At 43.6% G+C, this 57,217-nt stretch overlaps 1 protein-coding gene and 1 pseudogene across 1 annotated transcript; both read right to left on the reverse strand.

Annotated features, from left to right (window-relative positions):
- Positions 1 to 17,524: 17,524 nt before the first annotated feature.
- Positions 17,525 to 19,395, reverse strand: LOC123387516 (protein farnesyltransferase/geranylgeranyltransferase type-1 subunit alpha-like). The gene is made up of 2 exons (XM_045064998.1): positions 18,400 to 19,395; positions 17,525 to 18,184 (listed from the first exon to the last, which is right to left on the reverse strand). The coding sequence occupies exons 1-2, from the start codon at positions 19,393 to 19,395 to the stop codon at positions 18,041 to 18,043; spliced, it is 1,140 nt and encodes a 379-aa protein (XP_044920933.1). The 3' UTR covers positions 17,525 to 18,040.
- Positions 19,396 to 25,774: 6,379 nt separating this feature from the next.
- Positions 25,775 to 26,316, reverse strand: LOC101683719 (annotated as a pseudogene).
- Positions 26,317 to 57,217: the final 30,901 nt, after the last annotated feature.

Genomic DNA, 57,217 nt, shown 5'->3' on the forward strand with positions numbered 1-57,217 from the left:
GTGGCTCAGTTGGTTAAGCAGCTGCCTTCGGCTCAGGTCATGATCCCAGCGTCCTGGGAGTCCCACATCGGGCTCCTTGCTCCGCAGGGAGCCTGCTTCTCCCTCTGATTCTGCCTTCCACTCTGCCTATGCTTGCTCTCGCTTGCTCTCTCTCTGACAAATAAATAATAAATAAAATCTTAAAAAAAAAAAAATAAGGTCCGTAATCCTCATTCTCCCCATTTACAAATTGGGGGTAATTAATACCCACCCTCTTGGGACTGTTGTGATGATGACAGAGAGCACAGTATATGATTATATATATGTAGAGATCATTGAGGTAATTAGTTGCAGTTGTTATGTAAAGCTCTCAGTTATTTTCTCTTTCTGGATATTGTCTTTCCTCATTCAGTGACTCTGGGAACAGTTGAGTAACATGAAAATATTACACACACAGACTTTGCAGAAGCCTTTGACTCTGTTGCCTCTTTAACGTGCTATTTACACTTCCTCTCTTGTTGAAATCGTATCGGCTTGTCCCAAGTGTACTCCTTAATCCCCAGGACCTGTTCAACCCTTTCCTCCACCCACCTCCATTCTGGTAACTATTAGTGTGTTCTCTAGGGGTAAGAGTCTGTTTCTTGGATGCCTGGGGTAGCTTAGTTGGTTGTGTTTGCCTTTGGCTCAGATCATGATCCTGGAGTCCAACGATCAATTCCCGCATTGGACTCCCTGCTCAGCGGGGAGTTGGCTTCTCCCTCGGACCCTCCCTCTTCTCATGCTCTTTCTCTCTCATTCTCTCTCTCTCAAATAAATAAAGCCTTAAAAAAAAAAAAAGAGTCTGTTTCTTGGGGATTAAGGAGGGAAATTGTGATGAGTACCAGATATTGATTGCACTATATAGTACTCCTGAAACTAATACAAAACTGTATGTTAACTAGCTGGAATTTAAATAAAAACAACCCCTCAAACAAACCCCAAAATTAAAATACATCTTAAAGAAATAGAAGAAATAGTTTCAGATTTGCTATTTGCTCACATGCTTAAATCTAAGCAAAAACAAGAGGGACTTTTTTTTTTTAAGTAGACTTTCTCTAATGGTACATATACCAGTCCCAAGTTTCTGTAAAATTGTCAGATTCTTCAAACCAACTGTCCTTAACTGGTGTAATTTTGCTTCCCAGGGGGCATTTGATAATTTCTAGAAATGTTCTTTATTGTCCGGATCACCAGAGGGAAGAGGTTGCTAAGAGGCCAGACATGCTAACAAACATCCCACAATGCGTAGAATACTCCCTAACAGCAAAGAATTATGTAGGCCAAAATGTCCATGCTAAGTTTGAGAAACCCCGTTTTACACAAAGGAATTTGTACAGTGTAATGCAGTCAGTGTATTATTTTGGAGAGAAAATATATACATTATCTCCTAAATCACAGTGGCTTACACAGTAGAATAGCACTCAACAATGAAAATGAATGAATTATAACTATTCTCAACAGCATCACTGAATCACAGGTTGATGTTGAACAAAAGAAGTCAAACAGAAAGGAATACAGACAATATGATTCCTTTTACATGATTCAAAAATGCAAAAAAATGGGGCGTCTGGGTGGCTCAGTGGTTAAAGCCTCTGCCTTTTGCTCAGGTCATGATCCCAGGGTCCTGGGATCCAGCCTCACATCTGGCTCTCTGCTCAGCCGGGAGCCTGCCTCCTCCTCCTCTCTCTCTGCCTGCCTCTCTGCCTACTTGTGATCTGTCAAATAAATAAAAATCTTAAAAAAAAATGCAAAAAAATAATTTGTGCTGTTCAAAGTCAGGATAATCAGTATTGTAGAGGTTTCTACAGGGCTGATCATGTTCTCTTTCTGGATCTGGATTCTGGGTACACAGATCTGTACATTTGGTGAAAATTCATCAGTTATATACTTATGATTTGCCTATTTTTCTGAATATTTAATTTCAACAAAGTTTTCTAAACAAGAAGGAAAATGTATGCACAATGTCATGCTATTTGATTATAATGATTGTATCACTTAGTAGCTTGAGTATCATTTCCTGACTCCTGGGACCAAAAACCAGAAAAATTTGTAAGCCATTTTCTTAAGATACTCTCACAGTAGAGAGTTGTTCTAGAGGGAGCAGTGGAGAATTTTGAAGTTTATTTTTTTTCTTTTCCATAGCATCCACTGAAATTTGTTGTAACATTGGCAGGGTATATAGATCAAGGTATGATTCTACTAAGGCTTATTTTAAAATCAGTACAAGATAAGGATGTCATTGTAATGCTGGTAGGTGTGCTGATAATCCTTATCTTTGGCCGCAAATCTTGCTTCTGTTTGTGCAATGACCTCCCTCAGGGCTGTATTTCAAGCCCTTTGGAGGTTAATGTATGCCATGACCAGAATTCAGGAAGGCTTGTTTTGAGGTTCCCTAAAGTTCTTTAGATAACTAGAAGAGATAATATAGTTTTTCCCCTCCCTCCCTTCTGCTACACAGATGGCACCACTTTAACTCACTCTGTAAAACCTGTAGATTGAGATCTGGGCTTGTCAGAGAATAGCTGCAAAGCACCTGGACGGTCATCTGTCTGACACCCCCTGCGCACCCCCCACTGCCATTAAGTTACCCTGAGTAAAACTGTTTAAATCACACGGCGTGGCTTTCTTCATTTTCTGGTCTTAAAGTGCCTTCTCCATCTGGATGATGCTTGAATATCCCTCTTCCACCTTCTAACAATTGTTGATCAGTATTACCATGTCAGAGCAAAATGAGGTATACCCTCTTTATATAAAATAAATAATCTTAAAAAAATTTTTTTAATAAATAAAAGGGATGGGGCACCTGGGTTGTTCAATCATTAAGCATCTGCCTTTGGCTCAGGTCCTGATCCCAGGGTCCTGGAATCGGGTCCCACATCAGGCTCCCTGATCAGTGGGGAGACTGCTTCTCCCTCTGCCACTCCCCCTGATTGTGCTCTCTGGCTTGTTCTCTCCTTCTCTTAAATAAATAAAATCTAAGTAAATAAATAAGTGGGCTATAGTAAGTTCTCAATTATCAATAATTACTTTAGATATACTTGAATTAACCACACCAGTCAAAAGGCATAGAGTGACTCATTAAAAAAATATGATGGGAGTGGTATGCTGTCTACAAGGGACCTCCCTTCAGATTTAAAGACACACGGGGTAAGCCTGAAAGAATGGGAAGTGCGCCTGGCTGGCTCAGTTGGAAGAGCATGTGACTCGATGTTGGGATTATGAGTCCAAGTCCCATGTTGAATGTGGAGATTACTTAATGATAAATCTTTAAAGAAAACTTTTTTTAAAAAGAAAGAAAAAAAGACGGGGCACCTGGGTAGCTCAGTGACCTCTGCCTTCGGCTCAGGTCATGATCTCAGGGTCCTGGAATTGAGCCCCGCGTCAGACTCCCTGCACAGTGGGGAGCCTGCTTCCCTCTCTCTCTCTGCCTGCCTCTCTGCCTATTTGTGATCTCTGTCAAATAAATAAATTTTTTAAAAATCTTTAAATAAAAGAAAGAAAGAATGGATGGGAAAAATATTATATGCAAATGTTAATCAAAGGAAAGTAGGGGTGGTATAATTATATTATACAAAATAGACTTTAAGTCAAAGCCTGTCTTTAGGGGCACCTGGGTGGGTCAGTGGATTAAAGCCTCTGCCTTTGGCTCGGGTCGTGATCTCAGAGTCCTGGGATCGAGCCCCACATCGGGCTCTCTGCACGGCGGGGAGCCTGCTTCCTCCTCTCTCTCTGCCTGCCTCTCTGCCCACTTGTGATCTCTCTCTGTCAAATAAAGAAATAAAATCTTTAAAAAAAAAAAAGCCTGTCTTTAAAGACAAGGTCATAATATAATGATGAAATGGTCAATTCAGTAATAGTAAGATATAACAATTACAAAAATATACACACCCAGCATCTGAGTTCCTAAAGTACAAGCCAATATTCCTAATGAGCACAGATGCAAAAATCCTCAATAAAATATTAGCACACTAAATTCAGGAGCACATTGAAAGGACCATACACCATGACCAGTGGAATTTATCCCTAGAACACAAGGATAGTTCAATGTTCACAATAAATATGACAAAACACCCCCACCACATAATTATCTAAACAGATACAGAGAAGACATTTGTCAATATCTTTCATCATTAAAACTCAACAAAATAGGCACAGAAGGAGCCTAACTCAAAAATAAAGGCCATATATGAAAAGCCCTCATCTAACTTCATAACAAATGGGGAAAAATGAGAACTTCCTGTCTAAGATCTGGTACAAGGCAAGGATGTGCACTTTAACCACCTCTCTTTAATGTAATAGTGAAAGTTCTAGCCAGAGAAACTTGACAAGAAAAAGAAATAGAAGGCATCTAAATGACAGATGAAGTAAAATTACCTTTGCAGATGATATGATATTACATATAGAAAACCCTGAAGACACAAAAACAAAAAATAACTATTAGAAATATTAAACACGTGACACCTGGGTGGCTCAGTCAGTTAAGCATCTGCCTTCTGCTCAGGTCATGATCCCAGGGTCCTGGGGTCCCTGCTCAGTGGGGAGTCTACTTCACCCTCTGCATCTCCTTCTGCCCCTCCCCCAACTTGAGCTCACTCTCTCAAATAAATAAGATCTTTTAAAAAAATTATTTAAATAGTTTTTAAATAATTTCTTTTTAAAGGATCTTATTTATTTGACAGAGACAGAGAGAGAGCCCAAGCAGTGAGGAGCAGCAGAAGGAGAGGGAGAAGCAGGCTTCCTGAGGATCACGGAGCCTAATGCAGGGCCTGATCCCAGGACCCTGGAATCATGACCTAAGCCGAAGGCAGAGGCCCAACCAACTGAGCCACCCAGAGGCGCCTAAATAAAATCTTAAAGAAATAATAAACACATTCATTGAAGTTTGCAGGACACAAAAATCAACATGCAGAAGTCAGTCAGTATTCTCCAGGGAAATAACAAAATAAGTAAAACCAATCACTCCATGCTTTCTAGGGAATGAATTTGAGAAGGGTGAGAACAAAAGTAAGAGAACCAGGTATGAGGCTACTTCAGTGGTCCATGTACGTTGTGGTGGTGACTTGAATAGGATGATGGCAATGGGGATTGAAAGATACAGATTGGAGGCAGGACCAAAAGGGGTTACTTAAAAAGGGGATGTAGGAGCAGTGTGCTTAGAATCCTCTGTGCACAAGAGAAATACCTAGAATGGTGGAATTTTCACCGAGACTGATGTCTGGGAATTGCTTACTAAAGACAGTAGAGTCATGGGCCTTGAAAGAGAAATAGAGCAATTGCTGAGGTTCTATGAGTGTAACACCGTGACAGACATTAAGAAAACAAACACAAAGTAAAAGGAACTATACTCAGGAGTGCAGGAATGGAACACACTAGGATCCCGTCACCTGTCCAAGACTTAATTCCTTTGATACCCCAGCGTACCTTCTCTCTGCACATCACCTTCCCCTTAACAGACACACATATGCGTACATCTTCTTGAAAGTACTTCTTAGACTGCACACACATGCCTGCAGTATTCCCTCTAGACATGTCCTAGAAGAGGTCTTTGAAGGCAAGGTGCCTAGTAAAATACCAGTTCTGAAGAAATCCATTTTATATACCCTATATTTTCTAAGAAGAATAACAGAATCAGCCATTCAGGTTATCCAATGAAATCCTGCTGTGGTTTCCATTTGAGTTAGTAATATATAAGTTAGTAATATATAATGTTAAAGTTAGTAATAAAGTTAGTAATATATAAAGTTAATAATATATAATGATGATAATATATGATATATAATAATAATAATAATGTATAAGATGTCAAAGATGAAAATTGCTCTGGATGGGATTAATGACATTTTAGACTTGGCAGAATAGATTAGTGAACTTGAAAATAACAATAGAAGTTATGCAAAATGACACAGATTGAAAACAAAAACTGGACAAGAAGTGGAATGCCTCAGTGTATGACAGATTCACATTAGCTTAATATATAATTTGAGTCCCCAGAGGAGAATGGAGAAGGGCACAGAAAGTGTTTCAAGAAATAATGGCCAAAATTTTGCAAATTTGATGAAGTCTATAAACCCACAGATCCAAGAAGCTCCAGAATCTCTAAGGACAAGAACATGAAGGAAACCACACTAAAGCACATCATAATTAAATTACTAGAAACTAGTTATAAACAGAAAATCTTAAAAGCAGCCCTCCCAAAAGACACATCGTATACAAAAGAGCAAAGATAAGAAGGAGCGCATATTTTTTTTAGTAACAATGCAAGCTAGAAGACAGTGGGGCAACATTTTTAGAGCATTGAAAGAAGAGAAAAGGCCAACCTCAACATTGCCTCAACTTAGAGTTCTATCACTCATTTTGTTCAAATTGTTCCATCTTTGGCCACTGGGGGATCTTTCAGGTTTTCTCTGAGTCCTCCAGAGAAATCGCTTTTTTAAAAAAGAACTTTGTTATTTTCTGACACTACAAGATGCTCCAGGTTCAAACTGTATTTTCTCAGCCCGTCCCTAGAATCAGCCTTTTCTGATTCCTTTTATTAGAGTGGCACTTAGAAACCAAGATATGGGTAGTGGGTGTGCTGCCGCTACTGAGGTGTCAAGGTCTCTAGGCTTTCTCATGCATACACATATCTCTATCTCTATCTCTATGTCTGGAAGGATTCACTTTAGCTGCCCCCCCCCTTTTTCACGGAGAACTATGCTTACTTAATCTTCCCAATTCCTTGCCTTACAGAGCAATTCCATTTAGGAAATTTGGTTAAAAGGTAACCAACATGTGTTTTACAGATTTGTAATCTGTCAACATGTGATTTACCTTTTGTTTTTGTTTTTTTAACCTTTTTAAAAAAATATTTTATTTATTTGCCAGAGAGAGAGAGAGAGCACAAGCAGGAAGAGTGGCAGGCAGAGGGAGAAGCAGGCTTCTCACTGAGCATGGAGCCTGCTACAAGACTCGATCTCAGGACCCTGGGACCATGACCTGAGCTGGAGGCAGATGCTTAGACAATAGAGTCAGCAGGTATCCCATGATTTACCATTTGAAAAAAAAAAAAAGTATATGTTAGGCTACAGTGGATACTAGGATAATTTAGAATCGGAAGGGACAGGCAAACATTTTATAAGGAGGGATGGCATTTTGAGTGGGTCAGGTAGACAAAGAGTTTATTCTACAATGTGTGTGAACTATATAAAGGGTGAGGAACTTAAGGACTTTCTTCCTTGCCCTACTTCTCTCTGTTTCACAGGCTGAATGTGTGTTGCTGCCACCTGATACAATCTCTATGCCTAAAGCAGGAATTTTTGCTGATGTAGGTCAGCTCCTCCTTTTCCTTGTCACCCCCTCATAATCAATGATCAGATGTTCCTTATAGCCTTTCCCACCTCCTCGCTCTCTTTCCCTACACATCCCAGCAACCATCATGCCCTATTTATTCTATATCTCAAGTCATTCTGCACCTGCTCACTCCCACTGCCATTGCCTTAGTTCATGCCCTTCTCTTCTCTCAGTAATTCAGTGTCTTTATCTTTGGGTTTACTTCCAACTATATATATAGTCTTCAAATAAAATTGAAGACTATACAATTGAAGACAATACAAATCCATCTTGGGTCACTTCCTTGCTAAAAATTCCTCAAGGTATCCTATTTTTATGCAAGGTAAATCTCCAATTCATTACCACAACATGGATGGCCCTGGATCTCTAAGTTTGCCCGCCTCTCCGCCTCATCACCTGGTATCATCCTATACCAATGTCATTGTGCTCATATACCTAAGGTTCCCTCTGTCTAGAATGACCTGTGCCCCTCCCCCTCAACTCAGGCATTATGTCTCCTCTTCTATATCATATACCCTTTCCTTGGACCTTTTGTGCACCTCATGCATATTTTTCTGTCAACATGTAATTGTCTAAATGTTAAAAACATAATTCTCACCCAAAGAGTTAGTGCGCACGTGCTAATATTTCATTTATTTTATTTTAATTCCAGTTAGCTAACAGTGTTATATTAGTTTCAGGTGCATGAGATAGTGATTTGACACTTCCATACATCACCCAGTCCTCCTCAAAAGTGCACTCCTTGGGCGCCTGGGTGGCTCAGTGGGTTAAGCCGCTGCCTTCAGCTCAGGTCATGATCTCAGGGTCCTGGGATCGAGTCCCGCATCGGGCTCTCTGCTCAGCAGGGGGCCTGCTTCCCTTCCTCTCTCTCTGCCTGCCTCTCTGCCTACTGTGATCTCTCTTTGTCAAATAAATAAATAAAATCTTAAAAAAAAAAAAAAAAAGCCTGTCTGCAGTATCCTGGCAGATAAATTCTTTGTATTTGTTAACTAATGATAAGGCGATTTAAATAACCTATGTGTGGTGTTGAATAGGTTCTGTTTGTTTGCTTGTTATTTAACATTGTTTTAAGGAGCAACCATCAAAACCCTGAAGCCAATTGCCTGGGGAGAAAATTCAAGAACTCCAAACTCCATTTGAAGACACAGCCAAGATCCTCATCTTTCTGTCATTGACTCACTGAGCACTGGGGTGCTTTCCTTGTTTACTGCTGCTTCTCCCCTCAGCCTGGCCAGCTAATCTTAGCTCCACCGATGTGGCTTTAGCGCTCTGAATGTTGGCTCGAACCTCACCTTTCCGTCCCCATTTGTCTCTAGTAGAACAGTAGAATGCACCTAGGACTTGATCCTATTCTGGTTCTGTGGAGTGTGGTTGGGAAGTGCAGGTCAACCAGTGTAGCCTGGTCCACATTACTGCGGAAATTAATAAAGGGAAACCTCACTAAAGTAGAACTGAGACACTGGAAGGGGAAGCTCCAAGGGGGAAGCTCCAAGGGGGGAACAGTACTGTTCAACACTAATACAGGAAGAAATGTCAATTACAGCCTTCAGCAGAAGAATCTTCAATAGGGAAGAATTGTCAGTTTCAGGCTCCCAAAGGAAAAGATGTTGACTACATCTCTCCAAGGAAATCAACTCTCCCTGCAACTCAGCCCCTGAGAAACTCACCTGAACTCTTGCTTTTCTTCTAGGGTGTTCATTGAAAACAACTCCTACCAACGTCCTCCATCTTCTTTATGAAATCATAGTTCTCTCCTCCATTTGTTGGCTTACCTTTGGTTTTGCTGGTACACTAACTGACCGTTTTATTTTTAAGTTAACATTACAATAAAATTTAAAGTTCCTGGTGTCTTTCTCTGTGGCTACTACCTTTTACTGCACACTTCTTTTTTATTTTACTTATTACAATTATTTGTTTACCAAACAGCCGTATTTCTTTGTAGAGTTTCATCTTTTTGAGAAAAAATACTTTTATTATTATCTGTTGACAAATTATTAATATCTGTTGAAATAAACTCAACTGACTGACATAAACTGAACCGAACTAGAAACATCTTAGGAACAAGTCTGTGTCGGGGCGCCTGGGTGGCTCAGTGGGTCAAGCCTCTGCCTTCAGCTCGGGTCATGGTCTCAGGGTCCTGGGATCGAGGCCCGCATCGGGCTCTCTGCTCAGTGGGGAGCCTGCTCCCCCACCCCTGCCTGCCTCTCTGCCTGCTTGTGATTTCTTTCTCTCTCTGTCAAATAAATAAATAAAATCTAAAAAAAAAAAAGAACAAGTCTGTGTCTTATTCACAATTTGTACCACTACCAACATACAGAAAGAATAATAACACATTTATGAGCGTTAACTGAATGTCAAGCCTGTACTAACCCATTAATACACAGCTGATACATAAGAAAAAACCTGTGGGCATTGTCTGCCCTTAAAATGCAGGAAAATAGAAATAAATTTGTTACGGCAAGTAAGGCCACAGCACCAATGAGTGCTGGTTCCAGGGCTCAAACCAAGGTAGAATTGCCCCAGAGTTCCTCACCACAATTTGATATTATGTCACAAATTGGATTTGTCAAATTGGATAAGTAATGAACAAAACAGCTCCAAGTTACTGATACGGTTTCAATAGGCTTTGGGAAGACTGTGACTCAGATGACCCACTGTGACCTGAATTAAGAGAGGAACATTCATCTCATCTTAGAGCTGTGGGGCCACAAGGAAGCTGAGCCTCTACCACTGGCCTTGCATCCAGGGCTTAAAGGGCAAGAGAACATCACAATGAAAAGTACCACCACCAGAGAGGCCCAGGGTACAGCGGGCTTACAACGAATCCAGGTGGGTGTGGTGTATGTGGTGGTAGGGTGCTCAGAGCTGTGGGATTGACACTCATGTTCATGTGGTACCATTGTGTTACTAACAGCTGGGAAATCTTGGGATACTGTTATCACTACAATTCTTTTTTTTTTTTCTTAAGATTTTATTTATTTGACAGAGAAATCACAAGTGGGCAGAGAAGCAGGCAGAGAGAGAGGGAGAAGCAGGCGCCCCGCTGAGGACAGAGCCCGATGGGGGGCTTGATCCCAGGACCCTGAGAACATGACCTGAGCCGAAGGCAGAGGCTTAACCCACTGAGACACCCAGATGCCCCATCACTACAATTCTTTAAGAAATTATGAAAGTTCTCCATAGTTCTCCGAATGCCTCAACCTCATGTATGCTTTTTTAAAATCTATTGCAAAAGAAAATGCTGAATAAAGTTCTCTCTCATTTCCTAACAGAACCTTTTTGCTGTTGTATTTATGAAGTCCTCACACTCATACATTGACCTAACAGCTTGATAACCAGATCACGACACCATTATAAATCTCCAATAACGCTCTGATTATTTCTCCAGTTCTCTAAAGCTCAGCCATTAAAACCAGTGTCACTTTGACCAAGTTACTTCATCTCCATGAAACACAGTGTTCTTATCTATTAAACAAAGATGATTTGTATTCTGCTATTCTTTCATAATCTCAAAGACAATGACAGGGATCATGACCACATAAATGCTCAAAGTGGATTACTATAGTATTTTTGTCTTTAAGACATTATTTAACAGGTTATGATTTACTTGCTGTTAGTGAGCCTTTGGTTAGATTGCGGTCCCAAGTTTAGCTTTGTTTCCATAAAAATGCAACTATATACTCCTGAAACCAACATAACACTGTATGTTAATTATAATGGAAGTAAATAAATAAGTAACTACCGTGACCTGAATTAAGACCAATGGCCAGTTGTACCCTGTGTAGAAAGCTAGGGTTTCTTATAATCCAACTTGAAAGCCGTTGGCCCTATTGAGACCCATAAAACAGAGAAAATAAACTCAGAGGAAAATACAATCTAAATTGCCAAAACAGACATACAGGCCATCCACTGATTACTGAATACACTTCATCCAAAGAGATGTGTGGGAAGATTAAAGATAATAACATATTGAATGACCAGGGCAATTATCAGGGATTTTATCAAATTTTCAAAGAGTAATAATGGTTTCAGGGAGCCTCAGCGGCTCAGTTGGTTAAGCAGCTGCCTTTGGCCCAGGTCATGATCCCAGGATCCTGGGATCAAGCTCCACATTGGGGGCCCTGGTCAGTGTAGATTTTCATAATGTAGATTTTCTTCTTCTTTTTTTTTTTTTTATTTTATTTTGTTTTTCAGTGTTCCAAGATTCATTGAATAACATAGATTTTCTTCTACGTTATGAAACTATCTTTCTTCCTAGATATATTCTCCTGCTGTTTATAGATGGTAGTATAGGTCTTCCTTTGTCCCCACTCCATGGTGACAATTCCAGTCCTAAAAGACTATTCACTCTGAGACCATCTCCCTCTCCCTCTGCTGCTCCCCCTGCTTGTGTGCATGCACTCTCTCTCTTTTGCAAAAATGTATGTATCTTTTTAAAAATGCATGGAAGATTCATTATCTTTATCCTGGAACTTTTCTGCTTGCATGTAAGGTTCTCCCAGGCAGTCACAGAGCTTCGAGGTGGAGAGGGCTAAGGAATCAGTCACACCTGGGGGGCACCTGCCTCCTCATTGGAACCATAACGCCAGGTGGTCTTGCTTCATGAGAGCCGGTAGAGGCTGCTGGGCACCTGGGTGACTTTTGTCTTTGATATTCTTGCCTTCCCTATTGATAGCCTTGGCGCCTACCCCCAGCAGGGCACCCACATGTATTTCCTGTGACTCATGCCCACAGACAGTCCCCTGCAGGGACAATCTGCTCTCAGCATGCTCTTAGCTGTTGACAATCATGCTGACTACTGAAGCTCAAGGCATGGCCCCTTCAGGGGTGTTGGAGTTCCATCGGATCACCCTGGCCTGCTTTCAGCAGGTATCCTGTTAGAATTCAGCAGGATCTGACTGGCCAGAATCCCCTCTGCTCTTGATGTTTCCTCTTAATTTTCTATCTACGGACTTGCTGGACTCTAAGTTTCCAGTTTTCTTTGTTGTATTCTGAGTCAGCCCTCTCTCTCTCCCCCAGCTACACAACACTGTCTTAGTAGCCCCCTTCAATAAAGTCTTCCTTACTATCTTTAACAAAAGTCATAAATAATTTTTCATTGATAACATAAACACACATTCATACATGCTCAATTTTATGTATGTGCAAAATAGTTATCACTATACATTCATTCTTATCATGGACATTTAAAAAAAATTCACAGTCTTGGGCACCTGGGTGGCTCAGTGGGTTAAAGCCTCTGCCTTCAGCTCAGGTCACGATCTCAGGGTCCTGGGATCGAGTCCTGCATCGGGTTCTCTGCTGAGCAGGGAGCCTGCTTCTCCGTCTCTTTCTGCCTGTCTCTCTGCCTACTTGTGATCTCTGTCAAACAAATAAATAAAATCTTTTTAAAGAATTCACTGTCTTATTTTTTTCTCATCTCTCTTGCCTTCTCCATGCTCTGGGAAACCAGTGTGAGCAATTTGGTGTGTTATGCTTGTTTCTCTTGTTTGGCGTTTTGATTCCCTATTGTCAGCCGAGCATTGTTCTAATCACAAGTCAGAGTCCTGCCCACAGGAGCTTATATTCTTCTGAAAAGATAGGAAATAAACATTTCAACAAAAATATAAGATTGTGTAAGGCACTGTTAATTACTTCGGAAAAGATAATAATTTTTAAGGTGCTTTTATCTGATGTTAGAGATGGCCTTTCCGAAAAGCAGATACTTCATTTAAGATCTGAATGATGATGAGGGAGCAGCTCTGGAGAGATCTAAAACATGAGGGTTGGAAACACAAGGAACAGCCTGTGTAAGGCCCAGAAAGGCAATGAGTTTGGGGTGACTGAGAGGGAACTGAGAGTAACAAAGAGGAAGATAAATCCAGAAGGTGTGGCCTCCATGAGGCAATGTCAATTTCTTGCCAACTGTGGTGGAGTCCATCAGAGGTTTCAAGAATGACACAATAATTTGCATTGTGCAATGATCTCTTCAATGCTTGTGTGACAAATAAGATATAGGGTCAGAGTGGACAGAAGGAGACTTGTTAGGAGGCTATTACCAGGGTCCGGGTGAGAAATAACCGTGGGGATGGTGAGCTGCTGAATTCTAAAGTGTTTCAGGGAAAAAGTCTGATGATTGGGCTGTGAGGCCAAGTCAGATCAAGCCAGAGTATGTGGATCTTCACTATATGAGGATGTTGGGATCCTCTGATGTGACAAAGGGGAGCAGGACAGAAAGACAGGATGGAGGTCAGAGCTCACTGGTCTCAACAAGGAAGCAGCAACTCCCAAGTTGTACAATGCCCTGGTGGTGGTGTTATGCTCTAGAGAAGGAACCTGGGGCAGCCAGCATGGCCCTGACCTTTTTTTTTTTTTTTTTTTTTGGTCCTTAATTTTAGGCTTCTTTCACTACTTTGTAAAGGAACTTAGCAAGCTCCTTGATGGTCCCATGAATGTGCAAATTTGGGCCAATAATGTGAGCTCCTTGCTTTTGGACCTCTGAAGTGCATTCTATTTCAGTATTTCAGCCTTTATGGGGTTCGGCCAGTAAGGCACTGAGAAGTCCTATCCCACAGCTGGTACTTATCCAATATTGAAAGTGAAACTGTTTTGGAGTATACAAGAAACCACCAGAAGGAGACACAAAAAAACTCCTTCAGCCATATTTTTCTGAGTCCTTTTAAAATTTTTTATCTGAATCTGAAATAGAATCTGAAATCTGAAAATAGAAGGACTGAAAATCTGAAATCTGAGTCTGAATCTGAAAAAATAGAAGGATTGAAACCAAAACAAAACAAGGGCACTTGGATGGCTCAGTGGAGTAAGCTTCCGACTCTTGATCTCTGCTCAGGTCTTGATTTCAAGGTCACGAGTTCAAGCTCTGCATTGGGCTCTGTGCTGGGTGTGGAGCCTACCAAACAAAATCCAAACAACAACAACAACTTGAATGGATTGTAAGGAATCACAGCTGTTCTCCCCTACTCTGGGTTTAGGTAGGGCCGGGCTCTGACCCAGCAGCATTCTTTTCCATGCTCCCTAGTGACCTGCATGTGGAGATTCAATAAGGTCTCTTCCTTCGCAGCTGGGATCAAGCCCTCTCCTCTCTCACTCGTTTAGATCCATATCAGTATTTTTATCACCTCCTCTGTGCCAGATGGTGTTCTCAGCATTAGCCAACATCCTATCCATGTGGAGCCTGTGTCCCATGGGTCTCCCCAGCTGGGCTTTGGTGTCATTGCCAACAATCCTGGATACCCCAGAGAGTCCACGTGCTTGGGGCTAGGGCAGACTGCCACCAGCCAGAGCTAATGAGTTTCTACCGAGCCCCAGCCTTCCCAGGAAACTCCTATTGTGGCACTTTTCATACGAACTCTCCTGCAACTTTTGGGATTTCAAAGGCAAAGATTGTGAGCCAGATTTTGAGAATCTGATCTGACCTTTGTGTGAATTCATCTCCTTGAATGTTATGGGAGAGTGGTTATCTAGAGAACCATCAGTCTTCTTGGGACCAGCAGGTGCTGTGCCTGGAGGCATGCACTATGTTCTGGGCCATGAGCCTTTCCAGAATTCCACTCCACAGGCCGATTTCTGCCATATGTTTGTGCTTCTCAGTATAAACCAGATGTCCCCAGGTTCTCTAGATATCCACATACTAAGAGTTCATCTAGGCCCCCTGAGTGAATGCTGAAAATCCAGCCTTTTCTCAGGCCTCTGAATGTGTGCTTGTCCCACAAGTTTTTCTGGAAGGTTGTCTGCATCCCTGCTCTCAACTCTTGCTCTGTTTTCCGCTTATCCCCTCTTCTCCAGGCCAAAGCTGTTTGCAATACCCAGTTCCTTTTCTTGGTTTTCCAAGTATCTTGGTTCTCAAGAAAAGATACTGGATGCAATAATGAAGAAAGCATGAATACAGACTTGGGGATAACACTAGATACTTACGATTAGAACAAATAAAACCTGAGTCTCAGATAAGGATGGCCATGGTCAATGTCTGCTCAGTAAGGGGGGCCGGCTGGCTGAGGGACCTCTTCTCAGCTCCGAGCCTGCATACCTACATTGTGCCAAAGATCTCTTTTTTCTTTTCTTTTCTTTTTTCTTTCTTTTTTCTTTTTCATGATCTACACACTGGTCTCCAGGCCTTTCCTCACCATGAAGGAGCCTCTCTTGACTTTTTTTTTTTTTTAAAGTTGAGGTGAAATTTAAGGAACAGGAAATTAGCCATTTTAAAGTATACAGTCCATGGGTGCCTGGGTGGCTCAGTTGATGGAGCGTCTGACTCTTGATTTTGGCTCAGGTCATGATCTCAGGTCTGTGGGATCGAGTCCTATGTCTGGCTCCATACTTGGTGGAGAGTCTGCTTGGGATTCTCTCTTGCTCTCCTTCTGCCCCTCCCCCTGCTTGCACTCTCACTGTCGCTCGCTCTCTCTTTCTCTGTCTCTATCTCTATAAAATGAAGAAATAAATCTTTAAAAAGATAAAGGATAGGGATCAGAGGCATATGGTACATTCACAAGGTTGTGCTACCCTCCCCTCTGCCCAGCTCCCCATCATTTGTATTACACCAAAGGAGACTGGGCCCCCATCAAGCAATCACCCCAGCAGTAACGGCTCACTTCTCTGTCCCCCAGCCTGTGACAACCAGCATTCTAGGTCTGTCTCTATGAATCTGACTACTCAAGGAATCTCATAGATTGGAATTATGTAGTAGTGTGTGTACGTGTATGTGTGTGAATGGCTTATTTCACTTAGCACCATGTTTTCAAGTTTCATTCATGCTATAGCATATTGCAGAATGTTCTTTCTTTTTAAAAACTAAATAACATTCTATTGTAGTTATTTATTTTTTTTAAAGATTTTATTTATTTATTTGACAGACAGAGATCACAAGGAGGCAGAGAGGCAGGCAGAGAGAGAGGAGGAAGCAGGCTCCCTGCTGAGCAGAGAGCCCAATGCGGGGCTCGGTCCCAGGACCCTGAGACCATGACCCGAGCGGAAGGCAGAGGCTTTAACCCACTGAGCCACCCAGACACCCCTATTCTTTTGTATTTATATGCAGCCTTTTATTTATTTGTGCATCATGTGATGGGTGTTTGGGCTCTACCTTCCCAATGTCACTGATAGCGACACGATGAACATTTGTGTACCACGTTTTTTCAGTTCTTTCAGGTATATACCTAGGAATACAATTGCTTGTTTCATAATTCTATGTTTAACTTTTTGAGAAACCTCCAGACTGTTTTCCATACTGGCTACACCATTTTACATTTCTACCAGCAGTGTGAGAGGGTTCCAATTTCTCCCCATTCCCTCCTATACTTATTTTCTGTTTTCCTTATTTTTGTTATAGTTGTATGAAAACAGATAAGGAAAACCTCAGTTAAGAAGGAGTCAGGGAGGGCGCCTGGGTGGCTCAGTGGGTTAAGCCGCTGCCTTCGGCTCAGGTCATGATCTCAGGGTCCTGGGATCGAGTCCCACATCGGGCTCTCTGCTCAGCAGGGGGCCTGCTTCCCTTCCTCTCTCTCTCTCTGCCTGCCTCTCCGACTACTTGTGATCTCTGTCTGTCGAATAAATAAATAAAATCTTTAAAAAAAAAAAAAAAGGAGCCAGGGAGCCCCGGGTGGGGACTGTCCAGTGTGCGCCGCTCACCGCTGCCTGCATATCCAGCAGCAAGAAGGGTGAGAATTCGTATCTCAACAAGGGAGGACACAGGAATTTCATTTAAAAAAAAAAAAAGGAGCTTTCTTTCCCCCAACAACAGCACACTAACCACTGCTTGCTGAGGAGAAACTACCACAACCTCAGAGTCTTTTTTTTTTTTTTCTTTCTCAAATAAACTGGTGTTCAAAACACAAGTTTCCTCATAAAACCTCATAAAAGTTGACCTTCCTGGGACACCTGGGTGGTAGATTGACTTAAGTGTCTGACTCTTGGTTTCAGCTCAGGTCGTGATTCCAGGGTCATGAGATGGAACCTTGTGCTGGACTCCCCACTCAGTGTGGAGTGTGCTTAAGCTTCTCTCTTCCCCTCTCTCTCCCTCTCTCCCTCTTTCAAATAAATAAGTCTTAAAAAAAAAAAAAAGTTGACCTTCTCTTTGTTCTCCAGACTTGTCCATGGTTTACATAGTTTGCTTGTCCCAAATTACAATTCCTCTGCTATTACTGAATAAACTGATTTTGCTAGTATAGTAACTGGCTCTTTTATCTTTTTTTTTTTTTTAGGATACATCTATAATTTTATTACAAAATCATTCTTTTAGTATTAGTTGGTTACAGTGATAGCAAGATACTGTGAGTGTGACATAGCAGCTCTAATGTAACATTGCATTCCCTGCTTCCTGAACCCAAATTTAAGTTATCTTATATCCATTACATACAAGTTACCTGCGTTCATTAATGCTGCAAATCCTGATGCATAGTTCCTTTAGGGAGGAGCTGATGCTAAGGGATTAGAGTAAATGTTGGTAAGTCTACAAAAGTTCCTTCATGAGACTTTGTTTCTTCTCCCTCCCCCCAAATTACTTTGCTTTAGAATCAAATTACTAGTCTGAATAGCAGCAGCACCCAAGGAGCATCACACTTAGTTCTTGTTAAAAAGCAATTACCTGTGCAATTGCACGTTTTACACCACAGGCAAAGGGAATGACTGCTTTAGTTTTAAACTCCTGCATTAGAGTCTCTTAAAAAAATAAAAGCATTCCACTGAGTTCTTCCAGATGGTGTTATTGCTGTACATTTGTTGGTGGGTCACTCTCTGTGCTGTGTTTACTTTGAAGGGATCTTCCAATATATCTCCAATATTCCTTTCTTATAGTGTCCTTTTCTTTAGCTAGAATTTCACACAACTCTAACGCTTTATTAAGAATGTCCTCCTTGGGGCGCCTGGGTGGCTCAGAGGGTTAAGCCGCTGCCTTCGGCTCAGGTCATGATCTCAGAGTCCTGGGATCGAGTCCCGCATCGGGCTCTCTGCTCAGCGGAGAGCCTGCTTCCCTCTCTCTCTCTCTGCCTGCCTCTCCATCTACTTGTGATTTCTCTCTGTCAAATAAATAAATAAAATCTTTAAAAAAAAAAAAAAAAGAATGTCCTCCTTGTTGTCACATTGGTTTTCTAGCATGTCTTCATAGATATCCACGAGAAAGGCAATTAGGTAAGGGGAACTGTGACTTGGTTGTAAATCAAGTAACTGATTTAACAGATTCGGATATTTGGAAAGACCACGATCCTGTAAAATCCCTTTCAAATAGTTCCATGCACTTTCATTATGTGGTACTAGTTTGATCATTTCCAGAGTGTACTGGACTTCTCTCTCCAATATAGCACGATCATTATAGCCAGTGGTGTTAGAAATTACGAAGTATCTTTGGTTCCAGACAGAATTATTTCTCACATCCTCTTTAAGAAGTTGGTCTACATACTGCAGCTCATTATCCCAAAGTTTAAATTCCTGAATAACCCACTGTCGATGTTGCCAGGCATGATAATTCTTTGCATCCTGATTAGGAATATCAGCAATAAACTCAAGCTCCTGAGATGGATCTTTTAGCCATTCCACTAAAACTCGCCTATGGTGCCAAACTTGATAGTTTTTGGGCTGTTCCTCAATTATTGCAGTGATGTAGTTCATTTCCTCATGTAGATCCTTTTGAAGTGACTTTAAGAGAACTCTCCGAAAATGCCAAACTGTATAATTGGCTGCATTTAACTCAATAGCATCTCTGGTGAGTTTAAAAGCTCGTTCACTTCTTTCATCACGCTGCAGAACAGCCCGGAAATAATCATAAACATCTCTAAATTTTTCACTGTAAATGATCTGGACCCCTGGATTGGGGCCATCATTCTGCGGTACTGGATCTATATCAGCCCATTCTGCTCTGTCCCTGTACAGGACATAGGTGGGCGAGTCCAGGCTCAGGAACCCGTCGTCCATAGGGGACGCCACTGCTTCTCCGGGCTCAGCCGCCATAGCTTCTTCCTGCTGCTGCTGGGGCGGCGGAGGGGGCGGCTGGGGCGGTGGTGGCTCGGGCTGACCCGACTCGCTGCCCTGCGCAGCCTCCCCAACCCCCTCCAGGGCGGCCATCTCGCCTCGGTCCGCAGCGGAGGTGGCGGCGGTAGCCCCCGGCTCTTTTATCTTTAATGTTGACACTTAATCACGTGTGTGAAGTGGTACCTCATTGTGACTTTGATTTGCATTTTTCTAACAATTGATGCTGTACATATTTTCATGTGATTGTTGAGTGTAGGTCTTCAGAAAGATGTCTGTTTGAGTCTATGTTCAAATCTTTTTTTTTTTTAATTTTATTTATTTACTTGACAGAGAGAGATCACAAGTAGGCAGAGAGGCAGGCAGAGAGAGAGAGAGAGAGAGAGAGAAGCAGGCTCCCCACCGAGCAGAGAGCCTGACGCGGGACTCGATCCCAGGACCCTGAGATCATGACCCGAGCTGAAGGCAGCGGCTCAACTCACTGAGCCACCCAGGTGCCCCGTATGTTCACATCTTAATTGGGTTCTTTGTCTTTTTATTGTTGAGTTGTAGGGTTCTTTTATTTTAATTCTTGAAAGATGATTTTTTTCTGACTTTATTAAGGTATAGTTGATATATACTTCACATCAGGTGTACAACAGGGTGATTCTGAGACAGGGAAACTAAAGGGACCCCACGAAGGACTGCTTTTTTGCTCCCTTTCCTGCTTCTTTCTTTCCTAGGACCTGCACCGCCACCTTACACATGCCTTCTAGTACAGATAATGTGTGTCCTCCTTGTAAAGGTCAAAGAGTTAATGATTTCTTTAAAGTTTTCCAGCACAATAGAGAACACCTAAGGGGTGACCAGGCGGGGTCATCATGCCAAGACCACTGACTCACCAAGACCCCCGGCTCCAGGAATACAGTATTGCTAACTGTGGTCACTGTCTCCATAGGACATCTCCAGAACTTAGTCATCTCATAACTTGCAGTTTGTACCTTTTCCTTTTGACCAACTCTCCCTACTTCCTATAGCACCCCAACAATCTGGCTGCCCCTGGCAACAGCCATTCTATTCTGTGAGAGTTCTTGACATATTCTGCATATTAGACCCAGTATTCCTTCTAAAGGAGATCTTGAACCATGGAGTCCTCCCTGGGAGGACCAAAACCAAAACTTTCAAGGATTTCAACAAGGCTTGGATAGAGAAGAAAAACTTTCCCTTCATTCACAATATTCCAGGACAAAGGAGAGTCTTGCTAGCCTAGTCTTTCTTTCTCTCCTTTTCCACTGACGGCCTGGTTGCCTTGACTTCTTGTGAGAATGGCTGGAAATGGAGTCGAACCATCCATAAGTGTTCGTTGATGGTAAGCTTCTAATCCTGGATAATAAGCATGGTTACTGGGGAAACACAACTCTGAATATAGTTTAGACTCTGTCAAATCATCCTGTTACAGTCGTTGTTACCTGAGGTAGTAGTTAGCTTTCAGAGCGGAGACCCAAGCAAACCTGCTGAGTCAGAACCCTAGGACGTCGGCATCTGCCCTCATTTTGCATTGCCCAACATTCACAGAGGTGGGAAAACTGCTCTTTCTGATGCTGCAATCAGTCTCAATTTATATATATGCAAATTACTTAAAGCTATTCTCAAATAAGCTGCTTATTGATTTCATGGCTTCTGAGGAGGCAAAGCTTTCTAGTTACAGACCATAAATGGGTTCTAAACAGAACAGTTCTCCCACATAACATTGCAGTTATGACTTACAGTTATGGAAACATCTTCTCAATCAAGGTGAGTTACTTCTTTTTTTTTTTTTTTTTTTTTAAAGATTTTTTTTTTTTTTTTAAAGATTTTATTTATTTATTTGGCAGAGAGATCACAAGTCGGCAGGTGAGTTACTTCTTAAAAGGAATTCTATTACTTACTCAAAGAAATGGCAGCGTTCAATTTTGATGGCAAATAATTAACATTCTTTTTTTTTTTTAACATTTTATTTATTTATTTGACAGACAGAGATCACAAGTAGGCAGAAAGGCAGGCAGAGAGAAGGGAGGAAGCAGGATCCCCGCTGAGCGGAGAGTCCAATGCGAGGCTCGATCCCAGGACCCTGGGATCATGACCTGAGCCGAAGGCAGAGGCTTTAACCCACTGAGCCACCCAGGCGCCCCGACAAATAATTAACATTCTTAATCCATAAAATGAAAATAACATTTTCGGCATGTTCCTGGGCAATCCATTGGTGGGAAATCATAGATCAAAGTAATCCTCTAACTGCAATAAACATCAAAGCTTGACTTTAAAGATTATGACTGTGTATCATAATCACACAATAAATATGTTAAATGACATTGTAAAGAATAAGAAATATTTTTCTAAAAATTAATCATACAAAGAAAGGCAATTCCTCTGGTGCAAAGTTATAACATAGGCCAGTGGTTTTCAAAGTATGGTCTAGGGAACCCAAAGGGTTCCCAGCAGTTTTCTGGGGAGACACAAGGTCAGACTATTCTCAGAATAACACTAAGAATATTTGTCTAATTTACTCTCATGAGTGTATAATTGAATTTTTCTGAGCCTACACGATGTGCAAAACCAAAAGGGATTGGATGCAGAAACAGATGTGAGACTCCAATGTCATCTGTCAAGGCAACATTAAAGAGATTTGCAAAATTGTAAGACAATACCAACTTTCTTGCTACATTTTTTTTTTTCTTTTGGGAATATTGTGACCAAGTCCAAGCCTTTTTTACTTGCCACACAACACACCTATCAGTCAAGAGGCAAGATGTTGGGGCAGGGAAAGAGACTGTATTTGGAAAACTAACAAACCAAGGAGATGGCAGACTAATGCCTCAAAAAACCATCTACCTGAGCGTGAGGTTTGAGCAGAGAAATGGGAGGGGGTGGGAGTGGAAGGGTGACTGACGTCTACTGACATCCGAGGGAAGGTTTGTAGCTTCATTGTCTTGGTCAGTTGATTTTTGTTACAGGATTCTGGTCATGTCATTCCTGTAAATCTTAAACATAACATAGTCATTTCTGTATGTGATTTCTTACCTCCTTGGATGAGGTAGGTTTTGGGTAAGAAACCAGATTTGTAATTCTTGGCTGTAAGCAAAATTCCTTTGATGACACCATGCTCATGTGCAGGGCTAAGCAGAAGTTTCCAAGCTATAGGTCACAGCAGCAAGGGAAATAGAAACAAATGGAGTCAGACATGCTAATTTCTCCTTGTTTCAATGTAACTATTTTCCACAAGCTGTGTTATTTAACATGTAATAGATTTATTATTATTATTTGGTGTCCTATAATTTCATTTAACTTTTTAAAGTTAACTTACAGTAAAACTGAACTTTTTTGAGATGTACAGTTCCATAAGTTTTTACAAATACAGATTTGTGTAGTCACCACCACAATCAGGATGCAGAACTCCTCTATCACCCTAAGAAATTCCCTGGTACTGCTCCTTTGTAGTCACACCCTTCCTACAAACTCTCTCCCCTAAGTCCTGACAACCAAGGATCAGTTCTCAATCACTATATCTTTTTGAGATTGTAATGTAAATGAAATCAGGTAACATGTAACCTTTGAGACTGGTTCCAATCAACATCATGTCTTTGAGATCCAGTCAAGTTGTTGTTTCCTTTTATTGCTGAGTCATATTCCAATGGTTGGATGGCTATAGACCTCGGGTGGGGGTTGGGGAGGGTGTGGGTGTTAGGGTTAGCCTGACTAGGCTCTGAAACTATCCCTGGTGGCAAAAGTGCTAAGATAAGATATAAGGGAAGTATTTTTCTTTGGTGGCTACATTGTAATCACAGAAAATGACCAGACCTCAAAGAAGTAAGTCATGAAGGGTGTTATCAACAATACTTGCTCAGACCAAGATGGCACCAGAGTCTTGAGGCCACTTGACTTCCTGGTCAGTTCTCAGTGAAGACCTCCAGTGACAGCCCTCAGTGGCCAACCATTCGGGATCCCTCTCACTCTACAGAGCTTTTCCTTTCCTGTCTGGTCTCACCGTCACTTAAAAACTTCCACTTCACCTTTTCCTTTTGTGTCTGTGAGGTTCATTCCTGGACTCGGTGAGCCAAGAACCCTGCAACCCTGTAACACATACGCCCCAACTCGTTTATCCATTCCCCCGGCGAAGGTCTTTCAGTTGTTTCCTATTTTTGAATACTATAAATGAAGCTGCTATGAAACATTCCTGTGCAAGTTTTTTTTGGGTAAACATTAAGTTTTCATTGCTCCAGGGTAAATACCTAGGAGTGGGATTCTGGAGCATATCGTATGTGTACATTTAACTTTATTTAAAAAGTAGTGAAGCAGTTTCCAGAGTGATGCACCATTTTGCAACCACGCTGACAATGCTTGCAAAGTCCACTTGCTCTGAATTCTTTTTTTTTTTTTAAACGTTTATTTATTTATTTATTTATTTGACAGAGAGAAATCATAAGTAGATGGAGAGGCAGGTAGAGAGAGAGAGAGAGAGGGAAGCAGGCTCCCTGCTGAGCAGAGAGCCTGATGCGGGACTCGATCCCAGGACCCTGAGATCATGACCTGAGCCGAAGGCAGCGGCTTAACCCACTGAGCCACCCAGGCGCCCCACTTGCTCTGAATTCTTGACCGCGCTTGGTACTGTCAGTGTTTTCTACTTTGGTCCTTCGAGGGTTGTGCGATCTTAGTATGGCTTGTAATTGCACTTCCCTTATGGTTAGTGATGTCGATAATCTATTCATGTGCTCATTTGCCACCTGTATATCCTCTTTAAAGATGTGTCTGCTCAAGTCTTTCGCATAGTTTTTCACTTGAAGTCTTTGTTACCCAGTGTTGAGTTTTGATAGGTTTTTACATACTCTGCATACTAGTTTCTGTCAGATGAGAGATTTGCAAATATTTCCCCTGGTCTCTGTCTTGTCTTTTTATTCTCTTAACAGTGTATTTTGTCGAGCAAAGGTTTTTAATTTTATGATTGGATCACATATTGAATGGATCAGGCTCTCCACACCATATTTAAGGACTTCTTGCCCAAACTCTGTGTTTTCCTTAAAAAAAAAAAAGTTGTAATTTTACTTCTTACATTGACATGTATGATAAATTCTTAGTTACTTTTGTATGAAGTGAGGCTTAGGTCAAGGTTCATTTGTGCTCCAGGATGACCAATGTAGCAACACTATTTTTACAAAGGGAAGTTCTTTTTGTTTTGTTTTGCTTTAGGGGGCAAGGGGGCATTTGTCTTTTTTAAAAAAATTAATTTATTTTTACTTTGGTGGGCGAGCAGAAGGGGGAGAGAGAGAATCTCAAGTAGACTCCATGCTGATCCTGGAGCCCAATGCAGGCTGGATCCCACCATGCTGAGATCATGACCTGAGTGGAAACCAAGAGTTGGACATTTAATTGACTGTGCCACCCAAGAGCTCTTATCTTTTTTAATTGAAAAGCTAACAGACTATCTAGTTATATTTCCTTCAAAACCACAAACTGAGTAGTAACTGAGTATCTAGCCAACATATTCAAAGCTGAGCATTAAAAATGCAAAAAGTCAGGGTGCCTGGGCGGCTCAGTGGGTTAAAAAGCCTCTGCCTTCAACTCAGTTCATGATCCCAGGGTCCTGGGATCGAGCCCCGCATCAGGCTCTCTGCTCAGCAGGGAGCCTGCTTCCTCCTCTCTCTCTGCTGCCTCTCTACCTACTAGTGATCTGTCAAGTAAATAAATAAAACTTTTAAAAAAGTGCAAAAAGTCCTTAGATCCAGCTAAGGGAACCCTGCTACATACAGATAATCTCTACTGGCAGAACTCCTGAACCATAGGGAGCTGGAAGACAGCCTGATAACCCCACTCAAAACATTGACCTCAGATAGCTTTCTTCCAGTTTCCAATTCATGAGTAAAGATAGTATGTTGTTAATTCTATTTCAGAATATATTTTGCAACATGTTTTATCCACAATGCCAACTTTTTTTTTAAGATTTTATTTATTTATTTGACAGAGAGAAATCACAAGTAGACGGAGAGGCAGGCAGAGAGAGAGAGAGAGAGAGAGAAGCAGGCTCCCCACTGAGCAGAGAGCCTGATGCGGGACTCGATCCCAGGACCCTGAGATCATGACCTGAGCCGAAGGCAGCGGCTTAACCCACTGAGCCACCCAGGTGCCCCCACAATGCCAACTTTTAAAAGGTCATTAAACTAAAGCTAACTAGACAATAAACTTGGCTGATATCACTTGACAAAGAGAGGGAAAGCCCAAGTGCCACCTTCTATAGAGAATCCACAGTTCAATTTTATTCTAGAGCAGAGAAAAAAAAAAAGAAACTTTTGATCACACCGGAAGAAACTCCTCCATAAATTTGGAATCTACTCACACTACACATGCAGGGAGGACATATTCTGTTCAAACAACAGAGTAGTTGCTGCACTTGTCTGCTGCTTGTCTAATATTAACAATGATAAGCAGAACGGTGCAGCTAGTAATTGGAACAATCCTTATGGCGTTACAGTGTCAGGCACAACACTTCACTTCTCTTCGCACACTGGTTCTTTGTTACCTCAGCTTCCTCTTCTTCAGTAAAGTCATTCATGATATTGAAGATCTCGTGAATCTCCTCAGAAGTTTTCCCCTTGATCATATTGGCAACAGCCTTGCACGGAATGTCATGCAAACCATTGATGTCTGGTGAATTTGCAGCCAGAATAAGTTTTAAAAAAGTGTTTCTGGGTCAACTTTCAGGAGTTCTCGGTCCCAAACAAGGGTATCATCTGTTTGCTTTCTTTGTTCTCAGCATCTTCAGGAAGAGGAGAGTCATCCCTGGGGTGGGGGCACCACTGAGAGATCTTTCTAAATATTGCTGTGTTGACATGTGGTGGAGGAACTGGGTCATCATGTCCTCCACTCCCATATCTTCCAAAATGGTCTTGATAATCACAGATTGTTTGGCAGTTTCAACATCAGCTTTCAAGATCTCTCCATCAGAACTCTGCAACTTAATCAAAGGCATGGTGCTCCCTCTCAAGGAGGCTACGGGCCAGACACTAACAAGAGCGGAGCAGCCTCAACAACAAGAAGAGAAAGGTGGAGAACAAGACCACCCTGCAAATTCTCTTGGAATTGCCTTTTGCACCGCTGCCAACCATCAATTTGCCACCAACTCCCATCCATCAGAATGGCTACTATCACAAAACCCACAAAATAACAAAAAAAGTTAAGCACCAATCCCCAGAAGATAAAAAGTGTTGGGGAGGATGTGGGGACACTAGAATCCATGTACTTTTGGGGGAAATGTAAACTGGTTCAGCCACTGCGGACCATAGTAGGAGGGTTTATAGAAAACTAAAAACAGTATCACCACACAATTCAGCAATTCCACTTCTGGGTATATGCCCATGATAATAAAAATCAGGGTATATAAGAGATATTTGTATACCCGTTTTGGAAATTTTTTACTTATATTCAATTCAGTTAACATGTACTGTGTTATTAATTTCAGGGGTAGAGTTTAGTGATTCATCAGTTGCATTTAACACCCAGTGCTTGTCACAAGTGTCCTCCTTAAAGCTCGTCACCCAGTTACCCCATCCCCCCACTCACCTCCCCTTCAGCAACCCTTGGTTCTTTCCTAGAGTTAAGGGTCCCTTGTGGTTTCTCTCTCTCTCTCTCTCTGATTTCATCTTATTTTATTTTTCCTCCCTTTCTCTGCGACCCTCTGTTTTGTTTCTTAAATTCCAGATGGCATTTGTCTTTCAAATATGAACATTGAAATGTCTCTCTTCCCCTCTGCCCTCTCTCTCATAAATGGATAAAATCTTCCAAAAAAAAAAAAAAAAAAGAGAGAGAGAGAAAAGAAAAAGAAAGAGCTAATAAAACACTCACATTTTAGTGATTAGGAAACCCAGGCTCAGGAAGGTTAAATGACTTGCCTATGGGTCACATAACTAATTTGAGAAAAAGGTAGAACTGCATAATCCAGGTTTCCTGACTCACAGTCCATTGCTTTGTATTTTATTTTATTTTTAAAAGACTTTTATTTATTTATTTGAGAAAGAGAGCAAGAAAGCACAAGCAGGGGGCACGGCAGAGGGAGAGGCAGAAGCAGTCTCCCCACTGAGCAGGGAGCCCAACTCAGGGCTCTATCCCAGGACCCTGGGATCATGACCCAAGCCAAAGGCAGATGCACAACCAACTGACCCACCCAGGTGGCTCTATTACTTTTTATAATATTCTCATAGGTACAGAATTTTAAAAATTGCTATTTAATGTTTTCATATAGAGTCAGCAAGAATTATACTCACTATTTTACATAATAATTTATTGACAATGGTTCAAACAGATTCATTAACTCTATTAAGAAAAAAGTTTTAAGTACATTGAAGTAAAAAAAAAAAACCTATTGAAAAGATGTGAGCCATCCAGGGAGAATGAAAGGGACATTAACTGGATCGGTATTTATAAGCAGGACGCCCTTCTGTCATGTCACCCCAATCTTTGAGCCTGATTGATTTCACAAGAAACATCAGCCCTCTGATGCAGGGGTTGACAAACTTCCTATAAAGGGGAAAATGTTAAATATTTTTGGCTTTGCGGGCCATAAATTCTCTGTTACAACTACTCAGCTTTGCTACTCATGAAAGCAGTAAGAAACAACACATAAACAGACAATGCTGTATGGAATAAAATTTAGCATTTTATTTTTGACCTCCTTCACTTTGGTGAGTGCTTCCTTTATGAGGCACATTTAAAAATCTGTCAGCAAGTGATTTCAGGCAAGTGTCTTTGTATCTGTGTGTGTGTGCGTGACACTGAACTGTGGTTTGTTTTTATTTGCTCCTACGAGCAGGTGTGAGTCAGGGGATATACCCTGTTGTTGCACATTTAGATGGTCTCAGATACTTTAATATTTAATCCTATTAAGAAATTTTCTGAGGGCGCCTGGGTGGCTCAGTGGGTTAGGCCGCTGCCTTTGGCTCAGGTCGTGATCTCAGGGTCCTGGGATCGAGTCCCGCATCGGGCTCTCTGCTCGGCAGGGAGCCTGCTTCCTCCTCTCTCTCTCTCTCTGCCTACTTGTAATCTCTCTCTGTCAAATAAATAAATAAAATCTTAAAAAAAAAAAAAAAGAAATTTTCTGAGCATAGGGTCGCCTGGGGTGGCTCAGTGGGTTTAGCCTCTGTCTTCATCTCAGGTCATGATCCCAGGGTCCTGGGATCAAGCCCCGCATCGGGCTCTCTGCTCGGTGGGGAGCCTGCTTCCCTTTCTTTCTCTGCCTGCTGCTCTGCCTACTTGTGCTCTCTCTCTGTCAAATAAATAAATAAAAATCCTTAAAAAAATAAAAATTAAAAAGAAAAGAAATTTTCTGAGCATAGATTTTTGTTGTGGATACAAGTGAACATATCCTTATAGAAAATCAAAAGAGGCATAAAATAGTTTGAAATACTACATCTCCTATTCACATTTTATGAACATTTGTTTTGTGCAAATTTTGTACCAACTTCTTTTATACATTAATAGGTCTACACACAAGCCCAATTCAGATTTTGAAACTCTTAGAATACATTAAAATGTGCTGTGTGCCTAAACATTTGAATATGAAGGAACAGAAAAGTTCATTCTCTGATGTCTCTTTGGTTGGTTTATAACTATGCTTCTGTGCTCTCTTCAGCAGCACATATACTAATATAACTATGCTGCTTCAGTACAAAGAGCTGGATGAAAATGGTCAACACACTTACCTTAGAGCTGACAATATGTTGAGTCTAGTGTCCCTAACTCTTTAAGATAGCTTTCAGAAACACGATAATTAACCTAATGTTGATGGATGTCTGAGATTTATACAATATCAAAATATCCTCTTTATGCCTCTCCTTATATTACTTTAAGGTTTCTATTATAGTGATTTGACCTGTCATTGCTTTGAGAATATATCTGTCTTTATCTCCAAGTTCTTATCCATTTTAATCATTGTATCATATGGAGTGATGTCAACATTGTACTTTGTACATAGTTTACTCAATTGGGTAACTTTTTAAAGTGTTTGTTCTGATTACAATGTTAATAGTGAATAATCCAGACTCTATCAGGAATTTTATGCTCTCTCCTTGGTAACAAGTGAAACAGAAGGAAGAGGAAAGTGTTAGCCACTGCATCTGAAAGTTCTGATTCCAGCTAAGCATGCAGGGCCAATGAATTTTCAGAGTTTGAGATAAATTGGTACAGCAATTTTAAGCATCTTTTGGGCCAAAGCTAAGCACTGTAACCAATAGTGGTGTTTTCAGGTTCTCTCTGATCAAGTATTTAATTGTTTTACTGCCATACAAAAACACAAAAACCAAACACGTAGCTTTCAAAAATACATTAGTTAGAGCAGTAATTCTTTTTTTTTTTTTTTTAAGATTTTATTTATTTGTCAGAGAGAGAGAGGGAGAGAGAGCGAGCACAGGCAGGCAGAGGCAGAGGGAGAAGCAGGCTCCCTGCCAAGCAAGGAGCCCGATGTGGGACTCGATCCCAGGCGGCTGGGATCATGACCTGAGCCGAAGGCAGCTGCTTAACCAACTGAGCCACCCAGGCGTCCCTAGAGCAGTAATTCTGACACAATGTTTATATAAAAAACAATGGTGATATTTTACCTGTAATTGAATCTTTGCATAAGTACATTCTAGATTATAAATTCCTATCTCTGAATGTATTTTCTTCGAGATTACGTTGTATTCTGTTCTATTGTTGGTGAGGTATGTGCAAATCTAGTTGCGTAGAATCATGCAATATGTGTTTACAACACTGTCCCTCCCTCTGTCTGCATCTCTTTCTGATTCTTCCTGAATGCTCTGTCTCTTTTTCCATCGTACGCAAATGTATGTATGTTTTTAAAATGTATGTATGTTTTTACAGTACTTTAAGTCCTATTAAGCTCAGACTGAGAGGCCTTTTGTAACTATGACTGATGCCAACACACAGTCCATTATTTGACCTTTGTATATTAAATCATGATTTCCTTTTTATGATAATGTGGAACTGAATTAGTATAAGCTATGTAATTTCAATGAGTACATCATTTATTCAATACTTACTGAGAAGTCCCATGACCATGTCTTATGATAAATCCACCCCCGCTAATTTTTTTTTTTTTCTTAAGATTTCTTTTAAAAATTGCTAAATGCTTGGGACTCCTGCTTGGCTCAGTCTGTAAAGCGTTCAATTTTTTATCTTGGCTCAGGTTGTGATCTCTGGGTGGTGAGATCAACCCCCATGTTGGGCTCTGTGCTCAGCAGGGAGTTAGAGCTTGCTTGAGATTCTCTCCCTCTACTTCTGCCCCATCCCCTGTGTATGTGCTCCCTCTCTCTCTCTACAATAAATCAATAAATCTTTAGAAAAAAATTGCTAAATGCTTGGCCTTTTTCTTTTTAAGATTTTATTTACTTATCTATTTGAGAGAGATGAAGAGAGAACATGAGCCAGGGGAGAGACAGAGGGACAGGTACAAGAAGACACCTGCTGAGTGATAAGCCTAGTCCCAGGACCCCAAGATCATGACCTGGGTGGAAGGCAGACACCTACCTGACCGAGCCACCCAGGCGCCCCCAGACCACAAAATCCTTCACAAAGTGGGTGGGTGACTCCTCGGTGCCAGGTCCTGCTGTGGCTGTATCGTGAGGAAGCCCCGGGTCCCTGCCCCATGGAGCCTTCACTGAAGGCTCAAGGGTCGCATGGTGGGGACAGAGCTGGTGACCCTCCTACTGCCCTCCCACACCCCCTGGTTTCGGGTCATTTGCAGTGAATAAAACAGGTGAAGCCAAATAAGAATGGGAAATGTGACTTCAATCGGAGAGACCGTGGTTTTCCCGGAGCTTGGTGGCTTTCCCGGCATCACAGAGCAGGTGGAAGGGCCTCGGGCCCACTTCTGCATCATGCGACCCAGCTCACCCTGCTGGGTGTGGAGAGCCCAGCCCCATACCTCCCAAATCACCTCGAGGCAGTCAGTCAGTCCTAGCAGACTGGCACCCTAGCAGATCCTGGCTTCTCCAAAACCCAGGCTCCTCATGTCTGTTCTGGGGGCGTCACCAGCCAGCAGCCCTGCCCCGCCCTGGCTATGCATTCCAGTGTCAGCCAGCTCTGCCTTGGGGGCGGGGGGAACAGGTGCAAATCTGCAAGCTAGCGCTTGTCATTAGGCACCCTCCTTATCCTCTGAGAGCCATGACCGGCTTCTGAAGACCCTGGCTGTGCTCAAGGTCTCTGGGGTGGGCTTGGATAAAACTTCTATGTCGCTCTCGCCAGCAAGAACGACACGGAGACACGCGTGGAGGCAAACTTCTTTAATGGCTTCTTTTTATCTTCTTCCCCCTCTAGCGCAGCACAGCACGCAGCTCCCGCTGCCCCGCTCGGGTGCCGCCGCCGCCTCCAGGGCCGCGCGCCGCCCCTCGGCGCCCGCCGCCATGGTCTGGGTTGCGGCCCCCTCCGGCTGGCCCGGCGCCGGGAGGCCCGGCTCCCAGCGGGCCCGCCTCTCTACAAGTACATTCAAGCATATATACACCCGCAGCTTAGCCCGCCTAGCCAATCACCGCAGTGCTCATGCACCTCCCGCGTGAGTGGACCTAAATGAGCAGCCAATCATATTCAGTCCCTTACAGCTCTTATAGTAGGCCTCCTGTACTGGCTCCCGACATCTCCCCCTTTTTTATTTATTTATAATGGCTGAGATAGTGCCTGTCTTAGGTTGCCAATCCTCAGCACACATGCTTACCCGTCATCGGGTACTCTCTCTGGTCGAAGAGCCCCTGTCTTAGGTTGCTATGGTGTGGGATCAGTCTTACCCGTCTTTGACTACTGATCTAGCATACTTAGCCATATCTGGGGGGAGGTACCAGCTTCAAGAGCCATCATGGCTTGAACCATGAGATGTTATTGTCGTTGATTGCGACAGACACAGCCACACACCCAACGTAACATTAGTATGTTAGCTGTGATTAAGAGAACAGCCATGGCACCAAGTCCGGCCCACTATTTGAGGAACGAAACAGATTGCTGTAACATTTTTTTCCACTCACTAACAGGTACAATAGTTACTTTGGTAGAATTTATGGATATAATTTGAGCTCGTAATTGCCTAGTTAAATTTTGAAATTGACGGTTCCAGGTACCATTAAGCATATTTCTTAACTGTCTAGAGAGGTTAGCTGCTAAGGATAAGTTGTTATGAGCTATAGGGGTGATACAAAGTCCGGCCATATTATGTATGCATCCTATCAACACAATTGACTCTAAGATATCAAGTTGTTCCTGTACAAGATCAACCCTTTGATTTACAATAAGGATCCCAGCGTGCAAATGTCCGTTAATTTGTTCTTGCGTAGTCAATGCTTCAGCGACCATTCCTGTGACGTTGTTGAACGTGGCGGCTGTCTGTACCGAGGTTGTCAACGCTACCGCGGCAGCAGTAGCAGCGGCGGCGGATGCTGCGATAGCTGCAATAATGGCTGCTGTTATTCCAAAGTCTCGTGTATGTCGAAGCAGCACCAGCAGGTTGTCGGGGTTCACCTGTACTGGCATCGGGATATACGTCGGTATCTTGGCTATTACTGCCGAGTCTCCCACCGTGGCGTTCCAACATTCTGATAGCAGACAATTCTGGGACTCACAAGAGAGACTAGATGACTTGTTAATAGTAGAAGCATTAAAAACTATGAAGAGAAAGGGAGCTCTAACACAGATGGGCGTTGGTGAGTAACTTATGTGCTTAGCTGAGGTGCAATTGCAAGTAACATTTGTTCCAAATCGAGAGCCTATGTGATAGTTGTACGTACAGTTACGCCATGTAGACCCATTAATAAAGTGAAGGCTTTCCAAGCCTGTACATGCCTGTGCAGCGTTGCAGAGCAGCCACCTATCTAGAAGGTGAGCTGACGCGCCTTGCGCCGGGTCTTGGTAGGTATAGCCAAAAAAGGTGGAGTTAGAGTAAGTGGGGATTTTAGGACTGAATGAGAATCCTGTTCCCACCCAAACTCCTGAGAGCTCGCACAATAGCAGGCCTTGGTGCAGCAAGGTTTATACGGAGGAGGCCCCTCGTAAGGTGGCGCTGTTGGGGCTAGGCGCGTGGGCATAGGATCTAAGTTATCTACCACTTCGGTCTCTGTTTGTAACTGCGCCATAGCTCCTTCTTTGGCTTTTAATTTCAGCTGCGCCATAACTTCCCCCTGCATTTTGAGCTGCGCCATGGCCTTTTTTAGTTCCTCCTCCTTTTTTGCAAGCTCTCTTTTCATTTCTTCCACTCTCTGATCATCGGAGGGACCCCCTCCCGTCACTTTTATCACCCAGACGGGCGTTTTCCTCCTCCGAGCTTTCTTCTAAGCTTTCACTTTCAGAACTAGTGTCCTTCAAGGAACCTTTACAAAATTCCTCTTTCACTTGTTCTAAGATCTCCCCTCCCAGTTGCACCGCCTGGCGTATGGGCTCTCGCGGGGATTGCAAACAAACTTTCACTAAAGACCAAACGGCCAGGGTTCCCGGTGTAGTGCGCAGATCGCGTCTAAGGTCTTCTCCTAAATATTCCCATTGGGGAATATTAAGCAATCCCTCCTCTAAGAACCACGGAGCGGTTTGACCCACTTCTCTCAGAAACAAACGAGCTGTTTTATTTTTTAAAGGAGTACCAATTGCTTTAAGGATATCAGAAAGCGGCCCCAGCATTTTATATGTGGCCATCTCGTTTCCCATACCGGAAAGCTTTACTCTCGTCCTTATCCTAGGAACTTTACAGCCATCTCGTTTCCCATCCCGGAAAGCTTTCTACGCTCCTCCTCGACTTGAGGAACTTTCCCTGTCACTAGACAGAAATAGGTGCACTCTTTACCTGATCGTTGCCTAACTCCGCGCGTCTCTTCTGCACAAGTTCCCGGGTTTCGGCACCACTTGTCGCTCTCGCCAGCAAGAACTACACGGAGACACCCGTGGAGGCAAACTTCTTTAATGGCTTCTTTTTATCTTCTTCCCCCTCTGGCGCAGCACAGCACGCAGCTCCCGCTGCCCCGCTGGGGTGCCTCGGCGCCCGCCGCTGTGGTCCGGGCTGCGGCCCCCTCCGGCTGGCGCGGCGCCGGGAGGCCTGGCTCCCAGCGGGCCCGCCCCTCTACAAGTACATTCAAGCATATATACACCCGCAGCTTAGCCCGCCTAGCCAATCACCGCAGTGCTCATGCACCTCCCGCGTGAGTGGACCTAAATGAACAGCCAATCATATTCAGTCCCTTACAGCTCTTATAGTAGGCCTCCTGTACTGGCTCCCGACACTTCTAACCATGAAAAATCTCCATTTTGAGAAAATCTCTATTTCCCTTTTTGAAACACATAGCTGAGTAGCTCGAACTGGGCAGAAAGACCTTTAAACTGGGCCGGGAGGGGCCGCTGTTTTCCAAGGAGCTGCTCTTTAAAATTCAGCAGGATGACTGACAACTGGACCATAAATGTGCCAGTTTGAACAGGAACGTAGCCTCAGAAAACTACTCGAAGTGTGGCCACCCAGCGCCCTGAGCCTGTCGGGGGCCAGTGGTCAAGCTGGAGCTCCACAGAGGAGCGAACCTCACAGCCCAAGGCCAGTGGACAGGGTGTTTGCTGTACAGCTGTTGGACACCCCAAGTTGGAGTAACTCAGGACAAGTGGCAGAAGAGGAACATTCTCAGCTGTAGGTTATTAAGGAGCATCTGAGAGCCTCGAGCAGTGGAAGGGCCGAGTGGGATGTTCGGGAGTCCCCTCCAAGAAGAGACACCTGGGAAGCCGTGATTGCTGGAGAAGCCCCAGCGCCAAGAGGCCACAGGTCCCGCGAAGAGGACTGACAGTCCTCAGTGTAAAATGAAGCCTCAGAAAGCTACTCAGAGTGTGGGTTTGGGTTAGGCCGTATGTCCCCAGGCCTGGGGTGTTCCCAGCAGCCCTGGGCCAGCTCAGAGCAGGCCAGAATATCCGGGACCTAGAGCAAGGCCACGCCCAGTGAGACTGGAGGAAATTGATGGGGGTACTGGGCATCAGCCTTTTCTAAGCCTTAACCTGCATAATTGGGCCTCTTCCCCTTTGGGAAGAGCTGAAGATCTTGCATTGTCCTCCCGAATTGGGACCTGACCACTGGTTGGGTGGCCTGTGAAAAGCTACACCCAGGGGCCTTGAGCCCTGGAGAAGCTTGGCATCCCCCAACCCCACCACCAGGCATTCTGCCTAAATAGCGAGCGACCGTCCCCAGTTTAAAGCTCTCATCTCAGCAAGATTTTCGATGGGTGGGCTTCCTGTACCCTGGAGGTTATGCAGGTGGTCGAGGATGGGCCCGAGCTCCACAGACTGGGCTCAGGGGGTGGGTTTCACATGAGCGTGTGGCCAGATAAGCCAGGGGAGCCAGGCATCATGATCCGGAAAGCTGTAGGCATAGACCAAGTCACAGGAGCAGGCTATTTGAGGGTACCCAGCATCTGCCTCACTGGCAGAGCCTGGTGGGAGCTGGCTGGCAGGGGTAACCTTCTTGCAGAGGACCTCTGGGGGCCCTGATTGCTGGAGCAGCTGGAGATCCCATCAAGCAAACAGTCCAAATGGGGACCATACTCAAGCTGTCACCTCTGATAGACTCTCGGGGTTGGGCTCCCATTGGCAAGGAGGCTGTCCTGGTGGTGTGGGACCAGCCTGAGCTCCCCAGGCCAGGAGGGCCCCAGATTCCCCCAAATGGGCTGAGCAGGAGCCTACTGAGCGTGCACGAGCCTTGCAGGTCTGGGAGCCAGTGAACAGGGCAAGTGTGCATAGAGGCTGTGTGTCTGGAACAGGCCTGTGATGGTCCAAAGCTTCCGCCCCATTCCAAGCCCCGTCCTACATTACCTACCCTCTATCCCTAACGTAAAGCTGGAGGAGTCTGGTCCGCTTTGCCTGGGGGGGCCAGTGTGGCTGCCAGGATATCCTTCCCTAAGAGAAGCCTGGGGGAGTCTTGACTTCTAAGCTTGGGACCCGATTATGCAGGTAGCCAGTCCCACTAGGGCCCATCTGTCACCGTTTCAAGCCGCCACCTCCAAAAGTGTTTGGAGGGAGGACATCTTCCACCCTGGAGGCTGTTGGAGGTGATTTGGGACTGATCTGAATCGCCACCGGCTTGGAGGTCCTCAGCTGGCTGACAGAGTGCAAATGCACATTCTCGAGCTGCCCAAGTCGGGGGAGGCAGGGACCTGGACCTGGGCAAATGTTGGGTGTGGCAGCGTCTCAGGGACTGGCTGTTGGGGATGAGAGACATATACCTGCTTCCAAGCCTGAACCTACACCAACAGGCCTACCTTCCTTGAAACCTGAGCTGGAAGAAACTGAACTACCTTTCCTGGATGCGTCTGGGCTGGGTCATCCTCCTATAAGAGACACCTGCTGGCTTCATCAGGCAGCCAGTCCAAACGGTGGGGCCGATTGCCACCAGTTTATCGCTTCTCAGGAATATTTAAGAGTTTTAATAATTAAATTGTAGGCCTCCTGGGATATAGCCCCATCCTAAAGTTAGTGGAGGAAAACCTTAAAAAAAGCCAAACTGCACTGATAAATATTTGTGGGGTTTTGATCCCAGGGGCCTGATGGTTAGGCAGGTGGTTCAGGACCAGCTCTCCCCTCACCCGCGGGCGCCGCCGGCCCCAGCTGCCCCCGGGCGGGGTGGAGGGCGCTGATGGGGCACGTACTGCGCATGGGCGAGCGGGGAGGGTCGCGCCGCCGGCCATTTGGAACAGGGCTAGCGGCTCGAGAAGCTGGGTCTCCACAGCAGGCTCTCCGGGTTACGGTGCACCTGCCTGTCCAAGCCCTGTCCTGCACAGTTGTGCATCTCCTGTCTGAGGGCACAGATGGAGGAGTCCGGACTGCCGGGACGCGGCTTGTTGGGCTGCGGGAATCTCCGTCCCTGAGAGACACCTGGGAGCCTTGGCTGTTGGTAAGTCCGGGCGCCATCAGGCAGCCATTCCAACTGGGGCCTGAGCCCGGCCAGTCGAAGGGTGTGTGTCAGAAGGGTTTGTGGGTGGTGGGCTCCTTCCAGCCTGGAAGCTATGCACGTGGTTCAGGACCAACCCACGCTCTACAGGCTTGGACGTCGCCAGGCCCCCGTCTGCAGGCTGACGGGTGCTTTGTGCGCATGCTCCACCGCAGGCACGCGTAGCCAGGCTTCTGGTCCAGGGCAGCTATCTGGGGAGGCCAGGCTGCAGGAGTGGGCTAGCAGGGTATACAGCATTTCTTTCCTGCTAATCCACACAAATGTGCATTTCCCCGTAAAGGAAGAGCTGAGGAATCTGGAAGCCTTGCAAGGGCTGATTCTAGCATGCTGGTATCCCGATAGGAGACTCCTGGGGGCCTTGATTGCTGCAGAAGCGCCGAACTTCGGAAAACGGTAAGTACTCGTGTCTCTCGCTCATTTCAGTGGCTGTCTCAAAAGGACTCAGGGTGAGCACCTTCCATGCTTGAGACAATGCAAGGAGTTGGGGAGTCGACTGGTGTATACTGTGCATGTGGGGGCCTACAGGGGCAGGGGGGCCAGCGACTGGCAACAGGCAAGGTCAGATGAGGTCAGTTGCAAACTTTTGGAGGCGGGCGTGGGGGTGGGGGTGGTACCTTTATCAGCCTGAATCCAAGTCCTAACCGCACCAATGTATATATTCCCCCTGAAGTCGGCTTGCTTTGGGGAAGCAAATCATGCTCAGACTGATTTTGTCTTTGCCAACAATGTCTTTAACACTGGTTCCCTGTGCAAATATCTCCACCCAGTAGCATACAGGGTAATGCTTTTTAATTTACCATTAAAAAATTAATATATTCCAAACTAAGGCTAGGTCAATCATCCTATTATTCTAGGCAAGGGGAGATGAAAGCAATAAAGTTCAAATGTAGTTGGGATACGTTGACAGGAGACACCTTTGCCGAATGAGAACGCACCTGCAGCTACCAGAGCCAGATTAAAAGAGCACATTCGTGGGGAAGGAGGGTGCTGGTGTTCATGGGCAGATGGATCTCTGGGGGGCCTTTGCTTGGCTTTCCCCACTGCCCATAAAAGGGCCTTCTTGCCCTCGGCAGGAGCTCATTGTTCAAAGGTCTTTGGAGAGAAATTTTAAGTGCACATTTGGCTTTGCTAGACCAAATGCTCTCAGTCCCCAGAAGCTGTCGGGGTTTACAGTCTAAATGTCCTCTTACCATAGTTGCTTCTCCTGTGTCTTCATTGACACGCTCCCCCTCCCTGCCCCACCTGCCCACCCCCCACGGCAACGGAGCCACTGAGTTCCTACAGCTGAGAGCAGGTGGGATGATGCCACCCCCTCACAACTTTCTGCACTCTTAGATCAAAACACCTTTACTACTAAAAACAATTTGGGGAGGGGTCGGAATTCACCAGAAACAGGTAGATTTGAAATCCTATCAGATCAACACACAATGATCCACTCTGTGATTTCAAATCACTCAGACAGTGATTCACACTAGGGCCTCATGGATGCCTTGCACAAATCCAAGCGCACAAAAACAAAATTGCACAGGGCTTATGGTCTTAATCACAATCCCATTTTGTGAGTATTTTTCCTTTGATGCACATTCTTTGACACTATATTTTAACAACCAGCATCAGCAACTCTATACCTAAGTATACCAAAGAAATCTTGAACATGGCACCATACCCAATCGCCAAACGACCAAAAATTAAATTTCTTAAGCTAGTCATTTTTAACTTCCTTGATAATCATGTTTTCAAGTAAATTTTGTATTTTTTTTTAAGATTTTATTTATTTGACAGAGATCACAGGTAGGCAGAGAGGCAGGCAGAGGGAGAGATGGGGAAGCAGACTCCCCGCTGAGCAGAGAACCCAACACGGGGCTTGATCCCAAGACCCTGAGATCATGAACCAAAAGCAGAGGCTTAACCCACTAAGCCACCTAGGTGCCTCTAAATGTTATTTTCTTAAGGTCCCCCTCCAGGGAATACAAGCATGCACAGCACTATCAGGTGTGTGTCCAGACACTGGAACATCACAACTCATTTATTTCGAGAATGCATAATTTTGCTCTCTTTCCATTTCCCGAAGAGTTCTTTTACTGTGTTGGTCTCAATTTCCAAATGTTTCTGTACTTGTCCTTGCTTTTCTAACATAGGACTTTATTAGGTTAATTTTAGGGGTTCATTGTGAAATATTTCTCTGGTTATTTTAGTAGTTCTTTTATCTTCTCTAGCCTGGAATGATACCATTTACTTCTATGGTTATGTCCATGCCCTGTTCAGTTCGTACCGGTCCCACCATGTTGTGTCCTTACATTTCCCTTGACATGAATAGGTTAGGGAGAGCCTGGGCTTAGACCATGCCGTCCTCGTCCAGCTTCCTATATTATACATCACTGGCTAAGGAGGCACCGAGGCCATATTCATAGGTACTCATACCATAGGGACGGCCAAAGTTCTGAGAGGTATAAAGGCACTTTTACTCCGTTCTGCCAACACATCCTTAGGAACATGTTTTCCCTTCTCTCAGAAAGGGGCTTCTGTGGCCTATAGGTTCCACTCCCCGTCTTTTGATGTTGGGGAAGCACAAAAGTGTGGTACACAATGTCATGTTTCCTCCTTGAAATGCTGATAGTCCGATTTCACAGTTGCTGGAGGAATCACGACCTTCAGGATGTGTGGTGTCTCCTTTGCTTCTGGCTGGGTTACCTGGGATCCCAGGTGACCAGGATTGCTCTATAATTCTATCTGTTCCTTGTTTCAACCAATCTTAACTGCTACGATTGTTAGTCTGCAGTTAGAGAAACATCATTCATGGCAGTTTTTTGGTATTCTGTAAGTTTTAGCAATTCCTCCAGCTCCTTAATGCAGAATTCCCGTTGCTTTGCTAACGTCCATGTGAAATTCACTTCTGGCTTGTAACACGCTGCTAATGCTATCCATCTGTGTACCCAGTGATGACAAAGCTGCCGTGGCATGTGTGTTAAATTGAGATCATCTGGTTTCAAAATATTTAAAGCTTAATGTGATTTGATCGATTTGGAATTGAAGAAAAAGTGGCTGCTGTTTTTCTCCTCTTAAGGCTGCTGCAAGTCCAACAAGGAACTGTAAGGGTTTCCTTCCTTTTAGTCACTATTTTGGGCAGAGGTTGCAAACTGGACATAAATGAAGTTGGATAAAACTGAGCACGTGTGGGGGATCTCTGTCTGTTCAGAAAGTCCTGCATATTAAATTTCAAGTCTTAGGCCACTATCGTAGCTCCCAATATGATTTTGAGAGTGTTTATTAACAAAGAATCCCAAATTCTTAGGGCAGAAATCAGTGGTATGAGATTGAAGCCTGATATATATCACCAAGGATAAAAGTATTAGGTGCTAAGTTTCCTGTGTGTCCTCTATGCTCATTACTAGGTGTCCCTGTTCTGTGAAAGTCTGGACACAGTGTCCATGGATCTATTATTAATGATCTCATTCAGGACTCCTTGGGAGCTTCCCAGATGTAATGAGAAGGCGGCCCCTGTTCAGAGGACAGGAAGACACCAAAGAAAGAGGCAGGCTTAGTAAGCAAGCGCACTTATAGCAAAAGTAGAACCCTATACCCACCTGCCGCATCTTAAAGGTTTATATAGAGGTCTTAATGGATTTAGTCTTGTAGACCATCCAAATGGCCTCAACACCACTTCACTGTTCAAGGAGTTCATCCTTGGAGCAGCCTCTGGGAGCAGGGAAGGCAAGCAAACCCCACATTTCAAGGCAAGGGGTCGGGTGCCTGGGTCCAGGTCACAGCTAGTGGTGGCCACATCCCCTTGGTGAACTCCCCGAACACTCCACCTTTTGTGACCACCTCTTACAAGGTCACATGCATGCCCGCCCCCTCTTCTGCAGCGTGCCCTGTGTGGTCAGAAAAGGGGCTTACTAGCCCAGAGGTGGGGTCCGTGGTATCTGTCTGGCCTCGCTGGGGGCAGACACCACGGCAACTATGCAAGAGAGAACACGGATTAAGACCAGGATTCCCAGAATCAGTGACAGCTTTTCCACCAGGAGTCCCAGGATCCCAACCACTGATGTATTAAATCCAAGGCTGGTAGTGAGTTCACTTAGGGCATTGACTTGTGTCCTCGTCGGACTTAATAAACCTGATGCATTAGCAGATGCAGCGAGTGTGAGCCCACAGCTCTTGTGAAGCAGGAATCATGTCCAAGGCTGTTGTCTCGGGGGACAGCTCTTCTCATTAGAGACATTTCAGTGGTCAGTAAGGATGGGCTTTTGGAGTGATCCTTTGAGGCTTACTGAGTGGATTAAGTGAGGTCTGTGTGTGCCATATGTGCTGCAATGGCTGCAAAGCCACTGGAGCCAACAAAGATGGCAGCCTGATGAGGGAATCAAAGATGGAGTGTGCCTGTCTTGCCTAAGGAGAGGGAGGCTGTCAACTGTTGTTATCATGGGACAGGCTCTCCCTGTGCCTACGGAAAACCCAGGATACAGTAGCCCCACCACCCAGATAGAAGCCATGGGCAAAGATTTGTGCCACAAAACCACTGGGCCCCATTTGGGACTACCCAGTAATTACCTGGATGGTATGACCAGTCAGTACCGGACTAGCCACTCTCCCTTCACGGAGAGAACAGCTGCACAGTCCCAGTGGTACCCACTCATGTTTCTGGTAAAATCAGGATGATTTTGTTTTTAGAGTGATTTTTTCCCCCTGTCTCCAACATAGGGATGCCCAGGTACTCAAAGCTCCTTAGCTCTGGGTAAATCACATAAACCCACCCCAAATATGAGCATAGCCACTGATGGCTCTGATGGTGGTCTTTCTAGGAACTTTCCAGTCAGCAATTTTTTTTTTTTTTTTACTTTAAAATATCTGTATTTGGAACATGTGGGGTGTTATATCTTTTGAAAGTGTTTGAACTTATGTCAAGATTTAGATGTAAACTTAAACTTGTACAGGGCAATTTTTTATATTGAAGTGTAGTTGACATATAATATTAGGCGGTATATAGTTTTATGAAATTTTGTTTGTCTGTTTATTTATTAACATATAATGTATTATTTGTCCCAGGGGTACAGGTCTATGAATCATTGGGCTTACACATTTCACAGCACTTACCATAGCATACACCCTTCCCAATGTCCATCACCCAGCCACCCCATCCCTACCCCGCTTCTCCCTCAGCAGCCCTGTTTGTTTTGTGAGATTAAGAGTCTCTTATGGTGGGGAGCCTGGGTGGCTCAGTAGGTTAAAGCCTCTGCCTTCGGCTCAGGTCGTGATCCCAGGGTCCTGGGATCGAGCCCCACGTCGGGCTCTCTGCTCAGTGGGGAGCCTGCTTCTTCCTCTCTCTCTCTGCCTGCCTCTCTGCCTACTTGTGATCTCTGCCTGTCAAATGAATAATAATAATAAAAAAAGAGTCTCTTATGGTATGTCTCCCTCCCGATCCCATCTTGTTTCATTTCCCCCCCTACCCCCTTCGGCCCCCTGTCCTGCCTCTCAAATTCTTCATATCTGAGAGATCATATGATAATTCTCTTTCTCTGATTGACTCATTCCGCTCAGCACAATACCCTCGAGTTCTATCCACGTCGTTGCAAATGGCAGGATTTCAGTTTTTCTGATGGCTGCATAGTATTCCATTGTGTATATATATATATATACCACATCTTCTTTATCCATTTGTCTGTTGATGGACATCTAGGTTCTTCCATAGTATGGCTATTGTGGACATTGCTGCTATAAGCATTCAGGTGCACATGCCCCTTCAGCCCGCAACATTTGCATCTTTAGGATGAATACCCAGTAGTGTGATTGCTGGGTCATAGGGTAGCTCTATTTTCAACTTTTTGAGGAAACTCCATGCTGTTTTCCAGAGTGGTTGCACCAGCTGCATTCCCACCCACAGTGTAGGAGGGTTCCCCTTTCTCTGCATCCTCGCCAACACCTGCCATTTCTTGCCTAGTTAATTTTAGCCATTCTGACTGGTGTGAGGTGGTATCTCATTGTGGTTTTGATTTGTATTTCCCTGATGCCAAGTGATGTGGAGCACTTTTTCATCTGTCTTCTGGCCATTTGGATGCCTTCTTTGCAGAAATGTCTGTTCATGTCTTTTGGCTGTTTCTTGATTGGATTATTTGTTCTTTGGGTGTTGAGTTTGATAAGTTCTTTATAGATTTTGGATACTAGCCCTTTAAATGATATATCATTTGTGAATATCTTCTCCCATTCCATCAGTTGTCTTTTGATTTTGTTGACTGTTTCTTTTGCTGTGCAAAAGCTTTTGATCTTGATGAAGTCTCAATAGTTCATTTTTGCCCTTGCTTCCTTTGCCTTTGATGATGTTTCTAAGAAGAAGTTGCTGCCGCTGAGGTCAAAGAGGTTGCTGCCTGTGTTCTTCTCAAGGATTTTGATGGATTCCTTTCTCACATTGAGGTCTTTCATCCATTTTGAGTCTATATTTGTGTGTGGTGTAAGGAGATGGTCCAGTTTCATTCTTCTCCATGTGGCTGTCCGATTTTCCAGCACCATTTGTTGGTGCTGGACTGAATTTTTCCATTGGACATTCTTTCTTGCTTTGTCAAAGATTAGTTGACCATAGAGTTGGGAGTCCATTTCTGGGTTCTCTATTCTATTCCATTGATCTATGTGTCTGTTTTTGTGCCAGTACCATACTGTCTTGATGATGAGAGCTTTGAAATAGAGCTTGAAGTCTGGAATTGTGATGCCATCAACTTTGGTTTTCTTTTTCAACATTTCTCTGGCTATTTGGGGTCTTTTCTGGTTCCATATAAATTTTAGGACTTTGTGTTCCATTTCTTTGAAAAAATTGATAATAAAACATTTGATGGTATTTTGATAAGGATTGCATTAAATGTGTATATTGCTTTAGGTAGCATAGATATTTTCACAGTATTTGTTCTTCCAATGCATAAGCATGGAACATTTTTCCATTTCTTTGTGTCTTCCTCACTTTCTTTCATGAGTACTTTATAGTTTCCCGAGTACAGATTCTTTGCCTCTTTGGTTAGGTTTATTCCTAAGCATCTTATGGTTTTTTGGTGCAATTATAAATGCGATCGATTCCTTAATTTCTCTTTCTTCTGTCTTGCTGTTGGTGTATAGAAATGCAACCAATTTCTGTGCATTGATTTTATATCCTGACACTACTGAATTCCTGTATGAGTTCTAGCAGTTTGGGAGGGGAGTCTTTTGGGTTTTCCACATAAAGTATCATATCATCTGCAAAGAGTGAGAGTTTGACTTCTTCTTTACTGATTTGGATGCCTTTTATTTTGTTTTGTTGTCTGATTGCTGAGGCTAGGACTTCTAGTACTTTGTTGAATAGCAGTGGGGATAGTGAACATCCCTGCTGTGTTTCTGACCTTAGGGGGAAAGCTGTTTTTCCCCATTGAGAATGATATTCACTGTGGGGTTTTCATAGATTGCTTTGATGGTATTGAGGTAGGTGCCCTCTATCCCTACACTGTGAAGAGTTTTGATCAAGAAAGGATGCCGTACTTTGTCAAATGCTTTTTTAGCATATATTGAGAGTATCCTATGGTTCTTGTTCTTTATTTTATTAACGTATTGTATCACATTGATTGATTTGAAGATGTTGAACCAAACTTGCAGCCAGGAATAAATCCCACTTGGTTGTGGTGAATAATCCTTTTGATGTACTGTTGGATCCTACTGGCTAGTATTTTGGTGAGAATTTTAACATCTGTCTTCATCAAGGATATTAGTCTGTAATTCTTCTTTTTGATGGGGTCTTTGTCTGGTTTGGGGATCAAGGTAATGCTGGCCTCATAAAGTGAATTTGGAAGTTTTCCTTCCATTTCTATTTTTTGGAACAGTTTCAGGATAATAGGTATTCTTCTTTAAATGCTTGGTAGAATTCTCCTGGGAAGCCGTCTGACCCTGGGCTCTTGTTTGTTGGGAGATTTAAAAAAAAAAAAATTATTTTTATTTTTTTTTATTTTTAAAGATTTTATTTATTTATTTAAGAGAGAGACAGTGAGAGAGAACATGAGCGAGGAGAAAGTCAGAGGGAGAAGCAGACTCCCCATGGAGCTGGGAGCCTGATATGGGACTCGATCCTGGGACTCCAGGATCATGACCCGAGCCGAAGGCAGTCGTCCAACCAACTGAGCCACCCAGGCTCCCCTAAAAAATTTTTTTTAAAAAGATTTTATTTATTTGTTTGACAGAGTAGGCAGAGAGGCAAGCAGAGAGAGAGAGAGGAGGAAGCAGGCTCCCTGCTCAGCAGGGAGCCAGATGCGGGGATCGATCCCAGGACCCTGGGATCATGACCTCAGCTGAAGGCAGAGGCTTTAACTCACTGAGCCCCCTGGCGCCCCTGTTGGGGAGATTTTTGATGACTGTTTCAATCTCCTTACTGGTTATGAGTCTGTTCAGGTTTTCTGTTTCTTCCTGGTTCGGTTTTGGTAATGTATGTGTCTCTAGGAATGCATCCATTTCTTCCAGATTGTCAAATTTGCTGGTGTATAGTTGCTCATAATATGTTCTTATAATTGTTTATATTTCTTGGTGTTGGTTGTGATCTCTCCTCTTTCATTCATGATTTTATTATTTTGGGTCCTTTCTCTTTTCTTTTTGATAAGCCTGGCCAGGGGTTTATCAATCTTAGTAATTCTTTTTTTTTTTTTTTAATGTTTTATTTATTTATTTGACAGAGAGAGAGACAGCACATGCAGGCAGAGTGGCAGGCACAGGGAGAGAGAGTCGTAGGCTCCCTGCTGAGCAAGGAGCCTGGTGTGACACTCGATCCCAGGACCCTGGGATCATGACCTGAACCGAAGGCAGCTGCTTAACTGACTGAGCCACCCGGGCATCCCAATCTTAGTAATTCTTTCAAAGAACCAGCTCCAAGTTTTGTTGATTGTTCTACCTAGGTTCTTTTGGTTTCTATTTCATTGATTTCTGCTCTGATCTTTATTATTTCTCTTCTCCTGCTGGGTTTAGGTTTTCTTTGCTGTTCTTTCTCCAGCTCCTTTAAGTATAGGGTTAGGTTGTGTACTTGAGACCTTTCTTATTTCTTGAGAAAGACTTGTAATGCTATATACTTTCCTCTCAGGACTGCCTGTGCTGTTTCCCAAAGGTTTTGAACAGTTGTGTTTTCATTTTCATGATTTTTTAAAAAATTCTTCTTTAATTTCCTGGTTGACCTGTTCATTTTTTAGTAGGATGCTCTTTAGCTTCCATGTATTTGGCTATTTGGGTTCTTTCCAACTTTCCTCTTGTGATTGAGTTCTAGTTTCAGAACTATGTGGTCTGAAAATATGCAGGGAATGATCCCAATCTTTGGTACCAATTGAGACCTGATTTGTAACGCAGGATTTAATCCATTCTGGAGAATGTTCCAAGTGCACTAGAGAAGAATGTGTATTCTGTTGCTTTGGGATGGAATGTTCTGAATATATCTGTGATGCATCTGGTCCAGTGTGTCATTTAAAGCCTTTATTTCCTTGCTGATCTTTTGCTTAGATGATCTGTCCATTTCAGTAAGGGGGGGTGTTAAAATCCCCTACTATTATTTTATTATTGTTTATGTGTTTCTTTGATTTTATTATTAACTGGTTTATATAATTGGCTGCTCCCATCTTAGGGACATATTTAAAATTGTTAGATCTTCTTGTTGGACAGACCCTTTAAGTATGATATAGTGTCCTTTCTCATCTCTTATTATAGTATTTGGCTTAAAGTCTAATTTATCTGATATAAGTATTGCCACCCCAGCTTTCTTTTGATGTCCATTAGCATGGTAAATTGTTTTCTACTCCCTCACTTTATTTTTTTTTTTAAAGATTTTATTTATTTATTTGACAGAGAGAGATCACAAGTAGGCAGAGAGGCAGGCAGAGAGAGAGGAAGGGAAGCAGGCTCCCTGCTGAGCAGAGAGCCCGATACAGGACTCGATCCCAGGACCCTGAGATCATGACCTGAGCCGAAGGCAGCAGCTTAACACCCTGAGCCATCCAGGTGCCCTCTACTCCCTCACTTTAAATCTGGATGTTTCTTTGGGTCTAAAATGAGTTTTTTGTAGACAGCATATCAATGGGTCTTGTCTTTTTTATCCATTCTGATACCATGTGTCTTTTGATTGGGGCATTTAGCCCATTTACATTCAGGGTAAGTATTGACAGAAATGAATTTAGTGCCACTGTATTGCCTATAAAGTGACTGTTACTGTATATCGTCTCTGTTCCTTTCTGGTCTATGTTATTTTTAGGCTCTCTCTTTGCTTAGAGGACCCCTTTCAATATTTCCTGTAGGGCTGGTTTGGTGTTTGCAAATTCTTTTAGTTTTTGTTTGTCTTGGAAGCTTTGTATCTTTCCTATTTTCAATGACAGCCGAGCTGGATATAGTATTCTTGGCTGCATTTGTTTCTCATTTAGTGCTCTGAATATATCATACCAGTTATTTCTGGCCCTCCAGATCTCTGTGGATAGGTCTGCTGCCAATCTAATATTTCTACCATTGTTTGGTACAGACCTCCTGTCCCAAGCTGCTTTCAGGATTTTTCTCTTTGTCACCAAGACTTACAAGTTTTACAATTAGATGATGGGGTGTGGACTTATTTTTACTGATTTTGACGGGGGTTCTCTGTGCCTCCTGGGTTTTGATGCTTGTTCTCTTTGCCGAATTAGGGAAATTCTCTACTATAATTTGCACCAATATACCTTCTGCCCCCCTCTCTCTTCTTCTTCTGGGATCCCAATTATTCTAATATTGTTTCATCTTATGATATCACTTATCTCTTGAATTCTCCCCTCGTGGTCCAGTAGTTGTTTGTCTCTCTTTTGCTCAGTTTCTTTCTTCTCCATCATTTGGTCTTCTATATCACTAATTCTCTCTTCTGCCTCATTTATCCTAGCAGTAAGAGCATTCATTTTTGATTGCACCTCATTAATAGCTTTTTTGATTTCAACATGGTGAGATTTTAGTTCTTTTATTTCTCCAGAAAGGGGTTTTATTTCTCCAGAAAAGGATTCTCTGAAATCTTCCATTCTAAAATCGTCCTCAAATATTTTTTTCAAGCCCTGCTAGCACCTTGATAATTGTCATTCTGAACTCAGTTCTGACACATTACTAATGTCTGTATTGATTAGGTCCCTAGCCATCAGTACTGCCTCTTGTTCTCTTGTTCTTTTTTTTATGGTGGGGTTTTCTGCCTTATCATTTTATCCAGATAAAAATAGATGAATGAGAGAACAAAATACTAGAAGGGTAGCAACAACCCCAGAAAAATATACACTAACCAAATCAGAAGAGACCTGAAACTGGGTGAAGAATAAAGGCGGGAGGGGAGAAAATATATATTAGACTGGTGAATAGACCAGAGCCCCACACTTGATTTTGGGTGTATTTTGGTCTGTTGTAGAAGAAACTACCTCCCAAAATTTTAAAGAAAGAAAAAGTTATCTGTATATACAAAAATAAGGGTAAACACAATGAAGGAATGGAATATGACTGTAAAGATGAAAATTAGAAAACAATTCTAAGAAAGGAATTGGTAAGATAAGAAGTTGGTTGAAAAAAGAAAAAGAGAAAAGAGAGAAGAATGTGATCAGGCTGGAGAGTAGAACAAAGCCATGTGCTAGATTTAGGGTATATTTTGATCCCAAAATTAAAAAAAAAAACCCCATATGTATACGAAAAATAAGGCTAAATACAATGAGGGGATAAAATATGACTACAACAATGAAAATTAAAAAATATTTTAAAAAAGGTATTGATAGGATAAAATAGTTAAGAAACATTAAAATAGGAAAGAGGAAAAATTAAAAAAATAGAATAAGAAAAAAATAAAATAAAAAAAAATGTAACTTTGCAAGACTAAAAGATCATGGGCAAAAAGCTGTAAATTCTATGTTGTTTTCCTCTAGCTCTGGAGTTTTGCAATTCTCATTGATTGGTGAACCTGGTATGGGCTGGATATTCTTGCTGATCTTCTGGGGGAGGAGCCTGTTGCAGTGATTCTCAAATGTCTTTGCCTGAGGCGGAAGTGCACCGCCTTTGCTAGGTGCCAGGCTAAGTAATCTGCTCAGGTTCAATCTCAGTAGCTTTTGTTCCCTGAACACTTTCCGTACAGCTTTGGAGGATGGGAATAAAGATGGTGACCTCCCAATCTCCAGCCCGAAGGAGTCCTGAGCTCAAGGAACCCTCCTCAGTGCGCCCTCAGAGAACACAGTCAATCCAGTCAATCCCTCCTGTTTCCCTGGTCTTTGGCCGCACTCTGTGCTCACCTGTCCTGTGATCGAGCATTTCTATTTCTGGTGCATGGTCCCATTTGGAGTCTCCAAAGCAAGCTGATTCCTGCAGTGTGCTCCTGCTGTTCCTTTAGAACAGCCCAGCTGTCTGTGCAAAGGCTTAATGTGCTCATGAGTGATCACTAGCCACGCAACCCTGAGTTCAGGCCTGGGTGAACTGGCTGCTGGGCTGTTCCCGTTTGCCTCCAGATGGTGTCAGTGTTGGGCTGAGTAGTGACCGCATCTCAGTCAGAGTGCAAGACTAGCTCTGTCTGTACGCCAGTCACCAGCCAGAATTGCCCTGCTTCCACTCTGCAGGAATGACAGACGCAGGGGCACCTGCAGGACCTACATATCCAACGGGGCCTAGTAGTACCTGCATTTCTTTTCTTTTTTTTTTTTTTTTAAAGATTTTATTTATTTATTTGACAGAGAGAAATCACAAGTAGATGGAGAGGCAGGCAGAGAGAGAGAGAGAAGCAGGCTCCCCGCCGAGCAGAGAGTCCGATGCGGGACTCGATCCCAGGACCCTGAGATCATGACCTGAGCCGAAGGCAGCGGCTTAACCCACTGAGCCACCCAGGCGCCCCAGTACCTGCATTTCTAGAGACAGTAGGCTAGCGGCCTGGGGGGTTCCTCTACTGCAAATGGTTGTGCCCTTTAATCACAGTGGGGACTTGAGTCATAGCAGGGATAGGTCAGTGGGACATATTCTCACCCTCTCATCAACAGCAGGGAAGTCTTTATCACTATGGACTGCTCTTTAGTAAGAGACTCTACCTGGAGGAGTGCTATGTACACTGCTGTGAGTATTTGCTCCATAGGGATGGGTGGGGGGTTTTATCAGCTTTCTGCCTCCTTCCAGAGCTGAGACCAAAATTCTAGGGATACTCTCTCAATCTCTGATTTCTGCTGCATGGCCAGTCCATATCACTTGAAGTCACAGATACATCTATTTCAAATTGTAGCCCTGCTTGAGAGGTACCCAAAGCTGTAACCTGCTTCACTGGTAGTTTTGCCTCTCAAAGATGGTTCACTGTTCTGATCCCCTGTCCCACATGTGCCCTTTCTTTACCAGGTAGGATAAGGGACAGAGGCACTGTGCCAGGTGGGGGAATAAAAGTCCTCCAAAGCCCTTAGATCCCTGTGAATCTTGAGGAAGCACTTGAAAGGTCTATATTGCCCCTCTAGTAGGAAGGCAAATCGATCTTGTGAATCAGTGGTCAGGGGTATACTGGAAAAGGCATTTGATAAGTTCAGGGCAACATGGTACTCTCCTAGGAACACAGCCAAGGTGTCTAAGATGGTGACATTGTTGGGCAAAATCAAACAGATGGGGGGGCCCTGCCTTATTCAGTTCTCAGTGGTTCACCATTACCTTTCATGAACCATTTGGCTTTTTTATGACCATAGACCATACTAGGCTACTGAGACTCTTATGGGCAGGGCATACAATAGCCATTTGGCACAGGTCTTGAATGGTTTCTCTTGTCTCTCCTGCCCCCAGACAATTTATACATTTAATGGTCACTGCTCTTTGCAGGAATGGCAGGCTTACCAGTTCTCAGTTCCTACTTCCCTCAGTACTGGTTTGATTACTTTAACCAAGAGACAGAACTCAGTGATAGAGGTTTATAGAGTTTGATCCTTGGAGGATATCAGTGCCCAATATGTTCTCTGGTCTTGGAGAAATAGAAGCCTTATTTTCTTGGTGGAGGTGGAGGGATGCCATATTTGCAGTGTCAGAGGACCTCCTCACTATAACCGTCTGACCTCCCAACCATCAGTGGCACTGAGGGGACCGGGAAACCTCTGAAGACTACCATATATTAGAGTCCATCCAGCTCTAGTATCTGCCAGAACTGTCACCCTTTATTTCTGGAGGACTAGTGAATAGTGAGCTCACCATTGACACCTCCGATGGCCTCCAGTGGTCTTCTCCTGGAGGCAGTCTTGGCCTACATCCTAGACCTGGGGAAGAGAGGCACCCACTCTGCATAAGACTGTATCCCTGAGGCCTTTCGTGGAAGAGTGAAGCATCAGGGCTGGTAGGGGCAGATGGGGCAAATGTGAACTGTTGTTCAGTTTTGTCTTCCCACAGGCTGACCAGCACAGTGTTGGGTTGCTGGGTAGTTCCAGAGGAGGGAACGTGCTGTGGCAACCCACATTTACTTGTGGGTTACTATTACTTGTGGGAGACTTTATAGAAAACTGGGAGAGCTTTTGACTTTCCAAGCTTCCTCTGTGTCCTGGGTCCTCCCACAGTCTGTACCCATTCCTGGGATTTGTCCATTTTCTGCAGGAAAGCAATGGATTGCCCATTATAAATGTCTTGTCCCACAACTGAGCTCAGCATGGATACCCGTATTTCATAGCAGGAGCTATGGGAAGGCTGAAGAATCTTGACCTTCATTCCTGCAGTGAATGTGGCTTAGTCATGGCCTTCAAAGATAGGAATGTAGGATGATTGTCTCACTCCCAACTCCCTAAGAATTTGTTGTACCTCCTCTACAGATTTTCAGCATCCCACATGTCCAGGGAGGTCCTCACTTACGATCCAATCTCAAAGTGAGTGAGTACCTTTCCTCCGCCCCAGCACAGTGCAGGGGCTGCCAGAAGGCAGGGTGTGTGGTGGTGGTGTTTATTTTCTGTGCCTTCTGCCCAGTCAGAAAAATGCCATTGAACCCTGTATCCTATAGTTGCACTAAACACGCCTGGATATTTCTGGCCTTTTGTTGGAACTTGGCAGCGGTACTAATAATCTCAGGGGGAGTATGTTCTCTCGGTTCATATTCCTGAGCTAGGGGGTACCTGCTGGCTAGGTTGCATTGGTATGATTTTGTTTCCTTTGTATCAGGGATTGGATGGCCTGGGGCATTTTGTCTACTTGACTGTCAGTCACCATATCTGGCCCTTCAATTTCCTCAATTTTCCTCACAGTTGGCCCCTCTTAGTGTCCCAACTGGGCTTGGTTCCATGGACTCAGGCCTTAATTGTCAAGAGATCGTGTTCTTCTAGCTTTGCAGAGCCACGTGCAAAGGCCCAGTTTATCATCCTGCTCTCTCCTCCACCTTGTCTGTAGACCCTAAAGCCAACAGAGTGATGGACACACACATTCTTCCCTAACCTCTGCTCTCCTTCCAAATTTCTAACTTGAGCTTTAGCCTCTGACAGGCATCATCAGTAGGGAGCCAAACTGCCCGCAAGAGAGGGAGCCCACTGCACAGCCATGCCCTTCCCCTCTCTGCTGTAGTGCACTTGGCATAGTTCCTCCAGCAAGTGAATTAGAATCCCTGGTATTTTCAGGTTGTCCCTACACTCATACAGTGGTCCTCAACTATGTACATATGGGACTTCACTCCCACACGGAGGTCCCTGACCCACTCGAAACTTCCCCTGCAGATGCCTCTTTCCCACGGCCCATGGCTTCTGTCCATGGTCCACCAGTCTTGGGCTGCAGACTTCCGTATGATCTGAAACTGGCCCCTGTACTTAGAGGACAAGGAAAGGCTAAAGAAAGAGGCAGCCTTTCCAGAATGGAAGGTGGCAGGTTTAGTAAGCAAGGGAACAGGTTTGCTTGGGCAGCAGGAAGATGAGTGTGTCTCTAACTGGATTGCCTCGTCTTAATGTTTATATAGAGGACTTAACTGGGTTCAGCCACATATACTACCCAGAAGGTCTCAACACATCACTGTCTCAAGGTCATGGCCTAGGAGGGGCACTGGGAGCAGGGAAGGCAAATGGTACCCATATTTCAAGGGCAGGGGTGTGGAGAGCCTCTGATCACCCAGGTCTGGTTCTGATGATTGAGTGTTCACACCTTCTAGGCAACTAGAAGGTTGGCTATGGATTCAACAGTGTAAACTGGGAGTGTCATAAATTGTCAATTTTCTGGCCTATAAATATTTGAAGGTGCAATGGTACAGATGCAACAACTTCTCCTCTACGATCAAATGCGGCCCACAAAGTAATTCAGGGATTCAGTCATGGTTATTTTCACAGAATCTCCACCATGTGTCAGTAAGATAAGGGCAAAGTATAGAAGTTGGTCCCTCATAGTCTTGGTATTTACATTGGGTTATAATACCAAGATCCAGTTAGTAGTCCGGCCAACCTTATCCTCCAGCTCAGTGTATAATTAGGGCTGTTGTTCACTGGCTTGGTTGATCCTGGTGGTGACTGAAGTGAAGGTTTCCATTGCTTCATCAGCTTCCCTACATACCTGGTTTCTCAAGAGGGCGAAGGTTTCCCAGAGTGAGCAGACGGTGCTAGATAGCAAAGGTTGGAGTGGAAGGGCTGGTTTGGGCGTGTTGGGGGTGTCGGTGATGCTGGTGAGTTCTCTGTTATAATAAGGTGACCAGGAGGGTGACCACAGCTGATGTACAGGATGTCCCACACAATGGAGTTGTACTTGGATCAGAAAGGTGGTGTTCCAATTCAGAACAGTGGTATGACCGCTCTTTCTGGAGCTGTTAGAAGATTGGCTACAGTGACAAGTCAGTGGGTACTGTGGTCAGCTAGTGGTTTCATGCCTGCCATATAAAGATAATGTCCTTTAAGGTTTTTAATTCTCTCTTGTTCTTGCCACTTAAGAAACCTATACTTATTATGGCCATGAGTGCTGATGCTGACTTAAGCGTACCTGCCTTACATCATGCTAGGCTAAAAATTAGGCACCTAGTGTTGATACAATAAAAGATGGTGTTCTTCATGCCTGAAATTTTTCTAGGGCCATCACAGTATTTTTTGTAATTTCATTTAATATGCCTCTTCCTTTAGTCACCCAGTTGGTTTTATTAATGTCAGGTGCTATAGTTTTCCCAGTACTGTGTACATCACTGTGTTTTTAATGTGTTTCTTTTCAGTTAGATTCTGGGGTGTTGTTAGTGCTCGTTATTATCTCTGTGGGTGTCTGCACTATTCATTCAACAGAGGTTTTTCTATTCTTCCTATGTCTATGGTTTACAGATTTTATAGCCTCCCAGATTGCTCTAGTCCAAGCTTTCTTATCTAGATTGTTAGTAAGCAAGCTAGAACTTTGCCCGAGCAAGTCACTGTACCTTTCAGTTCAACCAGAGGCAGGTGGATAAATGGGAGCTCCATGCTCTGCCTTGTTCTTCAGCCCATTCTTGTATTCTCTTTCCTGTGTGGTGGGTGCACTGATCTATCTGATGATGGTTTAGATACCATAGCAAGCAGTCCAACTTTCTAATGCTCTTGTGTTGGTTTTTAAAATAATTTTTCTGGCAAGGAGAGGGGAATCCTATTAATGACCATGTGTCTACAATGTTACATGCATATAGTTTATTCTCTGATATAGACAAGGTTTTTTTTTTTTTTTATAACCAATTTGTATAATTTGGAAGGGTCTGTCAGCTTTGACCTAATCTGGAGTATTTGTTAATGACATTCAACCTTTAACTTTTTAAAGTTTAACCTTTAACACATGTGTTTATTTGAAAGTGGAGGTGTTTGGTAAGGATATAGATGTTCCTTGCCTCCAACCATGTTCTCCTGCTGTGTTTGCCAGCATAACCTGTTGGGTGCCATGCAGGTGCCCATGCAGTGGTCCTATCAACTGACATATCCGTGTGTTTAGGTTTCATGTTCCATTGTCCTTCTTGTTTATTTCTATATGGTTGTATTTTGAATTGCTTTCCTCCTTAGTCATACATCATTGTATTGTGTAAGACCAGCGTTAGGAATCTTTGCCTTATTCACTTTTCTAGTGAGTTTTGTCTACCTGGTTATTAAGTTTGGTTAGTTCAGAGTTGCCCTTCTGATTGCAGAGACGTGAGACGGAGATGTCAGCCGGTGCTCTTTCTGACAGAGGTCCTTACCTCATATGTTCTTCTGTCCTGTTTTCCAGTCATTTCCCACTATGTTCCTGACCAACACTAGCTATTCCCCATGAGTCTGAGGAAAACTAAACTTCATTCTGATTTTTCTTAACAGAGTCTTCAGTTGACAATTTCATGGCTCTTCAGTGTATTGTGCTGATTCTGGTTATGATTAGTTTTCAAGGCAATAACCTGGCAACTATTCTGGATGGTGTCGTGGAGGTTGGTCCATCTGGAATCCATGCAATATTGAGTTCTGTGGACCATGGTGCTGCCCATTGCCCATGTGCTCAGGCTTGGATGGTCTCACCTTTCAGGAATACTGGCATTGCTGAGATTTCCTCCATTAATACAGAGGGTCAACCTCCCATCCCTATGTTCCACTCACATGTGTACCATTTCCACGTAAGCTGATGGTCAAGAGTAGTTCCCCTCTGTCTGTCAAAGGTCTGCTTTACCCACTGCAGCACAGACTCTTAGAGTTGAAGCATCATTCGTTTATTTTCTGTTAGTGGCTCTGCAATTTGTAGGGACTCCATGAGTGCCATTGTGAGTCTTTCCATTAATTGGTGTCTGTTCTTCCTAGTCCAAAACCCAGTTGGGTAAAACTTGGGGTTCCAGGCCCTTGTGAGTGTGTGCACTCTAGTATATTCTCAGAGTCCTCATTAGCTAGTGCCAATGTATTACAAATTCCAACAGCATTTTCCAAGTAAATAAAGGCTGCCTCTTGAGTCTCTGTCCATGTAGTTCCCTATTCTTCCTCCTCTTTCATAAATGTGTTTTTAGTATTATCCCCATGTGTGGTTTGTGCTGTTTCCTTTCAGTCCTATCAGTTTCTGAGCTGCTGCTTTGTAGTAGGAGGTAGTATACAATCTTTCTTGCTTATGACTGAATCTGGTATTTTTCTGCCTTCAGAGGACAAAATTATGTCTAGAAACTTTACTATAATATGGTGGCCTTTACTTCAGTGGATTGTCCATCCTCTGAGTTTTAGGTATTCAGCGAGCTCTATTTTTGCTCTGGTCTGTTCGTATTACCACCATACATAAGGATGTCATCAGTAGAGGAAATACTGGTTTGTGTATGTGTGTAGTATTTTTGGGAAAGGCCTGGATGTATTCTGTTAGAAGGTCGTGGGCTCTCACTGGACTGGTATGGTATCTTTGAGTTAACCTAGGAAAGACATTAGCATATTGATTACTTTGAATTAAATTTAAGAAACGGCCAGTGCAAGAATACCGTCTCCAGAAAGCAGGAAATCAGTCTCAGGTGGAGGGTATCCTCCCTGTACCGGGAAGGAGACAGATACTTTGACCTCCAGAGATAGGGCATGCCGAGCTGATGAGGCTGTATGAACAAACCTGGTTACTTTTACTAATTTATTACCCCAGCCCAAATTCAGTTTAGATTTTCTTATTAATTGAAGTTCCCAAACATAAGTTTTCTTTGTCCCATCAAGTCCTCACAGGTTTATTGTTTGTCTAAAGAGTATGGGGGCATCTAGGTGGTGCAGTTAGTTAAACACCCAGCTCTTGGTTTCGGCTCAGGTTGTGAGATCAAGCCCTGTGTTGGGCTCCACACTCAGCATGGAGTCTGCTTCAGATTCTCTCTCCCTCTCCCTCTGCCTCTCTGGCTTGAGATCTCTCTTTCTCCCTCTTTAAAACAAATAGATAAATCTTTCAAAAGGCTGCCTGCCTTGGCCATTTCTTTGGGTCTCATCTTTAATATTGGGCTTCCATGGATGCCTGGGTGGCTCAGTGGGTTAAGCCTCTGCCTTTGGCTCAGGTCACGATCTCAGGGTCCTGGGATCGAGTCCCGCATCAGGCTCTCTCCTTAGCAGGGAGCCTGCTTCCTCCTCTCTCTCTCTGCCTGCCTCTCTGCCTCCT

This window comes from Mustela putorius, unplaced genomic scaffold (assembly GCF_011764305.1).
Source record: "Mustela putorius furo isolate JIRA1106 unplaced genomic scaffold, ASM1176430v1.1 tig00003854_pilon_pilon_pilon, whole genome shotgun sequence".
Classification (NCBI taxonomy): Eukaryota; Metazoa; Chordata; class Mammalia; order Carnivora; family Mustelidae; genus Mustela; species Mustela putorius.

What these genes read in the sequence shown, in the direction of transcription:
- LOC123387516 (XM_045064998.1), bottom strand. Translation starts at nt 19,395, where the DNA reads ATGGCCGCCCTGGAGGGGGTTGGGGAGGCTGCGCAGGGCAGCGAGTCG. An exon ending in AATGTGACAACAAGGAGGAC is followed by an intron (nt 18,185 to 18,399) that starts ATTCTTTTTTTT and finishes CCCAAGGAGGAC; the next exon opens with ATTCTTAATAAAGCGTTAGA.